At 43.3% G+C, this 72,089-nt stretch overlaps 1 protein-coding gene across 2 annotated transcripts; it reads left to right on the top strand.

Moving 5' to 3' along the window:
- The first annotated feature begins 33,585 nt into the window (after nt 1–33,585).
- On the top strand, nt 33,586–56,677 carry serpinh2 (serine (or cysteine) peptidase inhibitor, clade H, member 2). 2 transcript variants are annotated; one of them, XM_069714164.1, is made up of 5 exons: nt 33,586–33,723; nt 34,356–34,975; nt 40,609–40,701; nt 41,261–41,493; nt 54,769–56,677. In XM_069714164.1, exons 2-5 carry the CDS (start codon nt 34,363–34,365, stop codon nt 55,072–55,074), a joined length of 1,245 nt encoding a protein of 414 aa, XP_069570265.1. In that variant the 5' UTR covers nt 33,586–33,723; nt 34,356–34,362; the 3' UTR covers nt 55,075–56,677. The 2 variants fall into 2 exon arrangements, with proteins under 2 accessions (XP_069570265.1, XP_069570266.1); XM_069714165.1 differs by lacking the exon at nt 33,586–33,723 and adding an exon at nt 33,928–34,131.
- Nucleotides 56,678–72,089: the final 15,412 nt, after the last annotated feature.

Below are 72,089 nucleotides of genomic sequence, written 5' to 3'. Positions count from 1 at the left end.
AGGTAACATGCGTTTTCCGTACGGCACAGCACCCCTGACGCCGCTCCTTCCCCTCCTCGGTACCGCTCCAACACCAACATTCGGATCCGTCATGTCACACTCTCAGCGCCACCGGAGCGTGACATTAATGGACATGCGTGGTGCAGACAGGCACACACGCCGACTTCTTCACGCATCCAGTCAGAACCACCGAGGCGTTTTTAAGAGATTTTTTTTTTAGACAGAGTACAGTCAGATTCCCCCGTCGCGTGCTCACGCACGTGACAAACCGAGTATAAACACATGCATCACGGCCGCGCGAGGCCTAAAGGAAAGGGGCAGTTGTGTCACTGACAATTACTCTTGAAGATGAAGCGGCGGAGACACAAATGTTGCAGCCGACTCGCTTGAGCTTTGGTGTCATGTTTTGCGTGCTCGAGTACGCACAAACTCACCTGTGTGTTTGCAACACTCCCCCCCCCAAAATATCCTCGAATTAATCTCCTCCCTCCACGCCTCAACGAGCACTGCAGTCACACAGCCCCATCCGGCAGCCAATCACCGCCGAGATCTGCTCGTGGAAGAGCAGGCGAATGCCACGGATAGTTGTTTGATTTGAATTTGAATTTTAGAACATCTCCCTCATTACATTTCCCATTATTTAATCAATTATTCATGAAAGCTGCAAACGAGCGAGGGTGCTCGGATGCAGAGCAAACACTTGGACAGTCCTGAACTTGATTCACTGTTTCTCCTTCATAACCTTCAAGTATATGATCCCCTGCCTCGTTTACAAGTGTCTCCTAAGGACACTCGGAGACGGAGGAGCAGGAGGGAGGCGAGAGGGATGTCTTGACGGTGAGAGAGGGCCTCCGCAGACAAAGAAGACAGTCAGACGGATGGGAGCAGAAGCAGAAGGGGATGCTGCGAAGGGCGGCAGATGGAGGAAGATGAGAAGTGGGGCGCTTGGGAAAGGCAGAAGGAATGGAAGGGAGAAGAAACGGGAGAGGAACGAAGACGCAGACACAAAAGAGGAAGAAAGACAGACGGCAAGAAAGAGGGCAAACCGGGTTAAAGCAACCAAGGCAACCAGCAGCATCTGTGATCAATAATATGCGTCCAATGTTTGATCGGCAGAGCGGAGCGCCAGCTGTACCCGGGCCTTGGATGTGTTACATCACTGCCACCCACAACAAAACACTACACCTTGTGGAACAGGATATTAGGCTTAAATAATCCAAGAAATCACCAATTTTCCCTTCTTTTAACGTCACTTTGCTGCCTCCTTCTCTCCCCATCCCTCTCTGTGTCTGTGCTGGCAAGATAAATAAAGAGATGTAATGAGAAATCTTACTACATTGTGAGAAGCAGCCATTGTGCTCTTATATTACGAGTCGTGAATAGTAAAAGGCCCTCGCTGTCTCGCTCCAGTCAAGATACAGTTCGAGGGAAGACAAATAGGCACTTGGATAAAATAAAAGGTAGGACAGGGGGGCTGGAGGATATTGAAAAAAGCAACAAATGACCTTCTCCAAGTTTCATCTCTTGCCCCCTGTATTTCTCATTCTCTGCCTCCGCCTTGCCATCTCACTCTTTCCCACTCACTCACCCTCTAATGGTTATTTACCTTGTTGGAAAGGGCTTCGCTTTCTCACCGGAGAGAGATCGACACAGGACATGAGCGAAAGCGGAGCAGCCTCGGTAAAAAAAGAGCGAGTGAGCGCGCTGAGGAGGGAAGGAGCGGGAGAAAAGAACGAAAAATATATCATTCATGTCGGTCTCCCCGGTGACACCGACTCTGCCTCCTACTCTCCCTCACAGATGTAATGGAAGTGAAGGTTTGGCCACAGACAGAGAAGAAGAAGGGCAGAAGGAAGAATTACATGTCAATATTTGTTCCCACTGGCTGCCTGGGTAGAAACAGATACATTACATGTTCTTAGTCCTCCTCCCCCCCTCCCCCTCCTCCCAAACCCACCAAAGCCAATTCAAAAGCTCTACCTTTGTTTGGGATCAGAGGGGCTCCAGGGGTCGCCTGGGAAAAAGCAGACACGGCGAGATAGCGAACAAGGCGACCAAGGAAAAGGTATGAGGGCGAGAGGATGACTAACGCAGACAAACAGTGATTTTAAGGCCACAGAATGAGAAGAAGCGGACAGTGGACATTTCCCATAGCAGATCTTTGGAAATACAAACAATGAGTCAAATCATTGTTCAGGGCCCCGACTCCTCCATCTCATTGACTACAGGCTGTATCATCAGCAGGAGCTGTTATTGCTCTTGAGCCGCAGGTCGTCCCTTACTTGGAAATTGCATTGGGTATACAAATAAACATTCTTTTTCATTGTATTTAGCAAGGAGAGAACAGAAAATGTGTGCTGCACGGCGTGTTGCATTTTGTGCACTTCGGAATAAACAGTAATCGTAATATCACACCTGCGGTCCAAACCACGGCAGCGCAGTTTGCTTTGTTATGTTTGTTTTGTTAAGGTTGACAGTACCTCATTACCAGTAAACTGTGCCTTGAAAACACGCATTGTACACCGCTTCCCTTTTTTGTTTTTTGTTCAGCCATTATTATTTGCCTTCAACCAGTGCACCCAAGTAAACCCGCAGAATGCTGTCCTTTTCGCTAAGGCACAGCGAGAATCCTTCTCCCCCCACCCCCCTTTGAGATACAAGTCACAGAGAATCGTAGCTTCTTTATTGGACAGTTTTAGTCATCCCAGGACATCAGAGATGTTGGCCACTGCTGATGGACCTGCCTGTGTGTGGTGCTAAATTGTTTATGTTTGGCAGAGACACCAGTTATGAAAACATGAAGAAACAACGTGGTGCAATTATCGCTCCAAACATTAGTTTCCAGGATGTTTCCTGTGGACCTGATTAAGAGACTGCCTGGATTATGTAACCCACCATGACGTCACCCATTGATTTGCGAACTGCTGTTTTAACGCTCTGGCAGAGTTTGTTATTTTGGCCATCGCCATCATGTCTTTTTTTTTTTTTAAGCCAGAAGTGATCACATTTGGGGAGAAGTGAGGGGTGGATCTGACTTGGAACTTGAGGAAGCTTTTCCCCGCCCACCTGTACTGGAGACCTGATTGCACCGTAGGCATGTCAATCAAACCAGGCACTTCCCCAAACATACCTCTCTTTAAGGCCTGAAATCTAATTAACGATGGGATTGTTTTCAGAAGGATCATCAGAACCCTGATCAGAAGGAGGGAACTTAGCGAATGACACCATATTGATCTGTGGAAAAAAATGATATTGACTTTCTATTAATGAAAGAAGTTGATGCTATTTGAGTTGGAGTCTATTGGAGGGAGAGATTTTTTTGGAGCCAGGCTGTAGTGGCCCTGCTAGTAATGATGCACTTTAGTGCACTTCTGCTTTGGCTCCACTTTTCAGATCTGGAGAATATGCCCATTTTTGTATATAGACTATGAATATACTACGCTTTTAAAATACAACATGTTAAAGATTAAAACCAGTGGTTTTCTGCCATTTTGGCTTTTGACATCTTCGAAACAGCAGTGTGTAGTCAGAGTCTCATTTGAGATGTCTACGAGTTGTAAACAGCTTCGACACGGTTATTTTTCCCTCTAAACATCTCCGTTTTACCACCAAAAATCTAAGATTAGAAAAAACTAAAAAACGATTTGTTGCTTTTTCTTCTTTCCCTTCCCAGCAATCATCTGACAACCCCTCACATGTACCTGCTGTCCCTGTGTATAAAACTAGTTCAAACTAGCGCTACCTGCAGCACCTACAACAGTAACATGCTGCTTTTACACTGATGCTTCAGTAACAATAATATAATGATGTCATAAATAATACTATATCAGTCAGCAGGATTAAGTGGGATTTTTCCTGTAGGAGTTTTTGCTGTGGAGTATTTGTACAGTGCTATATTGATAATTGATCATTTTTATAGTAATATTGATCATTTTTAATTAAGGATCTAAATACTTCTTACACTGCTAGCAGCTGAAGCTGTACTTATGCACAGCAGTCTTTGAAGCCAAATGCTAATGTCAGCAAGCTAACATGCACGCTGTATGTTAACATTTTAACGTTTTGGCTATTTGAGTATACCAATGTTTGTTTATTAGCACTGAACACAACTACAGTTGAAGCTGATTGGAATAGAATTTGCTTTCCATCTACCTGGTAATTCAAATAAATGTATCCTCAAGAGACTTTAAATATCTATTACACATTTCACAGCAATCAATCCAATTACTGTGCAGATGTTTCGCTCCGGACCACAAATGTTAACCTCACGGTGGCGAAAGAGGGAAAGTAAGTGGATCGCCAAAGTCAGTAGAACTGAGAATCTGAGGACCATGAATGGTTGTGCCATCCAATAGTTGTCAAAATATTTCATTTGGTAGTGAAGTGGTGGACCGACAGACCAAAGATTACCATATCTAGACCCCCACCAGCATGGCTAGAAGCCTACGGGTCATTTTGTGGACATCCAGGGCCACAAATGCAGCACAGTTTGGAATCGAATTTGTATATAATCATCTTTGTTATTTAGTGCCACCACAGTTAAAGTGGCATCGCTGCAACTACAGCAAACAAAGAGAACCAAATCAATAAGCCTTTCTGCTTTAGGCTTGTTGAATCCCAGCTCATCATCGTACACCAGCTCATTTAGCACAGAGGAAAGTGGCAAAGGGTAAAAACGGCTAATGCCCCTCTAGTGTGTAACAAATTGACAGCCTCGCCTTGTCACTGTCAATATTTCATTATGTTAATACTTACACTACACGAGGCCCCAGAGCTTGTACAGTTCACAAGTCAGTTTGTATGTCAGCATTGATGACATTTGTGACACCAACTAATTAATTGGCCAGAGGCAGACAACCCTTCCCATCCGGCACCATTTGTAAATGCTTTCTGTGCTTACAAAGAGCACTTACAAATCAATGCGGCCCTATCTAACAGCGCTTACAGCTTTTGAGATATTGAATGAGACGCATGCTGTTGAGGTCATCCAGAGTTGTTCGGTGGGAGCGACGGCAACGGCCAAAGTCTGCTTTAATTACGTGTCCCTCTCGCACTGAGCAAACATTTAGGACAGTAGTTAAAGTTATCTGAAGCCAAAAAAGCAACTCCGGATGAAGTAATAAAACAGGTGTGGAAGACCCTTTAGTGCTTTAGGTTTACTGTAAAGGAAACTGGTGTCACATTTTGTTGGATCACTGTCGAGTTTTTAACCTCATAACCACTTCACAGTCGCCATTCTTTTCCTGGCTTTTCTGAGCAGCTGCCTCCTGGCCTTTTCATCATTCAGTGGTTTTCTCAAAGTCAAGTCTTTAGATCCAAATCAGGCCACATGGAACAATGATGTTGATTGTCACCGTAGCAACAATATCCTTGCAGCAACGAAAGCATTTGATTGTTAGATTAGAGTTGCAGTCATTTAATTCAACCTGAATAAAGGTTAATTATAGCTGTCGATAAAAATGTGCATGGCATTCAGACTACTATGTTTGGAATAAGGTGTCTATTTAGATTAATAATAATTCACATTTTGCACAGGGTTTACATCACCTCAGGCCACCTTGAGATTTGTAATAATTGCACAAGTTCTCCGTGCTCTTAATCCCATACAAATTGCCCATGCCTGAAATCTATAAATCCACCCTAAATTAGAATATTTTGCAAAACACAGTGATCATTTGATAATTTATCCAACGTGAATCTGCATCTCATTAATTTGGAGCTATTGTATTTTCCGAAAAGGATTATTATTGCACATTTTGTTGGCTTTTTCTTTTGGTTTAGTATATTACAGAGGCTGTTGTGGAAACTCCTTATGAAAGCTTGATAGCAATTTGAGTGCAAATTCAGGGGACTCATCTAGCCACTCAGCATGAGGACCCATTATGTTTTTGTCGTCCCCAGAGATAATCCATGGGATTGAATTAGAGTGAAACACTGACTTGGTTCATCGAGTGGAAAGGCAACACACAAAACACAGATGTGGGATTAGACTCCTAAATTTTACAAGGTCTGCCATTGCAAACAAAGCAAATTAAACATGTGGAAAATAATCAGATTAGGCTGCAGATGTGAACTTTTGCTGTAGTAGCCCAAATACTGACTTTACTGACATTAAAGAAATTTGTAAGTGGATGCTGATCATCAGTTTTGGTGAAACCCATCTGTGAGGAATTGTATTGAGAAAGGATTCTTGCATTTGAGATTATATCCAAGTGAAACGTAGGATTGTCACAGTATACCAGTACTGATGATAACTGTGATATAAAAAATAATAATAATAATAACATGGAATAGATCTACCAACCTCTCATTCACATGGGTCAATTGAAGTGAAATTATCCACAGATGCATTTGAGGAGGGCAGAATTGATACAGGTATACATACCACCTCCCCACTCTGTGCATTTATGGTTTTGAGCCACATCTTGTTATTTATATTAGTTTGTCATTGTTGAAAGGTTCTAAACCTGTATGTTTTGTTATGAATGAATATTTCCACCCCCACTTAGACTGATTTCATTTGATTGCTTTATTCACAGAAGTTGCAAAGAAAAAGACATGATGGGAAATGCGAATTTGCTTGTCCAGTGACCTCACGCCCTGTCTATCTCGCTGAAGAGCAGTCTTGTTAGTGTGTTTACGCTGAGATTGCTCCTTCAGTCTGTCTTGATACGTTTCATGGCACTGAAGCCTGTCTTTGCAGAGAATCACCAGGCACCTCTGTATTCATACAGCGAATATGCGCCTGGTAACAGCAGGCTAAGTAAACGTATCACAGTTGCTGCTTACCACCCAGGAGCGTTGTTGCTTTACGAAAGTTAAAAGCCCCCCATTTCTCTCCACAGCCTACGATGCTTCTTTAGCAGGCATTATTTTGTGAGCACCAGTAAACTGCAGTTTAACATTTAACAAAATGTTAACAAAACATTTACTTTGGGGGCCCCTCTCCTCGCCCCAAACGCTCCTCACACATTTCACAAATGAGCATTTCCCAGCATGCCTTCTTATTTCGTAACTTTTGAGAATAAAATTACAAAATTAAATATCTGTTTTAGAACATATCAACACAGGACACAGTCAGACTTGAGGAATTTTTTTTTATTGTTGTTATTTTTTATGTTAAAAAGCATAATTTTGCTAAGTCAAACATGTGCACTGAAATCTATAGCAATATTCAAATGTAAAAGGTCAACACCAAAGTGTACCCGTGGAGGGTGAAACCGAAGAAGCATTCTGAAATGACACATTCACTATTAGTCAGAGCAGTTGGTCATGGTCTTGCAGAACGACTGCATGTGGCACGCAGTCCTGAGAGCCCTTCATATTAGGACAGGGTGCCCTTTTTAAATAGTGTAACCTTCCCGATGCGAGAGGTGACTGGTCGTGCTGTTCACTGTACTCATTTTAAACGCTCACTTCAAAACATGGCCCCAGGGGCTTCATTGGAGTATGGACAGCGCTTCACAGCCAACATTTGACCTTTAAAGCCCCAAATGGTTTTGCCTCAGTTATTTCACTGTTGCATATGCACATTTTCCCCAAAGGATATGGTTTGCAGATGGCAAATCGCTTTTTGGATTGTTTTCATTTCAGATATTTCCCCAGTGCTCTCAGTCCAGTTCAAACCTACTGTTTTCAAAACAAGACGGATCAAAAGCAGGATTTTTTAACTTCAACAAGGCCATGATTCAGTTTCCTTTTGCTTACAGTCTTTCTTGTAAAATGTATGATCATTCTGTATAAACATAGCTTCACATGCTGGTTGTGTTGCCTATGATGCACTCGTGCTTTTGCTGCCGCCTACACAATATTTGGCACTAGTTTTTTTTGTTTGTTTAATCTATCTTGTTTGTTCATGGTATTTTCTGTGTTTGTTCCCTGAAATATTGTTGCGCTTGTTCAAAATAGTCATAAAACAAAAACACAAAGTGCACCAAGCACACACTGTTCTCAATGAGGCCACATGGGGGCTAAAGCACTTTTTTAGAAATTGCGGTTTCGTATTGGACGGGAAGTAATCTCTTGTTCAAAAGTCAGAGATAATGATTTTTGTCTGTGAGGAAAACAGATTGACCTCTTCAACCCTCCCTGGCATTTTGGCTGAAATAACTTCTTTTTTTTTTTTTTTTTTTTTTTGGGCTTATCACCTCTGCCCTAAAGAGATTTGCACACCACCAGGCGCATGCAACCGTATGATTTCAATCTCACCCGATTCACTGATAGAGATCATGCCAAAAAAAAAACATTACACTTAATATTGCAGCAGTCTATAGCAATCGCATAATAATATAAGCCACACATTGGGAAAAAAAAAAAAAACAATCATCACAAGAGGGAAAAAAAAGTAGTTCTCATAAGCAAAGAAGGTGTTTATTACAGATCTGCAAGGAGAAAAATGGATTTACAACAGCTGCGGCTGAGTCTGTATGCTAATGTGTCTCAGAGTGTTAGCATAAGGCATTCCCTCAGATTCTGAGACAAACATCCACCTCCTCCTGATGGCCTTGGTGTACGATTTACACTTTACACGACAAAAATAGCAACCCTTCACATCCCAGAACAGTTCATGTGACGGACACGTGGATGTCAAAATGCAGAAACAAATACAAGGCCACAGAAAATGTTGACAGAAGTGCATTCCTTTGATACAATTTCTTTATGTTTGTAGAAACCTCTACACATAGCTAACTTCGATGATAGTATGTAGATAAAGCTTTGGAAAGAGTGTTTTTTTTGGATTGCATCCAGCCATGGAGAAATGAGGTTGGGTTTAAAGGGTCAGTTCACTGAAATTACAAAGTTAATTGTTTCTGGTATGCAGATTGTTTTTGTTTTATATGCAAATGTTTTGAGATCCGCCCTTAGGGCCAGGCACCAAACTTTGATACTTATATGGAAATGACCGAATTGCATCAATACTATCTAGCGTCAAAAAATGCCTTGTCATTCTGGTACCAAATTTCGATACCTAGGCTGCATCCGCACGAATATGTTTTTCCCTTAAAATGCATAACTTCATCTACATTTACTCAGGGGTAAATCTCTTTACTGCCAGAGAACAGAAGCTCTATTAAAGCAGTGCGCTCAGGAAAATGAAACACTTGGTTTCAGCTTCGGGAAGTGAATCATACAGTTGAACTCCTTATGTTACTTTTTTCTAAAAACATTTTGGCCACATACCTGTCTACTGTAACTGGACACTGGAGGCTCCTCAGCTACTTAATAGCACGTGAGGCATTGAGGGAACATTGGTAAATTGTAATGTCTAGCAATAGCTAGCAGGTGAGGCCTTTAGTGGACATGGGTTAATTGTAGCAACAGAAAATAACCAGAGTTACATTCCTCCCTCCAAACTGCTTGAAGATTACAGATTTTTTACCATAATGTGTAAAGGGATTTTCTTTCTCTTAAAATTGATTATAAATTAATTGGTAAAATTGGTAACTAAAAAAGTATTGCTCAGGAACCAGTATCGACATCACTGTATCAGTACCCTTATTAAAGGTTATTGAACAATATCCAGCCCGATCTATGCCTCAAAGATGGATCAATGCACCCCATTATGGCAGAGGGGAATGACATTTAATTTGTGGCTCAAACAGAGATGAAAAAAATGGCACATTTCTTTCCAAATTTAGTGTCTGGGTTATTGTGGATAAGAAACAGGCTCGTCTGCGGATTATCCACGGGTTACAAAGACACATTTTTCTAGAAAGCCACATTACTGTCACTTTTTTTTTTTAGACATCTCTTTTCCACTGCTGTGAGCAGAAGAAAAAAATATATTTCATTCACCCCCATGGTGTTGAGATGGAAGCAGAAATCTTGAAGCCAAATATCTCAAATACAAAATTACCAGCGTAGCTCAATATCACTAGATATAAGTGAGAAAAATGTTTTGTTTTTTTTGTAATTTGGGCGAATTGACCCTTTAACCACAGGTCAGCAGCTTTCTAATGCCTAATGCGTTGATTGTCAGCATTATTATTAAGTTCAGGTGCCACATGACAAATGACTGATTAGGTCACAATGATAAATTTGTGGCAACAAAGATTTATGGCAACGTATTGCCTATAGGAAAACACTGATTGGCAGACTTATTAAAAAGCTCAGGTGCATGGTGGTCGTGTTCTTAATGAATGGATCTGAGTGGTGTCAGATGCCCATCAGGGTACAATAGGGGGGGTGACGGGGCTGGGCTGTCCCATCAGTCACAGAGCGGCGGGGGGGTCAGAGGTGACCCTGGCACCCCATCTGGTTCGGAGTACGTTGATAGGGGAGAAGGGGTTGGGGTGGGGGGGTGGGAGAGGGGTGTTCAATGGACTGCCGGCGATGTTGGTGGCTGCGGGGTCGGGCACGCTTATTGGGCGCTTATGAAGATGGATACAGGCATATGGGGCCTCTGGCAAGCCCTCAGATCTGTACATGTTCATAGACCGAAGCATCTAAACACACGCCACTTATGTAGTGTGTAACAACAGCAACACACACACACACACACACACACACACACACACACACACACACACACACACACACACACACACACACACACACACACACACACACACACACACACACACACACACACACACACACATTCTCTCCCACAGGGTTGAGGTCAGAGGGGATCTGTCACGCGATGCACCTCCATTGTAACAGATGGATGCACACACACACACACACACACACACACACACACACACACACACACACACACACACACACACACACACACACACACACACACACACTGGTGTCCCAGTGAAGCTGGCAGGGTCCTGACCTGTGTGATCAGGCTTGCAGACCAGGCAGGCATATGGGCCAGGACCCTGGGGGCAGCGAGATAGACAAAGAGCTGATTGGCACAGTTGGAAGATGAACGCACATAGTTTACCCAGGTTTTAAGTCAGGAAATTAAGTCTGAACACTGTTCTTGTTCCACAAATTGTGTTTTAAAAAAAAAAAAAAATTATGAAAAGTCCTTTGCAGCTGCCATCAGTCTTTTGTTTGCTACATGCAATTTTTTGTTATCTTAAAGTCAAGCATAACCTGATGCTGATATGAACATGTTTTGGTTTGTTCAGGCAGGAGCTGAGAGGAAGCAGGTGCTAGTGGAAGTTGGCATTGTAATCTTGGGCGAGGAAGGACATACATGGGTAAGCATGGCTGGATCCAAATTAACATGGGCTGGCCCACATGCTGCAAACTGTGTAATTTATATCCCACACCAGTGCGTCTAATTCCTTTGTACTTATTTTATGTATAGTCATTTTGTTTTTGCCGTGGGGCGGTAAAACTGGCAGATGGCTGAAAACAATCCGTGCTTGTTTCTCTCTTCGCGTCTCTCACTTAAAGATGCATATGCACACACACACACACACACACACACACACACACACACACACACACACACACACACACACACACACACACACACACACACACACACACACACACACACACACACACACACATCCAACAGCACACGAGCAGTTGTGGCCACTGAATCCCAATTTTGCCTCGTTGGGTATTTCATACCTTCAAGAAACAGCAGAGTCCTTGAAACACTGGATCTGTGCTGCAATACTAGAACAGTGACGAGAGTTTAAACAGTTCTGCTGAATTTTAGAGCTTCTTGTAGGTCCAGAACATGGTAGACAAACTGAGAAAGACTTGCTGAGATGGACCCGTGCATTTACAGGATTTTAAACGGAGAAACAATCTTCGCTTTAAAAGACAGTTTTCACATTGAGACATATCCTCATGTGATTTCTTATCAGGAGTTGACAAGATCGATACCTCTTTAAGATCTATAAATGAAAAATGAAGCTGATGCCTGCACACTTTACTCCATTAAATTTCATTCATTAATGTAGAACGTCTTACAAGTTTTATTATTACAAAAGTTCACACATTGTTGTTTCACAGGACATGATTTGAAGAAGCTGTGGCTCAGTTCACAGTGGTGAACCTGGATCATTGAGAAAAGAGGATTTAAGCATTTTCTAATGCTTCGTCTCCAAATGTTTAGCAAAGCATTTGCATGGATAGAAAAACTAAATTGGTGTTTTTATTTCCTGTTATCTGTGTTTAAGTCTGTTTTAGTAGTATCATTGGTTTTCAATCAGACCTGAGAGTATATAACAAACTGTATATAAAAGTGGACCTGGCTTCCGAGTCTGAAAAATGAGGCCTTATGCGAAAGTGCCTTAAACTGCAATACCACCGAGGGCCTCTAAGGGTCGGCTGCTAAAATCCGCTGGCTCCTTAGACTCCCATTAAACTTCTGTCATGAAAGTCAATAAATATTTTCCACCAGTCATTTTGGTGTTGTTAGTTAAAGTCGCTCCTTCTTATTAGTTTTCTGGCGGTCCATCTGAAAATAATCCTCTCATTAATCATGAAATAAGCTTAAAAAAAACTGTGTGTTTGGGGGGGAGTGTCTGTTTGATTGACAGGCCTGTGGTGCAGTCAGGTTACGGCTATTGGTGGATAAACGTGGTATCTTCGGGTTTCCAATCAGATAGAGTCAGATCCCCCCGCTCGCTCCTACCCAAATATGGTCACTTCCAGCTCCAAACCTCAAAACCTGGATTTAGTGAGGGTGATTTTTAACATTTTGACGGGCAGGACTACTCCACACACAACAAGTCATCCCTGCTGCGGTGTTCATTCTATCTGCTTTCATTTGTAAGTTGCGTTCCCAGGTGTCTCCAGCTTAGATTGTTTTTAGAAGAAGAACATGGTCGGCGTTCAACTCATCAATTCTGTATCAGCAACCTTCACCTGTGATCTTTCCTTTCTTATCAATAGAGATTAGCCTTCTCCTCACATTTACCACCTATCACTCCATCTATTCGGTGTCTCACACACACACACACACACACACACACACACACACACACACACACACACACACACACACACACACACACACAAACAAAGACACACACACTCACCACTACATGTGATATACACACAGTCGATCAGCTTGAGTTGAAATCTCTTCACTCCCCATTTACTCCCGACTCTGTGTGCATGCATGCATACGCACATAAACACAATCTCTCACACACTCGCATATACACACACACATACGTGCGCGCACACACACACACACACACACACACACACACACACGCGCACACACACACACACATACGCGCGCACACACACACACACACACACACACACACACACACACACACACACACACACACACACACACACACACACACACACACACACACACACACACACACACAGACCTGTGAGACGTGCACAGGAACAAATCACCAGCTGCCAGACGCAAATGAAGATATAACCACTCCTGGCCGCCGTGTACCTTCAGCAGTGCCACTTAATCCTGCCATAGGATCTAATGTGGATGGACACTCAGTGATGGAGAAAGACACGCACTAACAAACACATCCACTCCAGCCTGCGGTGACTGACACGACCTCGCACACGGCTCTCTGTCTTCAACACACAGTCGCCAACACAACCATGAAAACAAACACAATCCACACTATTACTTCAGCTTCCACCGCTGTGGTTGAATAATTAAAAGGATACACAGTTTGCCTTTTCAACTTATGCCAGTGATGTTTATCACTGCATATACTGAATATCATGACCGCGGTTTTTTTTTTCCCCAAATATTTAAAAACCTATGAAATTATGACTTTGCAAATTGATATGAGTGAATGATCAGTAAGATGACGGAATTAATGTCGTAAATGTACAGAAACATTTCTAGCAGTCGTATGGATGCTCTTTCACCAACACAGTCCCTCTTCTTTTTTTCTTTTTAACTTAGTTTGTATTTCAGTTTCAACAACTTGTACAGTCAAATTCAAAATTTTTCCAACTGTTTTTTTTTTTTTTTTGCATTGTGTATATATGTGTATATATGTTTTATAGACAATGCAACAAAATTAAATTAAAATAAAACAAAACAAAACTTATCTATTCGTACTTGGACTAAACCCTAACTTAGAAAAGAAAAATATTACAAATCCAAATGTAAAAAACGTTTTAAACAAGGGGTTTTAACATAATAAAGATTATGTCTTTACAGAATATACAGTAAATCTCATTTTTAAATAAACAAGACTAAATCTATAGCCAGTATAGCAGCTATTTGAGGTAGTATTTATTCACAGTGGTGCTTTGAGCTCAACACTGGCATGGTAACATGCCCAAAATAAATATTTTCTCTCACAGTAGAGAAATTAGTGTCATTAATTGCATCCATAACAACTGTATTCCATTTAAGTTATCAAGTTCAGGGTCAGATATGCAAGTAGTGGATGCGCAAAAAACTAGTGTTTGTAAAAGAATCATTTGCAGTGACAACGTCTGTACTTCAGACATACTTCAGACCAGATATACACACAGTTTTCTATGGCAAGTTGTGGGTAATATTATAAGGAGGATAAGTAATGAGATGTAATCTTGCGGGAAAACATTGTTTAGGGGATTTTGATGATTCCCCAGATTGTGCTTTTAGTTTTAAAATCTCGTTTTAAAATATTTTAATGTCGCACTTAAATGTGAAGTATTTGCAAAGTCTGTTTCTTTAAGCAGTCCCCTGATCAGCTTTCCGATGTTTAATAGTGATGCTTGAGCTATCATTGCAAAGATGGTTTATATACTGTTTGTATGATGTAATGATGGTTACGAGCACAATAAACAGCCACAGCCGCAAAGTTAAGACCGCTGTTTTATTTGCATTATATGCTGTAAAAAAATAAAAATAAAAAAATGTTGGTGCATATCAGTCAACATGTACGCCAGTACTCGTGGGTCTGTGATAGGCCGATAGAACACCTCCCGTGCATCATGCTTCGGTGTGGCCCCTCTCTCTCCCTCGTTCTCGCTCTCTCACCTCCCCCGCCCCCCCGTGAGCCTCCTTTGTTGGTGCCCTCCCCTCTGTCAGGGTCTGTCACCACTGCCTCCATCTGCAGAGAGCAGTGATCATCGTTAATGACAGGCAGGCTTTAATTATCCCACAGTAAACAATTAACACAACAGCAAAAAAAACAACAAAAAAACATTTCAATGCAAATCACATCCTCCAGTGATAAAGCGCTGCGACAATATCATTGAATACATTTGCCTGCAATGAGGAATACCTTCCAGGTTTATTCTGTGCATGCGTGTTCATATGCATACAAATGACTGTATGTGGTCTTTATGCATTCCTTTAAAACTATTTCCTCCCCCACTTTGCCGGCCTTTTGTGTGACTCACTCATTAATGCTCATATAATTGCTATTTCAGTAATGGATGTCTGAAAGTAAAGCCATAGGAACCACAATGAAAAGAGGCTTGAATGGGCTGCGCATGAATAGGGAGACATAGCTGAAATAGCTTTCTCTGAGTGTCTATCTCTCTTTCCTTGACATGTTTTTAACACATCCTGTTTATTATTTTCAGAGTAAAGACCACGAGTATCTCCACTGAATCAAGCAGACCTGACAGCTCATGACAGAGAGCGGAGCAGACTGCCAAGAATAGCACATAATGACACCAGTTGCATTGTATGTGGAAATACATCCAGCCTTGAATCGCAATTACATAGTTAAGAAGGGGACAAAGAATTACAGGCGGAGGGAATTAAGTCGTATTAGCCCATCTGTCATTTACGGGTTGTCAGACTCCAGAGAACATCATCTCTCTTTTGGCGATTTGGTATGGTGAGCCGCTCCATATGCATCACACTCCACAGATCCCTCAGTCACGGATGAAACGCCGGACTTCAACATCAGCAGCGTAGTATGATGTCTGCCTGACAAATTAAAGACAGACAAATGGCATCGATCCTTGAACGCACCGGCTTTGTGTTAATTGCCATAGAGTAAGTACTGTAATGGGTCTTGGCTAAATCTCTGCTCTCTGCCCTCAGCACGTAAATGATCAAAGTTTCCACATGCTATGAAACGCGACTCTATTTTCTTACTCCTCTTTAAAAGAGGGCTTTTGGTAAATGGCACGGAGTGAAAACGCTGACACAATAAATAATTTGTCATTTTGGCGCGGTCATACTGTCGCTTTTACTGCCAGTAAATAGAAATACCTTCTCCGTTGTAACAATACACCAGCTGATAGGCCTGTTATGAACCAGACAGCAGCCTGAATGTCATTTCCAGTAAATGTTGCTGAACCTATCTGGGTCAATCACCAACAAATAAGCCACCTCGATTTGACCTGTAATCGTCGAGCCTCCCTTTTGGGCCGCGATGCCAAAAATTGTGGAGGCCAGATGTATGTGGACCAAAGAAAAAAAATAAGTTTCTACACAGATTCTGGTTGAAAAATGTGCATACCTTTTTGCATACTTCACACCACGTGAGTCATTTGAAACCACATTCTTTCACATGACATCATAGCTTTCGAGAACAATTGGAACATAAATATCTTTATTTCTACAATTGTATTCCAGCTGCAAATGTTCATGAACAGAATAATCATAAATTTGACCCATATATGTATCATTATCCTCCCTATTAGGTCATTATGGGTCACAGTACACAGTGTGCTGATACATATGGTTGTGTGTGACACATCAGCAGTGCCAGATCAAGACTGGAGGGAGTCTGGGCTTCGTCCAAACAAGATTAAACAGGCGAGTGTTGACATAAATTTATGAATAATTTTGGGGATTGGGCGTCGGGTTTTCACACATGCAAACACTTTCATAATGACTCAGACAAATAAATCTGCTGTGAGGCTTTCAACTTGTGTCCGTATGCAGATGTTCAGTCAGGGGGGGGACGAGGGACGATGACGACTATGCAGCGCTTTAAATCTGGACCCAGCAACACAGTGTAATCAAACATCTTAAATGTAATACAGACAAAGAAATATATAGATAAAGTCTGAAAAGAAGTAAATGTTTAATGTGGGGATCTGTTTGATATTCTCTTTTGAACCAAACCTGTGTTGTTTCCATCTGGATCCCCGAGCCTCCAAATGGATTTTTCATTGTCAAAATTACCACTTTGGTTTTAGCCCATATTGACTACATGCCTTTAAGGGCCAAAATTACCCTCCCTTTCTATCTCTCCTCCTTTTTTATTCTATGTTTTTCATGGCATCTCCATTTTGCCCGTGTTCTCCCATTTTATTTCCCTCTCTCTCTCTCTCTCTCTTTCCCCCGTTCTCTCTTTCTCCATTCCCTGGAGTAATTGCATTGATAGTGAACAGTGCTGCTAATTAATTATGCAACAGCCGAAAATTGAGGTGAGAGCGAGGGATGAGAGGAGGAGAGATGAGGTTTGTGCCAAATGGTCTACTGTAGAGAGAAGGGAAGTGAGAGAGAGAGAGCGTATGAAGTACTTTGAGAAAAAAAGCCAGATGGGAAGTAGAACAAAGGAAAAGCACAAGAAAATGAGGAAAGGAGGAAGATGAGAGGCGAAGAACGAAACAACTGAGGTTATGTTTGTAACGAGGATCTGTCAAAACGTGGAGATCAACAGCGATGAGGCAAATCAGGGCTCTCCTACAGAGGCAGATCAGAAGGATGGCTGCAAACACTGGTGGGGAAGTCAAAGGATAATATCAGCATTCGCTGCTTTTCTCTCGTGAAAGACACAGATGTGTTCCTTACACTTAACATACGTCCCTGTACTTCTCCGTAGAGAAAACCCCGTGGGACTGCTGAATCAGATAGACTTGGAAGGGTCACATTGAAGACTGAGATACGATTGTCTTTTTTGAAAACGTGTTTCTATTCCATTCTTGGATGATTAGCAGAGTTGCTGGTAGCTTAGCTGTAATTTCTAGCAGCATGTGAGGGTTTAACTGTTGAAACTGTTTATTAATTTACACAGTCCCAGCAGCAGGAATAGGCTTTTATATTGATTAACTTTAAACTAAAGAAGAAAAAAAAGGGTCTTCAATGCATTTCATAACAAAACCTGTCTAAAAAATACGTCCAACGTAATTTTATGCATTCCATCTTACTTGTATTTATTGAAATATTCCACTGGAAAAACATATTCTTGCAGCCACTGTTTTTTCATGATGTTGCTTGAGTATAGTTGATGAAACGATCTCAAATGAAGGTGCTCTACAGCAGCGCTGACGCAGTGTGACTTTCGCCCCAAAGTGGTCGCCGAATGCTGCTGCTACTCTGCTAACGCGCTGAACACACTGCGTCTTCTGTTTCGACATAATGGACGAAGTATTTGTTGGGAAGAATCACAGATCGTATGTAATAAAAGGGGGAAAATGGGATAGAAATAGTGACGCTGCTGCCTGACTTTGCGAAACACGGCTGCCTCACGGTAACGTTCGTTTGTCGCTCAGGTGGTGCAGAGGAGATGCTGCAAATGAGCTAAATAATAGGAATTAATTCATTCTTGGTTTAAATTTCTTCAAAGTTCATTTTTATTAGAGCCTTCGTGGCTGCTGAAAGCTTCAAAACAAGAGATTGCTTTAACAACCGCTGATTTGGACACATCAAAGATAAACCATCAGGCTCAGTTTTAGTTGAGTGGCAGGTTTGCTAAAGATAGAAAACATTTCCTCTGTAGTGTAGCTTGGTGAGCTTCATCTTTATCATAGATTGAAATTCCACTATTCCAAAGATGTTTCATAAAAAATAAACTGTCCATGATAGTGTAATTGGGCAAGATGGTCCTCCTCCAAAAAAACAACAACTGTTAAGCTCTTTTGAGCAAGCAGCTTTTTACAACCCACATCTTTGTTTTGAACAACCTCGAGTGGTCGTATAAATAACGGCAATCTGGTGTCCCGGAGAAGTAACGCGGTTCAGATGACGTCCGTTTAATGAGTGTTTCCTTGGTAGGAGGAGGTAGGTTGGGCGGATGATTCGATATAACAGCAGACTTGGATGCAAGAGATCACTGTTCACATCCTGTATTTAAACACAAGTTAGGACAGTTTATTAAAACTGTGTTTACTGTTGCCATTACGACAAAGGTTTCATAAACAGAAATAGAAGAAGTAAGAACTTAAATACACAACACGGTTTCGGATCTTCATTTGAACTTAAACCAGGATTATTATTTTTTTTGTCCTTTCCTTATTTAGGAAACACTCCTGTGGATGATATTTGATGGTAGGAACAAGTAATATTGTCAGGATCCCTGTCTGACCCTTTGTGTTTTAATCTTTGTCCACCGTCAACTCTCGCCTGTTGTCCTGCGTCGGCCCACGGAGGTCACCAGTCGACTCCGACCTGTAAGTCCTGCATTTATCCGCGGAGATCACACCCCCTCGCTGCTGCTTCGTTGCCTCTTCACAGAACAGCTCCACCAGTGCTATTTGGACTCATCCCAGGGGAAGAACTCTGCTCTGACTCTGCCCCTGCTGGCGAACTCTCGCACACGCTCGCACACTCTGGCACCCCGGGTCCCGGGACTCTGCTTTGTCGTTGAATTCTCGCACACGCAGACTGGAGCTCAAACTTAATCTACAACTCCTGTCTTCAATAAAACTTCCCATTTTATTCTCACCATCTACACCTGTGTGTCTGCTCTTGGGTCCACAACCTGCTATCTCACAACAAATATATGGTCATGTGGGTGAGAGGATTTAGCCTTAATTTGACATTGAACTGATCCACTGCTTGCACATCCCCATCCAATACCTGCGTGCTCAATATGATTAAAAAACGATTTCTATCTATTGACTTTAAAATAGACTTGGAGCTCACAAAAAACGACAATGTGCTAAATGAGACTAAATTATTTTGTGCCCAGATTAGATCAGGCCTAGTGAAGCTCTTGGCCAACCTATCTTGGATTTTTCTACCCCATGTGTTACTTGGTCTCTCCTTTTCAATATTATATTATTCTAGGTAAAATTCAGCATTATCAGTGATATATCATTTGCTGTATTGCGTTCTCTCACGTCAGTCCTTTTCCTCCTCCACTTTCCTTCGAATCCCCGACCCTCCCGTCCTCCACCCATCTCTCCCACTGTCTTCTCCATCTCTGCCGCCCTCTCCAGCTGAAGTGCTGGCTCGACTAATTAAAAGCCTTAATCAGGATTCATAATTACGTCTAATCAGTGCCTTGTACATCGTTCCCTTGCATTCTTCCGTCGCTGGTGGTGAAGGCCGAGATGCTTATGAAATCATTTAAGCAACTTAATGTGTCCAAATGCGGAGCTGGGAGCAGGGCTTCGGTACAGAAAAAGAAAAAGAGGAGAAAGTGATTGGGTCCAGGCGGCTGATTGCTTCCCCCCTCCCCGCCTCTCCCCTGCTCCTCTGCTTTACTCATTCAGACTCTTTTTCTTGCCCTTTCTGTCTTTCTGCTCTTTTTCCTCGTATGTGTGTGCGTGGTGTCCTCATGACGAGACAGTGGGGTAATAAAGCTGACAGCCTTCCAGATTACAGCTCCCTCTTCTACCTCCACTGCATCCGCCTGCTTCATTACAGCTGAGGCCACATCACACCAAACCCTGCAACAGCCTTTCCGCTCTTTACTGCCTCCTGACCACCTGAGCTCTCATCTGTCGGAATTAACAGCCGATACAATGCAGCACGGGAACAGAAAATTATACTGTTCATTATGCACAAGGCCTCGGCATCGCTGAGACTACAGCCTCCCGGTTTGTTACCGTGTCTGTGTGCTGCTCTCATCACTTCTACAAAGTAGGAATATGATCCCACTGCAAAGGAGCTGCTCCTTTTGAATTTCACTGGTCTGTATCATTGTAGCCCATAGAGCCCCGACCGTGCAGAATGTTTCTCTGGTGCCTCTGTCAGCCTCCTGCTGTCTGAATAAAAAATTGTTAAGGGGGGAGGAATGAAATCGCCTTCAAAAAGAAAAACTGCAAACAGTAGGAGTCTGAGGAAAAGCTGCGTAGAATAGAATTTAGTGTGCTGCTTATTCTGCCCTCTTTGTCTGTGCTGTCAGAGCCAGACCATTTAAAAAAAACATGCAGCAGGTGCCCAGGTATGTGCTCATGCTGTGGCACACATATGTAATCACAATTATGATGACAATGAATTTCCAGCCAGTCGTACAGAAATTTGTCAAAATTATGATGGCCATTGTTCCGCGTGAGCCATTAAGCTTATAATGGAGTGGTTACCTTGACGACCGTAAATCAAGCCAGGTAGTGCAACAGGATGAGGGTTATTGAGGGCGAACAAAAACTAGAATGGTTGTCATTTTCTAAAAAAAAAAAAAAGGGCTGCTTTATTAGCACAGGTGATGTTCTGCGAGGTGGTCTCGGGACACTGTAGGGAGAGAAAAGTATTGCTTGTCAAAAATCGTGTCGTGGGAGGTGCCATCTCTGCTGGTACACCCTAAAGAAAAGAACACCGAGAACAGAAAACAGAAGGTGTGTTCAGCAACATTTGCCGCAGCTACGAGATATGCACTGCATTGATGAAAAGCGAGGAGCCTCAACGGAATTCAAACTCCACGAACTGTCTGTTGGAAAACAGTCACGAGTTGGTCACAATAGGCAGTCAAAGTCATCGACCAGAGGACAGCGGACAGCCTTGGAAAGATCAAGGAGGTCGAGGTCAACCGTGAGCCGAGATAGGGGTTACCATGTGCATGCATGAAAGGATGTAGCTCTTGCTTTAATCATCCCTTCTGTCCATACTGGTCATTGACAAGGTCTGGCTAGATGGTGAGAGAGAATCCAAAGTCATCTTCTTTTCCCTAAATACACTGAAAAACAAAACGAGACTCAAAGAGTCTGAATCAGCCGAGTCACGTTCTTTTTAGCTTCAGATACATTTAAAAAAAAAATTGCACATAAGGAAATCACTTAATTTTGTCCCTTATTTCTGAAATTGTACTCATGACTATACCAGTTAAGCTATTTTCAATGGTTGTCGTTTAAGGTGATGTTCAAGGTCCTTTAAGCTCCATGTGTTGATTAGAAACTGTGGTGTGCAGGTTGGCAAGTCCAAAATCTAGCAAGTGGACCTTTGAGCTTACCGTTGTGTCTCTTTCCCACATCCTGTTTGGTGAGCAGTGAAGCCTCTTTCCACTGCTGGTACTGCTCTTAAAACAGCTCGACTTGGAGAGTTTCCATTGGGCAAGAGTTGCAGACGGTAACCAGGGACTGTGTTTGGTATCACCTCTTTCGAGGTTCCAAGGGAGCCGAGATGAAAATAAAAGGTGACATGACCACTGATTGGTCAGAGAGAATCGCCACAATCACTCTGTGGATGTATGCGCAACACGGGACACCCAGCACAAACCAACCATGGTGAATTAGCCAAGTTAATATAAAGACTGCTTTTTTTTATTTTATTTTTTTTATTTTTTTATTACACTGGGTTACACTCAATTAATCTCTATTTGATGCCGCATTGACAGGATACTGTCTGTAGTGGAAGTTCAGAGAAGTACACGGTACTAAAAGGCAATTGAGTCGTGTTGAGTAGAGCCAGTAGCTGCAGTGTAAAAGTGGCTTCAGTGCTTTTCTTGAGTTTTTTTTTCAGTTTTTAGTTTGTTGAACCTCCTCACTTCTCCCACTAATATAATGTAACATTTGTAATATTACATTTTTGTTCTACCCCCTTTACCTGACGGCTGTAGTTACAAGTTCATTTTTCAGATAAATATTTAACATACAAAACATAAATATTATGTGGGTGAACTACGAACGATAGTAAAACTACTAATATTATGGGTAAACTACCCAACTGTACAGAAGAGTTGGATTCAGTTCCACCTTGATTGGCAGCATTAAAATGTTGCTTGCACTTTAATTCATGAATAATTACATATTTGGACAGAAACTATACTTCAGAAAAAGTAGTTATACTAAATTAAATTAACTTGCATATATGTCTATCCTGTTAAACTGAATTTTAAATGCGGGACTTGAACTTGTAATGACCATTGTGTTCGTGCTTTTACTTAGAGGATCTGAATATTTGTTTCCACCACATTTTCTTTTCCACTGTTATTAATCAAATGAAAAACAGAACTTATGAAATTCGAACTAGATGGAAGACAATGCAGGCAGAAGAAATGAATCATACCCAATCAGCTAGACCTCGTGACGTCTGTTACAGCTTGGTTGAAAAATGACAAACAAAAAGTGTTCTCCTAAATGATGGCTTTCATGCAAAGATCTGAAACTGCTACATCTATGAACCTTAAATTTTAAAACACATATATACACGGCCTAAATACTGTAATCAACTTAAGACAACAGCAGAAAAGATTGCTACCCTCTATCTCCTCTCCCTCTTTTTTAGTACATGTACACTCTCCCCATGATTGCTGTTACTTTTTGTTGCATAGACAGCGTATTATGGAGCACAGAGTCTAATAAAAGACTGCTGTTCTACTCAGCTTTGGTCTTTTTTGTTTGTGCTAATTGCTTTAATGTTTAAAAATTAGTTTGACACTGAATTATTGATGCTCAAATGTTGGTGCCAGCAATGGTACACCCATCAGTCCCAAGAAGAAAAAGAGCATTTGGGTTAAAAGGTTTGCTCTTAAACTCCCATCTATGGGGATCTTCAAAAAAATCTGGACCTGGTGGACATTGGCCCCCCCTTTTTAAAAGTGCTCCGAGTCTTGCCACAGGAGGGTAGAGACACAAAACAAATCTGCAGATCACAACACTGCAATTCAACAGTTTAAAAATTCAAACGTGCTTTTAATAAATGCATGAGGGCTGCACCTGTGGCCACTCTGGAATTACAGTGAAGTTATATTTACAAGCCTCTTGGTGTACATCTTTTGACTGCACACTGGCGAAGGCAGAAACTAATGTAATTTTGATGAATGCGAACTGAATTAATATATGCCCACATTTTCCCCAAACGCTGGCACACACTTTGACTAAATGCCATAAAAGGGCATTTATTTTTCACAAAGTGGTCGTGTTTGTAGCGCTTTAGAGAAAGTAAAGGGACAAAGTGGAACAATAAACTAAAGGTCAGGAGTGTACAGAGGTTGGCTGATGTGCAGATGAAAAGTGTTTTTGTGGATGAACCCACAGAAAGCTTTTCTTTGCGTTTGGAAGCCGATTTCAAAAGGCCGTTATTAGTTGATGTCGTGTGACTCACTGCAAGGTGGCATGCACCCGCACCCACACACACACACACACACACACACACACACACACACACACACACACACACACACACACACACACACACACACACACACTGCAGCAGTCATTTTCAGGGGTATTAGAGGCCCTATAACGCGGTGGGCCATTAACAGCGGAATAATATCACAAGTTGACCCTTGACATTCACAGCAGCTTATATCTCCTTGCTGATAGATGCCGGCTCTGCATATAGCGCTCTGTACTGGAAATGAACTGACACGGTGGGTGACGGGGGCAAAAATCCCTCCATCTTAAGCCTCGCCGGAGCGAATAGCAGAGCGGCTTAGGGGGAGGTGGGAGTGCGGGTGTGTGGGGGGCGGCGGGGAGGCTTTGAAATGAACTGGAGAGAAAGGAAGAGATGATTGGATAATAAGAATGGCGAGAGCAGATTTTGTACTCTTTTTTTTTTTTTTTTTTTTTTTTAACAAGGTTGCAGTTACACCCCTTCACCCAGCTCAAACCAGTCGTCCTAAACCCAGCGTGACGGGGCTGCATTGGAGCACATGACATCACCTGTTGATTTGATAGCAGAGCCACGGTGATATATTACACTTCTCCCTCTTTTTATGTGCCGTTTCCCTGCTGCCTGTGCACGCCACTCACCTCGTCTGTCATTCCTGCAGCATTACTCATCCACTTCTCACTTTGCTCGCTGCCTACTGGAGTCCCCCCTATTTTCAGATGTATCTTAATGTGCGTTCCCGTCATTACCCCCGCACTTAACGCCCCCTTCACCTTTCCAAGGCAGAGTGATTAATAAATCAACGCTATTCATTTGCATCTCTCAGTTACTCAAATCCTCTCCCGTGCCCCGTATTCTGACCTTTTCCCCCTTTCCCCTTCAGCCCTGCTTCCTTTTCCCACATTATTCCTGCTTCCTCCCTCAATCAGTGTGCCCTTAAGCGGCTGTGGAACCAGTTTCCCATGAGGCTGAGTGGCAGCCTGACCGACAGTCTCCCTCTACCTGACTTCATCTCTTCCACCCCCTCCCTGTCCTGGAAATGTTTCCACCCATTTCCCCCTCCATCCACCTCCCAGCACCCAGAAATGACTCAATGCCCACCTGCCCTGAAGCCATCATCTATCAGTCAATCTGAATCACACACACACACACACACACACACACACACACACACACACACACACACACACACACACACACACACACGCACACACACACACACACACGCACACACACACACAATGGATATTTGTGTGTGCTCCATGGGAGACACGTGTACAGTAACCACTGTGAAGGGCTAAAATGACAGCTTCAGCCCTCAGGGATAGGCTGAACTTTTGTGTGTGTGTGTGTGTGTGTGTGTGTGTGTGTGTGTGTGTGTGTGTGTGTGTGTGTGTGTGTGTGTGTGTGTGTGTGTGTGTGTGTGTGTGTGTGTGTGTGTGTGTGTGTGTGTGTGTGTGTGCGCGCACATGCTCAAGGGTGTCCGTGTACATGTAAATGCAGTTATCTCTATAAATATGTATGGTAATGCACGGAGAGAGGTTGTGAATAAAACATGGAACAGGCGATGGTACTCTTTATGGATGTTAATCTCTGAGGTCGTTACCTGGCTGTGATTGTGAGGACTTCACAATATCCTGTTCAAATGTCACCACATTCTGCGGGTTACACTAAAGTGAATATGTGCTAGACGACTGTTCTTTATGATAAGAATTACATTACAATAACAATGACTTCTGAATATATGCACACTGTCTGTATAAGGGAGATATTGGTATTGGTAACCATAAAAAGTTTTGCAATAAATTTTTACTATAATTAAATGGCACCCACAGGTTTATGTTTTATGATGAAACTATAAAACTTTGGAGACATTTATTTGCAGCAGCAGTATTTATCATTTTTTGATGCATCACTCATTTTGATGGACTCATGTGTTTTAGTTGATGCATGTAAACATCATAACCTGCTCATAATGACCTAGATAAGCCGTTCTCACAGTTACGGAAAAAAAAAAAACCCAACCTAATTAACATATCTGGGATACATCTCCATTATTATTGCACTTTTTTGTGTTGTTGTGACATTTGGAAGAATGAGATGTCCACAGAGGAAATGAAAATAAAGTGCGGCCCCTAATTACAAATTCTGTTTGTTTACCACGCCGGTCCAGACTGAAATATCTCAGCAACTGTTGGATGGATTACCATCAAATTTACACAGATGTCCCATGTTCTCCACGAGATCAATACGAGTCACTTTGGTGTTTCCCCCATTTCTTCCTAGTGCAACCAACCGGTCAGAGTTATCACTTGTCCCAACATCGATTACATGGACGAAAACGTTTATACATACATTCATTGTCCGCTTACATTTAATGGGTTTGACCGTCTCAAATTGTAAAAACTTGATTGATCTACTGAGTTTTTATGGAGCTCCATCACAGGTCACAATTTCAGTTTTCTCAATTCTTTGTTTTACCTGCAAACCAATGACAGTCTGATTCTCCTCTCAGCAAATGTTAGCATGCTTAACATGCTGAACACAGGTGTGCTGTAGGTGTTAGCTGGAAGCACTGCTGTGACTCAGCAGCCTCACAGAGCTGGCAGCACACATTATGTGTTGTTATATTTAATGCCTTTACATAAATACCTACAACTTTTGTCTCTGGAGCAAATGAGAAGAAAATGTTTCTAATTTGACCTGTTTTTTTTTTCGAGAGTGGGAGGTTATTTAAAAAAAAAAAAAAAATGTATTTAATGATGTGTGAACCATTTGTTTTTGACTTTCTATAGAGAGCCAAACTAAAGGAGTAGCTTTAGGCACTTTTTGCACAACATTATTAACTTGTAAAGACACCGCAGACCATTAGATTCGATTAGATTCTGTCCTAAAGGTAGTCGATAAATCCAATGTCTTCATGAAAACAGAAACACTTCAACAAATCGGTTTGAAATGGGACAAATACGCTTGCTGCTTAATGTCAAAGACAATTTGACTTCAATGGACAGTGGTATGACCTTTATCAGCTTCTGTCTATTCGGCCATTACCTCTCACAGATAACACATTTTCCAACAAGTCCTCCAACCCATATGACCATATGGGTCACTTGTGTCCTGCCTGAAAATACAATCAACAGAAGTGTTTCCTAAATTAGCACCCTTGGTTAGGTTTAGTCACAAAAAACCCTTGGTACGGTTAGGGTTAGGGAGCGATAATGATTTGTGTTAAAAAGAGGACTTCAACCCTGTTCTGCATTAAAGTTACTTCTACATTAAAGTTAGGGTACACAGCAAATTTCTGGAGTGAAATATCCTCGAGTTAAATAAAAAGTTTGATTTTGGGAGTTTATTTTCTAAGTTAGACTCCAGCTTGTGTTCAGTGTTACTTTTTGGTCGGGTAATATTTCGGGATTGATTCCTGAGTGTTGAGGAGCACGATTCAACACTACTCCCGGTGTTTACTGCACAGCTTTGTTGCCGTATTAGCATTCCCCAGCATGCCTTAGTTATTTCTTCCTAACTTTTGAGAATAAAGCAACCAAATTAAATCTAACTGATGGGCAGAAATTATACTTAATTTTGTTAAAGCGTGCCGTTTATTAATATTTCAATGAAGACATAATGATGAATAAAATGCGGCTCTCGTTCAAAACCATAAGTGTACAAGGTAGGAACGTAACATATATACCAAACACAGGCATTTTTACATTGGTTAATTTGCAGCTCGTTACACAAAGTTGTCATGCAGCATTAATTGTTACACACTGTGCGTAACCACATGGCATATAGTTGTTGAATATAAATTTGTGATGATTATTTTGTTATCTTGTAATCAGTCTTACCTGAAACCTTTATAGTGTGATGCAATTTGACATGAATGTCAAACAATGCATACTTTTAAGTGTTGGCTGTTGACACTGTGAAAGAGTTGACATTCAAGCAACTCGAGGAGTCGAGTTTTAACTCCCAAAGAGTTCAGGTTCAACTCCAAAAAAAAAGAATCACTTTCACTCTGCCTGAGAGTGTATTTGATGGCCTCACATGCACAAGCAAAAACAGTTGATTTGATCTCAGAGAGAGTTTATTCCCAAGATGTGAATTTGCTGTGTACTTTTGTTGTCATACAGCAGACGCGGTTTTAATAAACTGTTTTGACTCGTGGTTAGAAACGGGAAGCAAACAGCAGTCTTTTGCACCAAGCGCTATGTAACCTTTGTCGTCATGGCAACAGTAAATGCAGTTTTACAAAAACTGTCCCCACTCATGGTCGGAAACAGAAAGCGAACAGGGGCCTAGCCTAATCTAAAGTTGGTCGTTATGGCGACAATAAACACGCATTTAAATTTGTTATACTGTCTCAGGGCTGGAAATAGGAAGTGAACACAGATCTCCTGCGCCAAAGTCTACTTTTATATTAAACTATCTACACTTTCTTCAAGGAAAAACTTACGTCATGCAGACGTCATCTGAACGGCATCACTTCTCTGGTAACTAAATCGTTGTGGCTGTGGGTCTTAATAAGCTGCTTGCACTAAAGACCTATGTGGTAATTTTTTAGGAGCAGGACAATTTTCACATCACAAGAAAGAATTGTCTAATCTTGAGGTAAATACTGACATTGCACAATGCTGCAATGATGTTTTATCTCGTTTTTGGCACTTAAAATGTGATTTGTGAGGGCCAAAAATCCCATTGGAGAATAATTGAGTGTTTTGTCTTGATCACCACAGTTATTAAGTTTTGTCGGAGAGAGACAAAATTCATACTTATTTTCCTTTTATTAAAAACAACGTTGTGTCGACACAAAAATCATGAACTGCCACAAACATTATCTCTCCGGAATGCAAAGTGTCAAAGCGCCATTCAATTATTTCAAACCGAGATGAGAGTGTAAACACAAACTGCAGGTCATTCAAGAAGACGAGAGAGCTGCACAGAAACAAAACTGTTGTGTAGCTTGGAAGACTGGGATGAGAGATGGGAGATACTCCCCGTGGATCCAAATGAGACAGTGTAATGAGTTGCCAGGCTTTGATACAGTTTTCCCAAATCAGTAACGCACTCATCCAGACAGACAGGGTCTCACTAATGCATTCTGCTGTAGACATTTTCCCAGCTTGCCTCTCCCTCCTTCTTTCTCCCCTCTCCCGGCCTCGTCTCCGTCTCTGTCTCTGTTCCAGCCTATCAGACATGACAGTACCAGCTGGCTGCTGGCAAACTCACAGCCAGAGGATATAAGCTGTGTGTGTTTGTGGGTGAGTGTGTGTGTGTGTGTGTGTGTGTGTGTGTGTGTGTGTGTGTGTGTGTGTGTGTGTGTGTGTGTGTGTGTGTGTGTGTGTGGGCGGGCGTGGGTGAGGATGTCAACATGTCTGTCTTTGGAAGGTGTGTGTCCATATTTCTGACAGACATAGGTGTGTGTGTGTGTGTGTGTGTGTGTGTGTGCGCGCGTGTGCGCGCGCGTATGTGTGTGTGGTTGCATGTGGGGCACATTATGCGCAGGTTTGTGTGTTCGCTGATTCGTCAGAAGAGCGGACATGTTGATTTAGTGTCATGCAGTCTGAGCCTGAATGATGTGAGTCACAGGTGTGTGGCGGTTACTCGGAGGTAGGGTTTAGAGCAATATTTAATTCCTATAAAGATAGTTGTCAACACTTGCTTGAAGCAGCTGTGTGCTCTTGTGGGTGCTTGGCATTTGCTTCCCCGTCTGACTCACTGAGCACATTAAAAGCCACTTATTTGCCTTTCGATTGTGAGCCTGTAGAGCTTCCTTTTGTACTTCTGTGAATTTCACTGAAGTTTGGGTAATTTATAGAGGGGGAAAAAGAGGTGAGAGGCCACCATTTTCTTCCAAACATGCAAAGAAAATCAAACAACCTCCCCACCCCCCTTTCTGCCTTGGCAGCTCAGCACACATTCGCAGGAAACATTTATTGGAAACATTCGAGACGAACAGCAGATGTGTCTGTGATTTTGGCACTGTTCGACACAGTCACCCCGACCCCAAATGCTGCTGCCCCTGCTCACCTTTCCTCAGCTGCTCCCTCCCTCTGCCCCTCCATCGATCAACTGCACATAGTTCCCTCTTTCCATCTGTCCACCATCTACTTCCTGTTGCCTCGCAAAGTTTTGCCCTAGATTCTAATACGGGGAAAAGAAAAGTCCCAGTCGGGGGACTCACACTCATCTCCCACTCCCCAAATCCCATCCAGAATGTCTATTTTTAGATCTTCAGCAAAGCAAACCTGAACATCTCCTTATAGCTGTTGTCTTTAGAAACCGTTGCTTTATAGTTGTACTTTTGTTATATTTTTTTCCCATCACTTTGTTCTTCTTGTTTCTAACACATAACATGAAGTAAAATTGTATTTGTATATTTTAAAGATGAGAAACGGCTGCTCATAAAAACAACAAAGATCAAGGTTCTGGTGATCTTTAAATAATCCTCTCATATGTTTTCCTTCTATTCACAGTAAAGGTTTGGCACAAGATGCAGGATGAAGTTGGGCTGAAGGGTAACGCTCCAGTAGAAGTCATCGTTGCAGCTTAGCAGCTCCGCCAGACATTTAATAAGAACCCTATTTTTAAAGGACCACAATACAACTTGATGGAAACCAACAGGATCCCGTGGGTCTGTCCAGACGGGGGCCTGAACCACCTCTCTATTGGCTACAACAGGCCCGAACTGATGACAGACAGGCAGAACAGAACTGACGAGAACCCGGGCCTCACGTGTTACTCGCTGTTTGTTCTGTACAGTCTCCAAAATATGTGAGACGTAGAGGCACGGGGGTGAGATATAGACGATGCTGTAAAACGAAGAGGAAGGAGGAGAGGAGAGATGGGAAATGAGTAGGAGTAGGGGTGAAGGACTGAGAGGAGGTGCGAAGCAGAGAGGAGAGGGGGCTGACACTGAGGAAGAGGAGGTGGGAGGACATGTTTAACATATTCATAAGGAAAGTTTGAGTTTTTGTTTCATGGTAAAGGGTCTCTTTCTGCTTTATGTCCCGACTGACAATATCACCTCTCTTCCAGGAAAGCAAAGAGGAAGAAATATGTGTGTGTGGAGCCCCCAGAGGTAGGAGGAGAGACTACTGCAACCTCAGGCACAGTCACATGGAGGGATGGATGAAAAGGAAAAGGAAGAGAAACAGGAAATGAACATCATGGAGGGAAAGGTAGTCTACGGACGCTGAGCTAATGTAGTGTGAAGTGAAATAAGTAATTCTGGAAAGAGCAAACAGGAAGGAGAATTGTAGAAAAATAAATAAACACTGCAGCCGGTGTGGAAAGGTGAGTGTGGGTTGAAGAGAAACAGAAAGAAAAGAGAGCAAGAAAAGGGCTTGGGACGAGTGGATAGCTCCAGGCCATTTGGCAGTGACCGTAACGGCTCTCATTGCAAGGTGCTGATTCTGCTGCCGAGCCCTTGAGCCAGAGGCGTTTAACCTCGACAACAGGCAAGAACAGTGACTAACAGCCGCGTAAACGCACAACATGCGAGATGAATTACAACAGTGGCGGCCTACGAGAGCGACAACAGGAGCGAGGAAACTAAATCAGGGCTTGGACGAGACCTGGAGGAGATGAGGGCAGAGTGCAGGGAGGTGTGGGGGGAGGCGGGGTTGGTAAAAGGTGAGATGCACGGTCTGCATTGTGGTTAAAGTGCATCCCTTTGTTAAACCCCCGGATGCACAAACCCGCTGACGGAGGAGCTTGTCCTGTTCCCAACCAGTTCCCCCGGGGACTCGTTTAACTGCGGCACAGGCCCGACTTTTTATGAATCGCCTGCACTTAGACGTGTGCGGCTGCTCATTACAGACTGGCTGCGATGCGGTCCTGGGGAGGGGCTGACTCCTCCGGCGGGGGGGGGGGTTACAACCTCTTGCGGTTGAACACGTGTATCCGCAGCCTGTCGGGGGAGGCTTCGGCGTCACAGGCCGATGTGCGCGCGCGCCCCCCTAACTGCGATGCATTTCGCTGTAGATGTAGTTTGTGTTTCTTTTTCCAGTGCAGACGTTCAATAATTAGATAATTTGTGTCTTATTTCTAAGGAAGTCTGATAACTTGAGTGTGTTCGAGGGAAGTGTGTGTGCATAAAAAGAGACCGTGAGCGAGAGTGGCAGCGAGCGGAGTGCTCGCTGTGTGCTTGTGCTTTCTGCTGTGAATGTGTTCCAGATAGTGCTGCTGATGGCTATCTTTCGGAGAGAACTCTATTGATTTGGCTGGGGTAAATAATTGGTTGGGTCTACAAGCTGTCATGTTCGGCCTGATTGCCGAGCATTGGTGGTCTCGAGCAGTTATCTTCCTCCGTATCCCTCTCTGATCCTTCTCTAGCCTCCTTAGTCTATCTCTGCATTTATTGATTAGGACCCTATATGACCATTCTCCATCCTTAAATTTAGTCCCCTTTTAATCCCTGTCCCAAAGCACTGTGTTACAAGTTATCTGCTCTCCACTCGTTGTTCCGTTGCAGGGAGAGGGCAGGTACAATTTAGGGAGGCAAAATGAGGAGAATACAGAATGAGGACATTTGGACGTAGCACAGGCTCTGACGGTCTGCCCTAGTTTTCCTTGACAGTAGACTACATTACTACAGCGAGTGAGGTGAGGTGAGGTGAGGTGAGGTGAGGTGAGGTGCGTGGTAAGGGTGGGGAGTGTGTGAGGGGCCCCCTGCAAATTTCATTTCATTAACATAAAGAGTCTTAAAAAAGCTATTTTGAACATATCTGTTCGTTGTAATTAACATTCCAAAATGCAGTCACATTTATCACTAAATCCTCAGTGAATAGAAAAAAAAAAAAACATCCTCGGATGGACCAAAGCAGTGAAACGACTGCTCTCTATCCCACCCAATGGGAGGGCAGGGTGTCATGTCTGGGAGGCCCCTGCCTGCCTCTCATGCTGCAGCCTCTCACCGGGGTCACTGAGCTGCGGCGGTGAGAAAGAGCATTAGCGACCCCGCTCGAGTGACTCCGGGAACTGCACCCCCTCCATCCCCCCTCCCCCCCCAACTGAGCCAGGAACAAGAGGCTTTATTATCCCGGCCAACCCACAAAGCTTTTTTCTTTTGAATGTATGGAGAAACGCCTCATTTAAAGCAACTGGTGGATTTTTTTTTTTTTCGTTTCAAAAACCTGTACCAAGACCAACATTACATCCACATAATCCCTGCCAAACTCCCCGGGAACGACTACATTATATCCCCACAAGGATTTAGTGATATTTAATTATGGTTTTGTAAAGCATAAATGTATTATGTCTGCATAAACCAGTTGGCTACAGACTTAAAGCGACCCGTACATTTTTTTCTCCAGTGGTACGCTTTCCTTAATGGGTTTAAACGGTTATTTATTTATTTTTTACATGTAGCTGCGTATTTAAATGTAATGTGTATTAAAACAGGATTATAAACCGCACACAACTACATATATATATTATTATATTATTTTTCTATCATCCAGCTTTGGTTTTTAGCCTGCCACTTCAGCAGCTCGCCGTAGCTGCTTTAAAAGGAAGCAGGGAAGAAGTTAGGGGGGGAAGCAGGAGTCTGTCCGGGGGAGAAGTTGAGGAGACTGAACTTCCTCTTGTGAGCTGCCACGTCCGAGCCCGACAGCACTTCCTCTGGAGCTGAGCTGGAAGGACAGCGGTGAGGAAAAGAGAGGGACGACGTTAATTATTTAACGGTAAATTTAATAAACACACGCTTTTGCTGCTTCTCCCCCCCTCCCCCCTCCCCTCCTTGTGTCATTTGTCGTCGCGAGGTCCGAGCTCAGCCGCGCGCGCGCGTGCGTCCGTCACTTCTGTCACCGCTTCGGCCAAATGAACGAACCTCCTCCTTCACCGTGGTCGCGAGGTCCTGGATCTGAAACGCTTTCTCGAAACTTCCTTCACGTTCCCAGTTAATTGTGACGCGCTCGTTTTTGCCGCAGCGGGTGAGATGATTCTCGCGCTGCCGCGGTTAGGAGGAATTTACAAAATCAGGGTTTACTGCTGCGGCGCTGTTGGAGCAGTTCACACAAACCGGGAGTTTTAACAGCGAAGAGCCCCGAGGCTGTGTCTGTACATCTCAAAACATGAACAGTGTACTACCGGTAAGGCTGTGAGTGGATGTTGCACTGTAAAAAAAAAAAAAAAAAAAAAAAATGAAGTCAAAACACGTGTAAAGAATAAAGCTGTAGTTTTTTTTTTTAATTTGTATTATGAATTAGAGAGGTAGCTACATTCTTTTCATTCCTCTTATTGTCAAGCGCGCGCGCGCGCTAATCCAGCGCGAGCAAATCTTTACGCTGACTCCGCTTCCTGTGCTCTCCTCCAGGTCCACCATGCCGGCCACGCTCCCTTTCTGCCTCCTAGTTTCCTTGCCAGTTCTGCTGGTCCAAAGCAGCGCCACTAATTCATCCAAGAAGACCCCCGAGGCCCCAGCCAGACCTCCTCCCCCGGGTGGCCCGAGCTGGACCCTGGGCCTGCGCCTCTACCGGGCCCTCCGCTCTGACCCGAGCTCGGTAAACACACTCTTCTCCCCTCTGCTCCTGGCCTGCTCGCTCGAAGCGCTGCACGAAGGGTCCGCGGGTGACACTGCCGGCCAGGTGCGGGACCTCCTCGCACCTCCGTCCCCCGCCGTCGAGGCGGGGGAGCTTCTGTCCCGGGCGTTGAAAAGCTTCGCTGAAGCGAACGGAACGAGCTTCCACTTGCACGCGTCCTCGGCTGTGTTTTCGAAGCAGGCTCCAGCGATCAGCCAGGCCTTCGTGACGGGGAGCCGGAACAGGTTCAGGCTGCGGCACCAGACGCTCGGGAAGGGAGACGCCGAGGCCGACCTGAAGCAGCTCCGCGCCTGGGCGAAGGCCGGCCGCGGTGGGCTGGAGGGAGCTCCCGTGGAGGCGGAAATCAAGGCGCAGGCTGGAGCTCTGATCGTGGCAAATGCTCTGCGCTTTAAAGGTATGTAGAAACAAAATATATTGTACGTAATCATGCTGGGCCATTTGTCAGTGTGTCTGAAACAATCCTGACTGTCACCCTCAATTACGAAAACCTATTCTTGAAATACTTAATTATGGCCAGCGTCCAATGGTATAACTGGTTGCGGTATAACTTCCTGTTACATGGGAGTTTTTCCTTCTCCCCGTTGGAGGTTTTTTTCTCCCTTTTTTTTTTTTTAAAGGGGAGTTCATCCCTCCTCGCTAACATGGGAATTGCTGATTTGTTGGGTTCATCTTAATGTCGTTGTAAAATTGTGTTTACTTTAAGTACCCTGAAATAACGTGTGTTGTGATGTGGCGCTTTTGTAAACCAAATTGACTCGACTTGGATGGAGATGGGTAACAGCAATAGGCTGTGCAGTGACGCTGCCATAAATCCCCGCACTTTAACGGGGGAGTCCTTTGGAGTTGTACAGTCGGTGTGTATTGGAGATGTTTGCTGCTTTGGGTGACAATTGTAATATGTTGTGCAGTATTTCCTTCTAGTGTTCTGACAGCACACAGATCCGGTACGCCACCGTGCCCACTCGGTGGTGTGTGCCAGGCCCACCTGTGTGCAGCCCTCACGTGTTTGTGTGTGTGTGTGTGTGTGTGTGTGTGAGTGCGCGTGCGCACACACACGTCGCGCTCCAGCTGGTGGACGCAGCAGATAAAGGATGATTCTGGGGTCCATCACTGAGAGCTTATTCATCTTCCGTTGGGGGGCGATGTGTCATCTTAAATAATTGAGTAACAAGTGTCCAGACTCTCTCTCCCTCGGTGTCGTGCCTAACATCTGTGCTCGGAGCGCTCCAAGTCTGCGGTGGCACAGCTTGGCTCGGCTTGGCTCGGCTCGGCTCTTTGTGACAGGCCGCAGTGGTGGAAAGTAGTCAATGTTTCTGTACAAATGCAGTCGGTTAGAAGCTCCATCTGTGATTCAACAGTTGCATCCCAAAAACATGTCCATCTAATCCTTATCTGGAGGTCGTTGGAGCACCCTGAACGTGCCAGGAAAGGTTAACTTTTTCGGGGCCCGTCAGTGTATTTTAGTTTATCACGAGTCAAAGAAACAGCTTATCTCCCATTTTCATGAAAACCTTTTAGGAATATAATTTTCCATCTCCCTCTGCCTCAACATTTGTACGCCTGCTGACGTTGAATCTCATTTTTGTTTTGCGGTCCCAACAAAAGATGATGACGTGTTAAATATATCCTTCTGTTTCCCTCGTTCTTTTTCTGGCGTTTTTTTTTGTCTCTGTTTTTTGTGCTTTTGTCATTGTTTATCGCGCCTCTGATCTACCCCTGTCTCCTCTCCCTCTTCTTTCCCACATGTCTCCTGTTCACGTCCTTATCTGTGCCTATCTGCCTCTCTTCTTTCCGTTTCCTCCTGCAAGTACTCCTTTTTATTAGGTGCAAAAAAGGCAAGTGAAAACAGGTTGCCAACAGATAGACAGCCCTCCAAAAATAACATTCCCTGACAGACTATACATTGATAAGCAATTTAATTAATTTTCTTTGTTTGATGTTTTGACTTCATTACGAAATTAGTTTTTCTGTGAACCGACTGTCAGTGGTTGGTTCATTAATTTTGTGGAGGAAATATACAAATTAGATTGAACAGCAGATTGCAGCACACAAATTAGATTACAGAAAATTGGATTCCTTTATTTTGATTTAGAATTTAAAAGTGGTCGATAGTTTTCTGCTCTGAGCTGCGTCGGGTTCTGTCCTAACTTTTTTTTTAAATTTTTTTAGTTTAATTCCAGGTTCCTAAAGCAGTTTATAGTATGTGATAATGTAATGGTCTCGGAGATGGAGCCGATTTCTTTTCTGGCACTGAACCGGCATCTACTTCCTTGCCCATTTTTGTTTGTTTCACTTTAGTTCCCTTTAGTTAATTATTGAAGGGGAGAGAATACAATAAAAAATAAAATAAAAAGCTCTTTGCTGTCCCTCCCTTCCTGGGATGCACACAGAGCATTCAAAGAAAGGGAAGGTCAGGACCAATTAGTAGTGGAACATGTTTATAGTAGATAGTAGTAGTGATAAAAGCAGAGAGGACTGGAGAGGGAGAGGAGTAAAAAAGGAGAGATGTGTGGACGGGAAGGGGACGAAGAAAAGCAGGGGGGGGGGCAAAAGAGACGGGAGAAAGTAAAGGGTGTGAACTGAGAAAAGGAAAGAGGGGGAGGGGGAAGGGGCTGAGAGATTGACAGACGTAGTGGAGGGATGTAAAAGGCCTGCCTTGGGAGTTCCAATCCACACCGGTTAATTAATTCAGGCTTTATTTTGGTCTTCAACAAACACTGGCAACAGAAGACAGAAAATATTATTATTGAAATAATACAGTGAAGAGAAACTTACACAGGGTAATGAAACTTGAGGGGGTTGGGGGGGTGGGGAGGAGGGCCAGAAAAGGAAAGTCAGAGCAACAAGTCTTGCATATTTAACCTCTAATAACAGCCTCTGAAACAACCACAATCAGAGGTTGATGAGCGAGGAGTGGAGCCGGGCTCATCGATCCTCCGCTGGATTCTGCCTCTCAAGTTTACTGTATGAATTGGGACGAGTGTGAGCATTGGATTTCTGAGCTGTTCTATTCTCTCATTGTTTATTGCTGATGGATATTAATGGCTTCAGGTTTCAAGTGATTTCTCTGCAGCGGCGATGTCGTATGCGAGGAGACAGAAAGAAACTAGCTGCACACGCGCACACACACACACACACACACACACACACACACACACACACACACACACACACACACACACACACACACACACAGATCAACACATTCTGCTGTGCAGGCTTGTTGATGTCATTAAATCCCTCCCCGGCTTTCACACATGCACTCGCTCCGCCGAGGAGATTGTTCATCATCATGACATCATTCCAACAACACGGGTGCCACTTCAGGTAACCATCAGACTGTTGTTTTTGAATTCCACTGCGATCCTGTTTCTCTCTCTGTGTGTGTGTGTGTGTGTGTGTGTGTGTGTGTGTGTGTGTTACAGGAAGCGGAGTGAATGTGTGTGACGTGTGCGAGCGTGCCCCGGGAGGAAAAGAATCACATGTCGCTCAGCTGTGATTTGTTACTGGCCGGGGTCCAACGGAGCCGGCGCGGTGTTTGGGAAAGACACCACTTGGCTCAGCGCTGAAACAATTAGTCACTTAATTGATCGACAGAAAATGGGTCAGCATCAGATTTGATCATCATTGAAGCTGTTTAAAGAAACAACAGTTTTATACTTTCAGCTGAGGAGTGACAAAGGCGACGTGTCTTCTCTGGCTGTGGAGCTTTCCACGGTCTGAAAATAATAACATAGACGATATTATCTGGGGAGCCGGATGGAAGTCATAGCAAAGACGAAATAATAAACAGTATTTCAGCATCTGTTGCCCTTCTTTTCCTCAACTTTTCAGCTTATCAATTACAATCTGTATTTAAAGATAAACAAAATAGTTTGGCCCGTTCTTTTATGAGCTATTGTGTTGACGGCATTATGCGACTCCGCCACTTTTGTCCAGACTGAAATATCGAACTACTGGATGGATCGCCATGAAGTTTTGTTACAGGCGTCCACGTGCCCCATAACATGAATCTTAATGAGCTTCTAGCCTTTAGCGTCACCGACAGGTCACCATGACTTTACTACTGAGTATTAATTAGTAAATGTTAGCAGAAACACTGGAAGGCTAATCTGAGATTAAACCTGACAAACAGTACACCTGCACAGCATCGCCCCGTTTAGCGTGCCGCTGTTTTAGCTCCGTGTGCCCGACTTGTAGAGTTGCTGGCATGCCTGTATACTTTTGTGTTGTTCAGTTATGGTTTTATTGATGTATCTACAATATTTCTGGCAAAGATGAGAAGAAAACAAAACTGCCCCAAATTTCATTCGAGACGCATTTGTATTTTGGTCATGTCCTGACTGAAACCCAGTGGATCTACACCATACAGACTGATGACAAGTAAAAGGAAAATCCTGAACGCTCGATCCGCACGCTGAGGGGATAAGGCGGTTCTGTTACCTGTGGATTCCACCAGGCGCGTGTCTGCCATGTCACGTGTGTCATGCTGTTTTGTTTAGTTCTCTGTACAGCTTCATTCTCCACTGGGAGTGATTTAGAAATGCTGTATCTGCCTGATTTTGTTGACTTCCTGTTATTTTTCCTGGATTCTTGTGCTTCTACCGTGGCAAAGTTTTACAGGGTTTTGTAAATTTCTCTGTTGAAATCATACGCGCGGTCTATAATGGCCACGATCAGCTCCAGTGTTCGTGTCAAAGCTGGAACTTGACGCAGACGGTCCTGGTGGAAGCTGAGGAGCATTTTTCTGGCATGGTTTGAGTCCACATGTCCTGCAGAGGGAGGAGTCACTGCAAATCAATACGAAGCGGTTCTGAGCGATGACCTTTTATCTGGGATGACAGTGCCTCCGTCCTCAGGGCTTAAAGTATGAAAATGATGTGAATCGTGTGCTGTAGCCTTCACAGTCAGCAGATCCCAACTCATTTGAACACCTCGGACTGACATGCTCTCGACCAATATCATCAAAACATCAAATGAGAGAATATTTTCTGGAAGGATGATTTTCCATTGATTTCCAGAGACTTGTAGAATCAAAGTCAAGGAGCGTTGAGGCGTCCTGGCAACACGTGGCGGCCCAACGTCTTACTGAGATACTTTATGTTGGTTTATCCTTTAAATTCTCACCTGCAGTGTGGGGGAGTTTTTCCACTTTCTTTACCAGTCTGATCATCATTCCCCATCACATCTGTCTCCATGATGATGCGTGAGGCATTTCCTTTTGACTTTCCATCGAGAGACAAATGTAAGCGGTAGTTTGTGAGACACTTTGTCTTGTTCCCTTCTGTTTCTTTGAAGTGCCCCAACTTGTGGATGTCACCCTGTGCTCTGGGAATCAGCAATTATATACTTTTTTTTGGAACAATACAGACTTAAAAAAAATAGTGAGGTGCGCTTTTTTCGATTAAGTACTATATAATAGAAGAAAAAAAAAAAAAAACAGTCTCCAGACTTTTAATATTGGCAACTTGATTCAATTCTTTTGTCCTCCTTCCCTTCCACCTCAGCTTTGTGTGGCAGCCCTTTCAAATAATCAATCAATAAAGAGAATAACCATTATTTCTAGCCACAGCTGGCCTCGGGTGTCATTCACAAAGAGCCAAATGGGTTCAAGTAATAATCTGTCGACCTCTGATGTCCCCTGCTCTGTTGAATGAGCCAGTGGCTTTGAGAATGTGTTGTTAGGTTATTACAACAGTAATTCCACCACTCTTAGCCCCTCTTAAAGTGACGGCTGTCAGGGGGGTTAGCAGGGCCTAGTGGGAGTGTGTTGAACAGTGAACAGGACACTGTGGCCTTCAGGACTTTATAACTGCCTCAGCACGGCGCTCCAACTCAGCAGCCTTGTACATTTGTTTAATGGGCGTGACATATCATTGATTCATGAACAGTGTCAGTGCATGAGGGCTATATGTGTTTTATGTACATGGCATTGTTAAACTCTTTCACCTCTTTGAACCATTGATTATTTTCTTCCTTCATGTTCATACTAGGAACTCCATATTTAACCAGGCTTTCTTTGTTCAGGGCTGTGGCAGAGACAGTTCAGCGACGAGAGCATTGATGGTCGCATCTTCTTGGGGAAAAAATACACCAAAGTGAAGATGATGCACACAGCAGGTAAAAAAACAACAACAAAAAAAACAGTCTGTCGCTGTCTGCTGTTCTGATTGCCAGCAAATAAACACAGCCAAAAAGGAATCAAGCTCTAAAAGGGCCTGAACATCTGTATGGTCCAATCTGCTTCCCTATTATTTATCACTGTGTACCTTATGATTTATTTAGCATTCTTTTCATATTTTATGCATTGTCTTAAAGTCACAACAAGGCAGAGGGAATCTGCTGTGAGAGCAGTGGAAGATGTTTGCGAAATACATTGTACTTTTTTTTTATGTTACTTATAGTGTTATTTTCAATTCATGAAACAGATTACAGCATTGATCAGTTGTCATCCTTTCATCGGGTGCATTCACTTTCTGTCTGATGCCAAAGCAACTCTACTGTTGCTCCTTCAGTTCATTTATAAAGGAGGGAACTCGGGTGGCCGCAGTGACACAGCTGAAAATCTGCAGTTGGAACTGCTGCATTGAAATCCTGCTGAAAAAAAAAAAAAAAAAAAAAAAGTGGCATTACTGCTTCTCCCCTTGACTCTGTGATCTTCCGTCGTCCTCTCTTCCAGGTTTGTACCGTCATCACGAAGACACCAACAACATGGTGCAAGTTCTGGAGGCGCCGCTGTGGGGAGGCAGGGCCGGCCTCGTGCTCCTGCTGCCCTTTCACGTCGAAAACCTGGCAAGGCTGGACAAGCTGCTGACCCTGGAGCTGCTGTCCAAGTGGCTGGAGAAGACCGGCGTCAGCAGTGTGGCCATCTCGCTGCCCAAAGCAAACATCAGCAGCACGCTCAGTCTGCAGGTTGGTACAACAAACATGCTCTATTGTGAGATTCCTGATTGATTTTAATTGTACTGGTGATGTAGACATAAATAGATGTAACTTTCTCTATGATGCACAGACATATTGTACATTGTTAAGACTCATATGGTTCATACTAAAGCCGGGCACACACTGCCTGCGTGTGCGTGTGGGTGGCAGCTACCTGGCTGCACTGCTGTGGCTCTGTGTGTTTGCGTTTGTGTGTCTATCCTTCTGCTTTGTGTCCCAGTGATAATGTCTGTCAATTATCAAACGTTTTATTACATTTCATGATGAATTCAATTTACATTGAGTTTCGTGTTGTGATTAGATTAAATATAAATGAAGACAGTGAAAAGCAGCTCTTTGTTTCGGGGTGAAAAACAACTTGTCATGCTTTACAAGATGTATATAAGCCTATACAGGCTATAGGTATATAGATATATATATATAAACTCACCATCTGATCAAACAGCCGAGGCAACTGCATCCCATGCTTTTTCCCTTTTCCAGTTATTTTTTATAAAACATGTTGTGTGGGTCATGAAGCTCTGAGATTTTTATATCCAGAATGAGTTCCGTGTCATCCATCATTGATGAAGGGTCTATGGGATCAAATCAGGGTTGATTTTGTGCTTGTGAAATGATGTTCGCAAATAATTTCACAGTCTGCACTTGTATTTCACGTTTTGTGTGCATGTAAAAAAAATGCGCATGCTCGTATCTGAATGCGTAAGCTTGTAAAATATATATTTTTTTCTCACAAATTTAAATCTGTGAATGTGTGAAACTGTTTTGCAGCTGGAAACATTATTTTGTGTATGTGCAAACAAATTTTGTGCACACAGATGTAATTTACACGTGCAAAAACTGTTTGTGCAAAGACAAAGTCTTTAAGAGGGACACACACATTTACATACTTTTGTGTGTGACCCCGAAGTTCCAGAAACACAAATTTCCCACCTTCAAGTGTGACAGTGAAGTTACAGACACGAGCTACAAAACATGAGTACGAATTCAGCACGTTGCCAATCAGCACGTTGCCGGCTGACCGTCCAATCGGGTACAATCACAGAGCTGAACTCCACACACATAAGAAATGCAGTGTGGTGCAACTCCAAAGCCTTTTGGCTTTGTCTTAAACTAGGCACAGGGCACTCTGATTCTGGCTGCTCTTAAATGCTTATAAGTGCTAGTAGAAGTTTGGGTTCATCTTATATCTTGAAGCCCAGTGAGGATAATCACAGTCACTGATGTCCCATTTCAGAATCATGTCAAAGAAAACTTTGAGATTTGGTCTTTCGTTCGTCCCGTCCCTTCCTTCCTTTTCCGCTGGTGTTCTTGCTAATGCAGCACAGCAACATCAGCTGTATGTCCCCTTTTGCTGTCTCTGGCGAATCCTTGCAGTGAGTGTGGACTACCAGGTGCCTCATCCTCTCCAGAAGGAGTCCATCTTGAATAAACCTCATCCCTCAGCCACCCTACACATGTGTTCTCAGTCTAGTGGCTCTCCAGGTGTTTCTATGGGAATAATGCTTTTTAGTTTGTCCTTTTGATCCATGTTCCTTGCATTTGTACTCAGATCAGCGGACTGAGTTGGCTTTGCAGTACATTAAATGTGTAGAGGAGAGCTTTTTTAAAAAAAAAAAAAACCTGTAGAGGAATTTGACAGAGTGGATCCCTACATGCAGCCTCAATTGTACTTTTTCTCTTTCACTCGTTTCCTGTGTCCACACACTGCAGCGTTTTTCACTTCACCTGATACGCTTTCTCATATCAGCCAGCAGAGCAGTCATCACTCTCATTGTTTCTTTGCCTTCTTCATCCTGTTCTTTGGTTTTGCCGTGTCTCTTCTTTTTTTCTCTGCCTCTGTGTTGGCCGGCTCCTCTTCCTGAATTTCACTCTGCTTATCTTGGTTTTCTTTCTCTTCCCATTCAAGAGGAATTCTTCTCTATTCACGTCTGTCTCTCCTCCTCCTCCTCACTTGGCTCGGCCGCCTCCTCTCTCTGTCCTTCGCCCTCGCTGCTCTGCATCCGTGTTGTGCTGCGTTTCTCGCTTGTCATGTCTTCCGCTCTTGTTTTTTTTCTTCATGCGTACTCCACCTGTGGCCTCTGTTCCCTGTCTAGTTTTCTGTCTTCCTCTTCCGCTGCTTCTTTTAGTGCTCTTAGTAAGTGAAGCAGTAGCCCGGCCTGCCCTTTTCAGCTCAATGGAGACTCCGGTAAGTTCAAATGTCACTCCCTCCCCCTCTTCTCCTTTCTCCCCTAAGCTGATGGACACCTAGCTGTACCATAGCATCAGGCTGGAAGAGCCTTAAGAAGTGAATCAAATCCTGGCTGCTACAGGAGGCAAAAAAGGGACCTGAGGATGACCATGACCTGCACTTCCTCTGTGGGGTCCCAAAGCTTCCCACAGACCTCCTTTTGCAGGAGTACAAAGGTTATACCACAGCCCAGCTGGCAGTCCAAATCTGTGCCCTTGGTGCCCCCGCAGCCAGCAGGTAGCCAATACTGTCGGGAGAGAAGAGACTGGAAGCAGCGCCAGGCCGACAGGCAGAAGCTTAGTGGCAGCTGATGCTAATGTGAGTGCATTGGGGTTGTTAAGGTGCACACAGGTCAAAGCGGAGGCTGCTAACCGGGAGGTTTAAGAGTTGTCGGGCCGGTGGAAGAGCACAAGTATTTGACGAGGCCACATGGTCTGAAGCAGAAGCAAGGCAGCACGCAGGTTTCTAGAATTACACAGTATTTTGTACTTGACATCTTGTAACTGTTGTAGGTTTTGAAATTTGACACACCCTGTTTTTTTTTTGTTTTTTTACATGATCCAAATAGTGATTTAAGGGGTTTGAAAGGCAGGACTTTCCACAGTATTGGCGTTAAAACTAAGGAAGCAGTTACAGAGTGGAGGTTCTTCCTTCACAAAGTACAGACACTAGCACAGAAACCTGGCAGCAGCCAAGTTTAATTTTGGTCTGCTGTCAAGTTACCCGCAGAATTCATGTAAATTAGTGACAGCTGATTTGACCTTTGGAGGGAGATGTTTGCCATTTAAACTGGCAGAAGCTGAAGTCAGCGCTGGCTTAAAGTGAGGAGCTGCAACATGAATGTTTTGTACCTCGTTCTTAGCTTGTAAGAAAGAGAGGAGGGAGGATTTGGTCGTTCTTTCAGGCAAGTTGGCTGTCATAAAGTAAAGCAGGAAAAGGTGAACAAAACAGAGACTGTCATTTAAGAACTATCCATTCAAATATTCTGGGATAAGATACAGTATAACTTGAGACATCTGTAGTACTCAATGTTACCCAGCAGTAAGATATCAAAGATCCCTTTCAGACATGTTTTAACATGGGTGTAAAACTGTCTACTTCGAATAATAATTTGTGTCTGCTTCGATTTTTCTTTAAAAAAAAAAAAGAAGAAAGTATTATCTTCTAAAAATTCTTAAAGTCACATCTACTCCTTTTCACTCATTAAAATTCCAGAATCTATGAAAAGAAAAAAAAATTTTTTTCTTAAGTTTAACTGTCTAATATACGATTCCACATCAACACTACTTCTGTAAATTTAATCGGACCTGGATTTTTTTCTCTTTGCTATTAATGAAGTAGAGTCATACATACTTGGAATTAGAACCAGTTTATTTATGCTAATTCCACCTAAGTTTCCACAATTCCCATTTTCTCGGAGCCTCTTCCATATTTGTATTGGCTTTATACGCTTGCTCTGCTGCTAAAATTTGCATCATGTCCAGTCTGAATACACCCAGACAGATCCAGTAGTAGCTGGTACAGCAGTTGTGGATGAATGAGAAAGACTTACTAAGCGAAAACTGAGAGGGAGAGGTTAGTTGAACCTGACAGACTCAGAGGGCATGCCAGTAAAACCCATTTCCCCAGGGCAGGGTACACAAGCTGCAACCTATTACTACGTCCTCTTTATATGTACGTGTAACCTTATCATGGACTGATGAAATCCACTTTGCCCTCTTCCTGGTTTAACAAACATCTCTGTAGAGCTGTACTGCCATGTTACTCTGCTAGCCATGCCCCGAAGAACAAGCTTTTGACATTAACATTGTCAGGACACTCTGGGGAGGAGGCTGTAATCTGCAACTAAAGCCTGAAACAACTCCTTTTGACACGGCTAAGACTTTGCCAGGGAAAGAGCACAAAACATACTGTAGCACAAATCCTCTGCCTCTACAACACTGTGTGCCGGACAGAAGAAAGGAAACTCACTTGTGTAAATAAGTAAAAGTAGCCGTACAGTGCTTTCATTATGTAACCTAATTATGGAAAAGCACATCACTGTTTTTGGCCCCTGTTTGTCTGACTCCTCACGAGTTGCTCTCTCAGGATAAAGAAGTGCATTTGAAGAATCGTTACGAAAGGGCTCATCTCATTGCATGTCTGTCTAACCCCCGTGGCCAGTGACTGCCTGCCTCTCTGCCTGCCATGTCTTCGCTGGCCATCATGTCTCTAATTGGATCAGGCCAATAATTGCTCATCACAGTGTATTAATACTGTTTACCACTCTGACTGTCAGTGCCTCGGACGGACTCTTCAGACTAGAGGGCAGCATCTGGACCAGCAGAAGATCGTAGTCGTGAGTGTGTCTTGTGCGCAAGGCAAATGAGAGCAAACCAAATCACGCAACTCGGGGTCATGTTGAGCCGATTTCCCTCCTTCACCTCTGTCCTCTGTGTCATATCAGTCCCACAGATCTAAAGCCTTTTTTTTTTTTTGTAGGTCTCACGTGCGCCTCTAATTCGCGATCACCGCGCGACTGCGCCTTGGCTCTGCTGACCTAAATAGGAGTGACATTCCCCAGGCAAGCGAGCGGGAGAGGTGGAGGACGACGAAGGGGGGGGTCAATGATTACTCAGGGACAAGGTGAAAAGCATAACGAAAGACTACAAATAGAGTTTTGGGCTTTTTTTTTTTTTTTTTTTCCCCCCCCCCCCCTTTCTCTCTCGTCGTCCCACTGCTCATGGTGTTTTCCTCGGGTGAAGGGCAGACTGTGTCGGGGTCTGTAGCCAGAGACGGAGAACCCTCTTAACAAGCTTGGCCCAGAGGTCACTGAATAAACCACCCTCATCGTTCTTTCACTCTCTCTCTATGATCCACTGCAGACTAGGACACACACACACACACACACACACACGCACGCACACACACACACACACACGCACGCACACAAATGGCCAAGCTTGGGCTCCATTCCAGCTATATCTCCAATTGGTGACTAAGACATATGAGTGTGCACCAGAGAGCTCACTCAATCATCGCTAATGAGGTCAAAAGGCCATCAAATATTTACAAGAGCGCACTCCGCAGTACACCGTGTCGAGGGGCAGCTAGCATCGCCCCGCATCATATGAATTAATCAGATGTGTTTCATGGCCATTAGTTAAACATCTCACTAAAATCTAAGGCTTCTTTTACTCTTGTTATTTATTTGTGGTTAAAATGGTCTTGTAGCATAGAAAGGCTGTTCATGTGTGAAAGAGTGAATGAGACACGGTGACAGTGCAACAGAGGTAAAAGCCTCATGTAAATAAGATACCAGTAAGTGTAATGCTGATGAGACTCAATAAAGAGATGGAGAGGCTTTGAAGCCTCTAGAGGGCTGTGAGAGAAAGAGAAAGTTTTATTTTTTTTTTAAGTTTTATTTTTAGCCTTCATCATATGTAACCATCAAATGGAGCCGTGTTGACGCCACTGCCACATATTGCATGCTTGAAGCCACCCACACAGGATGTTAAGGGCAGTCGTGAATTAGGCAGAGCATGTCTGTGGTTGTTTAAGGGAGCAGCAGCAGCTTAAAAGATTCATTTGTTAAGTGTTATTGGTAAACCAGAAGGAACATGAGCTTTAATCTATGCAGGAACAGTGGAGGTAAGGCAAGTTTTACAAGGTCTGGGTATTGTTCAAAATATTTTGATACCAGTACCGATAACCTGACGTCAATACCAGTTTTTAAACAATACTCCAAATTTCCGATACAGTTTTCATACAGTATAGATGGACACGATGTGACCTAGGTTCATTTCTCTCACTACAATTTCCATACGTCCTCTAAACACCTCACATACAGGCTATTGTTAGACGCTACAATTTACCAAGTGTCCATGAATGCCTCGCCTGCAGGCTATCGGTAGATGCTACGATATACCGATGTAATGTAGGCCCTAATGTTACACCTAACGCAGGTGTAAAAAAAAAAAAAAATGTGCGTAGCCTCCGTGACATCATAAGTTTCCTGAACGGCGGTTTTGAAGCTCATTGTTGGGGGCTCTGACAGTTACCCTATTGGCAGTGCCTGACTCCGTGCTAATCCAGAATTGGGCAAAGAGGCGGTGCATAGGTGGAGCCGAATGAAGCCGGATGACTGAAACGACACAGAGGAGATTCTCTCTGTCTGTGTGGCGCTGGCTGATGGTCAGTTTCAGAGACATGAAGGCAGCAAACCCGCTGTGATGGGACCTCAAAGCAGCTCTACCGGTTGGGGCATTTTAACATGCGGACCGGTGGGGATTCAACTGCTTTTGCATCCAGCCTCAAGTGGCCATTCGACGAACTGCATGTTTTGAGGTCTTATTTTATTAAAATTTTTTTTAGCCCCAGAGGTTGATGTAAGCTGTGGGTTCATGCTAGTCGTCACTCAGTTACTGCAGCACAACTCTGACAGGTGTGTGATTATTGGCTGGTTATTGTCATGAAGTTGGCGCCATGATCGATTGGACCAGGTGGGACCTGATTCGTTTCAGTCAGGGTCAGTTGGGTGTTCACAGTACGGAGATATAATCATACAATATGTGGTGTGAGGCGTTTTATGGAATTAAGCTCATTTGTCTTCCAGTCCAATCAATTCCCAATGTTCTCATAAAGATTTTATTAGATTATTTCTTTTTGGGCACAGTCACCTTTATTACAGACATTTGATGATGGTGAGGAGGCAAAAAGGAAACCAGGGTAGAGAGAAGGGGATGACTTGCAACAAAGCACCTCAGCCAGAACTAAACCAGGGACGTTGTGGTTACGTTATGTGCTTTAACCATTTTACCACCAGGGCGCTAACATATTTGACATTTGCAGCTGAAACTGGGGACATTGATATCATATAGTTGGGGAAAAATTAGGGGCGGCCAATAAAATTAGAGGTCAATAAATTGAAAGACAGAATATAAATGCAAGTGTTTTGATAAATGGTTCATCATTTCAGTGATTTAACAGGTAAAATGTTAAACTCTGTGATTGCAGAACTTCTCATCAGTTTTCTCGGTTGTTGGACAACACTGGAAAAAAACAGAAAATATGAATATGTAAATATATGTGCCCTTCATGACTTCACTATTTTCTGACATTTCATAGAGTTAATACTCAATCACCCTATAGTAAAAAAAAAGCCACTAGTTTAAGCTGTAAATAGATTATTCAATTATGCCATGAGGATTATTTATTATCCGGTGTATCATGTTTTATTTTAATGCGCAGCTTTGCTAAAGTTCACCTTCACTCTAAAAAAAAATTCACTCTCTTGTAGCTCTCTCTGAACTTTACATTTCTTGTTGTCATTTCCCCCTCATCCGCTACCTCATCTAAATGTCTTTTCTTCTTTATTGTAAAAATAATTAGCAAATGATGCCGCTTTTAGTGGATGCTGATTTCTGTTTTGTACAGGAACTGTAAAAAAATGAGTTCTTGCAGGATTTAAATAAGAAACAAATAGACTTTATTGTACCCTTGGGAAGTTTGTGTTGGCTCAACTGTAGATGGAAAAAAACAAACAACAAATGCAATATGCAGTTCACAGACATAAAACATCACACAAGACAATAAAAGAACAATAAGAAGAAATCAATTTAGTTACCCCCAAAGTACATTCAGTGCTCCACACAAACAAACAAACAAACAAACAAACAAGGCATTTCAGGATATTTCAAAGATTCAGGCTACTTGTTTTTGCCTGCAGTTTGACTGTCAAGATACAAAACATCTCTGGTTGTTGGTGGAAATGATGTGAAGTCCTTCTAGCATTTTAATCTTAAGGTCTTCCCTCAGTTCCCATCCCATAGTTTGCATGCGGCAGCTGGAATGACAAGCAGTAGTGTCCCCGTTTGAGCTTTCCTTTTCCTCCCATCTTTCTTTCTTTCTTTTTTTTTTTTTATTATTATTTTTTTACCCTTGTCATTATTAAAGCTGCTGTGTCTTTTTTAAAATCATCTGCAGATAGAGCCGTAGCACGTTCCAGCTGCCACGGCCCGTCACTTTAAAAAAAAAAAACCTCACAAGCACACCCAACAAGCTACTTAGCGGGCTCAACCATTGAGGGGAAGTAATGTGATGCTGAGTGCTGCACGCCGAGGGTAGATGCCACGCTACCTCAGGCCTGGTTAGACTGCACCGCTGTAGGCCAAGAACCCCCCCCCCCACACACACACACACACACACACACGTAGAAGAAACCACCAACTGACAATACCCGTGGCTCCTACTCGCAGACAAATAGCTCGTTGATGCTGTGCGCCGGCATCAGCAGTCCACCCAGTGCTGTTCCATCTAAGATTCATGTGGTGCGTCGGAGAGAAAGGGCAGCCAAAGAGCACCTCCCAGAGGTTTCTCCCACATATAATGCAGTGCCACACCTCTGTGGCGCACACGAGCCTCCACGGGCTCTTCTGACATCGTTTGCCCGTTTCCCGTCGTGTTGCAACCGGGTCCCTTTGTTTCTACTCTTTATAGCTTCAGAAAAACCCGCCACGTCTTTTGCCTTGACGAGCGGGAGTCGGAGAGGAAGGCTCGGTCATGTGGCGTTTAGTTTGTGTTCTGGTTTTTTTTTTTTTTTGCTTCATATTGGCCGCTGCTAGATTGGATCAGCGGGAGGGTTGCTTTGCCTGCGATTGGTTGTTGTGTTGTGGGGGGGGTTTAGCATAAACTACCAATCACAGCTGGGTAAGAGGTTGGAGTGTGCGTCTCTCCAGCTGATTCAACCTACAGGGTTCCTAGTGTTCAGGGAATTTCAGGGAATATTATCGAATATTAAAAACTCTTTTCCAGACAGGTAAAGTCAGGGAGAAATGTAATACTGTTTTGGGCCGAGTCGTGGAACATCAGGGAGTTTTGTTTGCATGTTTAAACTTTAGTTGCCATTTGTCAAAATGTTATATTTTCCATGTAACGTTGGCTAGTTCTTGACAACGCTTATGTTTGGTGGCATTAGTGATCACTAACAGATAATGAAAATGTAGCTTATTACGTTGCGAGCTAAATACCGTTAATGTTAGATAAATTCTTTGCCTCTGCAACCAGTATTTGGACATTTATTTGATTTCATTTATGTACCAGCTTGTTTTTAATAGAAATGTTGCCGTTTCTTGTCTGCTAAGCACAACGGCAGCCTGGTTTTCTGTTCATTATAGGACATTTAATCTGAGCTTTTTAGAAGAAAAAAAAAGTCTGTGGATTTTGACATTTGACTCGGAGTGGGAAGCTTGAATCTCGCATCAACCCTTCACGATGGCTCCAAACTACACTGCAGGCTATATGGGTGAACAGGAAATTAAGAAGGAAGGACATGAGTGGCACAAAGAGAGACAGAATCAGCTTTTCCTCACGCACGCACGCACACACATTTGTCTAAAACAGCTCGAGGAATGCACCAATTTAAGCGTGTTTTCTCGTCAGATAAACCTTCATACGATCGCCGACGGAGGTCGAAAAGTGGTGGGAGCGCTGTGTAACCGGGGTGTGGGGCCCTGTCAGAGGAGGAGAGAAGGATGAGGTGGGGAGGCGAAAAGACTGAGTTTGGAACAGAAACGGGATAAAATAGAGGCACGTGGGGAACATGAGGGATGGGGATGCCAGGCAAGTGGCAGAGTAGTGGAGGAAGACAGTGATGTAGTGGAGGAGGGGGTGGGAGGGGGGGGTGTGCAAGAGAAGAGGACGAGTGGAGGAATAATGGATGAGGACAATAGAAGTGCATTAGAGTTGGAGGTGATGTGTGTGGGTGTCTCTGGAGCGGTGTGGAGGGAGGGGGTGGGGGGCGGAGGGGGCACTGCATGGAACGAGCGGGAGTGATAGATGCCTACAACTGTATGTCCACTGCTTCTTTCATGTTTAGCCATAAACTGAGATGATCCAGTGCAATTTCCTCTTGCAATGCATTCCCCATGGATTATTACAATCTCCCATTAGCATGCGCTTTTAAGATCTAAACTGGATTACTCTGAGCTGCAAAAGTGTGGTTTAGAAACAGAAGTCGAAGTCAGTGAGGCAGCGCTCGCGGAACATTTACATTTATCCAGACAGCACGACCAAATGATTTACTGTTGTTGTCTGTCAGTAACAGATATTTTCACGAAAGAGTTTAGTCAGCTAAAGTTCAAACAATGCTAAAAAACAATATTGTCACCCACTCGTCTTCCCGGCGACTCTCTTCCGCACATCCACACGCACACGCACACATACGCACGCACACACACACACACACACACACGCACGCACACACACACACACACACACACACACACACACACACACACACACACACACACGCGCGCGCACACACGCACACACACGCACACACACACTCCCACCCACACGTGCTCTCCTCTGGCCCCTGGAGAAGCCTGTCACTGTGAGTGGCCCTCTGCCATGGCAGGATAAACTACCTGTCATGACGACGACTTTCTGTGGAATTCATATCAGAGGCAAAACAAAGGAGGTGCCGAGGTCACGGGGCATCACTCTTAAATTATTCATCTTCTGCTTCCTCCTTTCCGTCTCCTCCCTGCCTGTCGCCCACTTTGTTCTGCCAGCTCACAACAAGGGCAACTGTCAGCCTCCTTCCAATCTCCCAATTTTTGGGGGGATACAAAGTAAATAAACATCATGGTTTAAAAAAAAAAAAAGAAGCCTCCCTTAAATGAAGTTACTGATCGACTGTTTTGGAGGGTATGTTTATGTTTCCGTTAATCATGTGGCGAGGTTTCGGGAAGGGCAGCGCATGTCTCTCCCTTCTGAATGTCACAGCTTCATGAAATTTTAAAATCTGCTTTCCCTCCCGCTTGTTGTTTGGTCTCCTCGCGTGCATAATTGATCAGCGTCCTGGCAGCTGCTCGGCCGCATACATTTGCGTGATGTCTCTATGAGGTGGCCATCAAAGAGTTGGGAGACTTCCCCTGGTGCGTACGAAGGGAGCGCGGGCACTTATAAGCATCGTCAGTAGGTGTTCCAAGTTACATCGCTTGGTCAACATCAGCTCCGGAGTCACAAGCATTTTTGTGACTCGTGCATTTGGACCTGAAACTCGAGCAGAGAGCTGGCATCAAATTTGGTGTTTTGAGAAACAGAAAAAAAGTTGCAAGGGCCTCAAATCCAGCAGTGTGAGCAGGTGTCTCGTCATGTTGGAGAACCCAAGTGTCATCATGCCATAGCTCAGGTCGATGGTATCGAATGTTCCCTCAAAATCCTCAAAACTGCTCAGTATAACTTGACATTGACGGTCCGATCCTCTGAGTTGAATTAGAAGAAAACCCACCAGGTTGCTCTGCTGACCTGATGCTCTTTTTTTCTTGGACAGGGATTTTCTGGCCCTCTTGAAATTGTAGTGCCACTCATAACACCTCGCCCCGCTCATTGCTTCTTTGCCGTCGACTTTTTATGGATTTCAAGGGGCTGGTTTCTAAAGTCCATGATGAAATTGCAAATGCGCCCATTTCCAGTGATCATAAAATCGCTTGAAACTCGGGTATGGAGGTTGATCAAGCGTGTAAGTGGGCAATAAGGGGTGGGCGATAAGGCCCTAAAATAATATTAAGATATATCTATTTTTGCGATAACGATATTCTTGACGATATGAGAAAATATAGAAAAGTATTTGATTATTGATTTTGATAACATACAATATTAACAAAACAAGTCTAATAGACTTCAATGTCTGCATAAATATAACGATATACCTTCAAATATTCAGAAAAAATAAAACAAGAATGACCTCTCAAGTTCTTTAGTTTGTAAACAGCAGTAAGTCAACATGAGATTCAGATCATGGAAACGGCGCCGAGCGAGGATTTGGAGGTGCAGCGGTGCAGGGTGATCAGCTGCAGAGCTTAGAATTACTTCCTTGCCACTGTCCGCAGATTCAGGGAGGTTTAGACATGATTTTCTGAAGGTTTGGGTCGACGTTTTTCCATTCATAAAGTGCTTTTGGGCTTTGTTGCACATTTCGCAACGAGTCGAGTTATTCACCTGAGCGCGTGTGTGTGTGTGTGTGTGTGTGTGTGTGTGTGTGTGTGTGTGTGTGTGTGTGTGTGTGCGCGTGTGTGTGTGTGGAGCGGGTCGCAGCCACCCTGTGTAAAGCACTCAGAGAGGAGGAGGAACGGACGAAGATGACCGCGACCGTCAATTAAACTCGCACTGAGCTGAAAACCTGTAGAATGCAGCAGCTTTCAGCCATGCTTATTGCTGGATAGGCTGGAGGGTGTACGGCAGTAGATTTCAAGCCTTGAATGAGCATCAGTTATAGATTTTCAGTGACACCACATGATAGACTTGCAGTGCCTGAAAAGTGTTGCAGCAACTTTGTCAACACACTCACCTAAATGAATCCCAACAGCAACCGTTAAAAATGAGTTTCTTCTATTTCCACCAATGAATAATTGAGGGTGAAAAAAATATATATGCACGAATGAAAGAAAAGTTGTTCCTCCATGCCTTTCCTCTTAAAACAGTGTTCTTGTTTTTGTATCTTCAGTGTTTTAAATGTTTTATTCAGAGAACATTATAAAGGCTGTTTTTGTGTTGTGACTGAATGTCCATCTGTTGACACACACACACACTTCTGGTGTTTCACGGTTCTATTCGAGGTGCGTCGAGAAGCCCAGTAACAAACCTAGAAAAAGCAGTTTTGGGGTGTATTTTCTTGAAGGTAAAAATGTAAATGTGTGCTACATGTGTCTTATTCTGAGCTGAAAACCTGTAGAATACAGCAGCTTTCAGCCATGCGTATTGCTGGATAAGCTATGATTATTATTATTAGGTTATGATGTCATTACGTCAACAGGTCTGAATATTTCCTTTATCACGACGATGTGAATTTTTTCTATTATATGAACAATCATGCCGGTATTATCGTGAACACTTTCTTATGGCACACCCCTAGTGTACGCCACTGTCTCTAAAGTTTTTGACCCACCTTTGTGTGTAGGATGGCCTCAAGCTTTCAGAGAACAGACTTATCAGCGGCCCTTAAATTCCATCACTCTGTCTTTCTATTCCAGAAACCGCTATCTGCTCTGGGCTTAACCGACGCCTGGGACCAGAAGGTGGCGGATTTCTCCGGGGTGTCGGACAAGAGCAAAGGGAAGCTCCACCTCGGTGGTGTCCTGCACTGGGCCTCCCTGGAGCTGGCCGCTCAGGCCGGGAACGGGGAAACAGATCTGGAAGACGAGAACATAGAAAAGCCCAAGATGTTCTACGCCGATCACCCCTTCATCATCTTTGTCCGAGACAACGCCACGGGAGCCCTGCTGCTGATCGGAGCCCTGGACCACGCCGAGGGAAAGGCCTTGCATGATGAACTGTAACATCCTCCAGCACCTACCGGCCCTTTTTTTTTTTTCCCTGTCTTGTCTCGTTCCCTTTTACATTCCCTCTCAAAGACTACACACTGGTGTCTGAGTGGAGACATTGTCATTCGCTGTGGCACACTATCACATCAGACTGTCTGGCTGTCATTCATTGACACTGCATAGTCTTCTGCTGACTGACACTGACACTGCCATACCTGACACTTACACAGTCACAGACACACGGTAACACCTACACAGCATGTTTAAATGCAAATACTGTACAATACATTACTGCAGCTGAGGGATGCAGCAAAAACACTAACTTTGAGAGTCTCTCGCTTTTCACACACACTCATATACACACACACACATTCAAGCACTCAATGATCACAAAACAAAATGACAAACGAGTGCACTGACAAACACCAACATGCTGACGAGAAGAAGTGGATACTCTGACAACACTTACAGCAGCATCAACAAAGAACTTTAACAAACAAGCTCGCGGTGACACTTGAAACCTCCCTGTCAGGCAAACACCAGGGCAGGTGTGTGTGTGTGTGTGTGTGTGTGTGTGTGTGTGTGTGTGTGTGTGTGTGTGTGTGTGTGTGTGTGTGTGTGTGTGTGTGTGTGTGTGTGTCTGTCTGTGGTGACCGACGGATCAAGTGTGCCCGTGCAGCCACTTTCTGAGCTGGCAGGGGTCCACGGCGGAGTCCCCTGGGCTCCATCTGAGGAAGACTGATGGATCGGCCAAGTGCTTATTGATGAGCCAGCTTAATGCTAATGACTGTAATGCGTTACAGCGCTTGTCAACAATACGGTGAGGACGGGGAGCCTTTTTAATCTCTTAATGCCATCAGGGATCAATGACACCATCGCGCCGTTGGTAGCAAGCATGAATGACATTGCTTGACTTAAATGTAATAGCTTAATATTTAGAATGATTACAGCTAATCGAGGAGTTGTTGATTTTCATTTATGCTATTTTTTTTTCTTTTTTAAAAAATTAGCAATGATAGTGGAAGAATGGTACATTTAAAAAAAAAAAAAAAAAAGGAAATACACAATCCTGTCTTGATTGATTTTACTCGTTTTCACTTGAAACATATCAATAACCTGATCCTTGATACAAAACAATCAATCAAACATGATAGTATCAATATTTAGTAGATGTGAATTGCCACTGCTCCATCTTTCTTGACAGCGCTGATAGAGGCTAAGACAGGAGGCTATTTTTACGTTGTTTTTTTTTTTCTACCCTGAACTGAACTGGCCGACACGGAGCCTCGAGGGTGTACGGCAGTAGATTTCAAGCCTTGAATGAGCATCAGTTATAGATTTTCAGTGACACCACATGATAGACTTGCAGTGCCTGAAAAGTGTTGCAGCAACTTTGTCAACACACTCACCTAAATGCTTCTCAACAGCAACCGGTAAAAAGGAGTTTCTTCCATTTCCACCAATGAATAATTGAGGGAGAAAAAAATATATATGCACGAATGAAAGAAAAGTTGTTCCTCCATGCCTTTCCTCTTAAAACAGTGTTCTTGTTTTTGTATCTTCAGTGTTTTAAATGTTTTATTCAGAAAACATTATAAAGAATGTTTTTGTGTTGTGACTGAATGTCCATCTGTTGACACACACACACACACACACTTCTGGTGTTTCACGGTTTTATTCGAGGTGCGTCGAGAAGCCCAGTAACAAACCTAGAAAAAGCAGTTTTGGGGTGTATTTTCTTGAAGGAAAAAATGTAAACGTGTGCTTGACATGTCTGATTCACAACATTCAACAAAACCCGCTCCTGTATTCCAGCTTTGTTCCTGAATTAACCCACTGTACAGTGTGTGTGTGTGTGTGTGTGTGTGTGTGTGTGTGTGTGTGTGTGTGTGTGTGTGTGTGTGTGTGTGTGTGTGTGTGTGTGTGTGTGTGTGTGTGTGTGTGTGTGTGTGTGTGTTCACAGACTACTGCGGTGGCCTTTCTGCAGTGGCCTCCTGTGCACCATAGACCTGTAAAGGGCACTATACTGCAGGTACGCTTCACTCTGAATGAAACCGTGCACTCAAGTTGGACGAACCGATGACGGCGAGGTCGTCTGCTGTGAGCACATCAATCCTGCCTGTTTTAACAGCAGCTACCCGCTGGCTCACCTTCACATTTTATTCAGCCCAGAACAATGACAAACACATTCAGGTCTGTTATCGGCTCACAGGTCGACCGACATAACCCCACTTCCAAAGAAAAAGGTGAGAAACCTGCTTCTCAAGTGTGGAGCAGCTATTTGCACCATATCCTATGTCAATGTAATCGTTTTCCGTGTTTTAAAGTGGCATCGCACTAATACATGTTATTAGTTTCTTTTTATCCTGCATCGCTACAAATGTTTACGTTTTGCCATGTTTTTTGGGTTGCGACGTGCGTTTCATTTAATTTCATAAAAGCGTTTTGCAGAATACACTAAATATCTACAATCATTTGACAGAGCAGCTGGCGTTCAAGGTGTAGTAATATAGAAAGTGACCAAAACCCCGTGTTCAGTTCCCTGCAGTGAAAGGGCAATAAATCAGCTGTATGAGGTGGAGGCGACGGTGGCTGTTTTTCTTTGTCTTTATCTATAGAGCCAACATAGTCACAGCTTGAGTGCTTTAATTCTGTGGGGTAACCTTTAAGAAGCTTTTTATCATATAAACCATGTCACTGTGTATGACAGGAAAAAGGTTTTTGCTGATTAACCAAAGAGGTTTGTTTCAGACTGTGTAGGTTTTTAAGAATAGATTAATCCACAAATGGGAATGGAAATTTGTTTTCAAACTAAGCAACCCTTTTTTAAGTTGACATTAAACCCATGCTTAATACAGTGTATTCCAACAGCAACAGCAGTCGCATTCATGAGCTTTTTGTATTTGTTGGCCGTTTGTTTTTTCTTATTTCAGCGTTTGCACTCCTTTGCAAACAGAAAGCAGCAGTATATTTTGGATAGGTAATGATTGACTGCATTAGGAGCGCCCTGCGATGAGTCCACGCTTTAACCATCAGTAAAGTTCCCCGCTCAGCCTCTTGCATGAGAAAAGGGTTTTAAGGGAATTTAATGTTTCATCGCAATTCTTTTAAATAAAACATGACGTAAAAGTAGGACTGTGAACTTCCCGTCTTCTCTACCGGCTCGTGTGATGGGTTCAACTCATGGACAATGCAAGCGGTGGAGAAGCGAGTGAGGCAGCGAAAGAGCACTCAGAGCAGAGTCATCCCAGTTACAGTACAGGACTCACCCTTAAGTGACTCTGCTTAACTGCGGGTCAGCTTACTGACGGGGATGCTACAGGGACTCCTCTATTTTGACCTCGCTGTTGTTAAAAGCTTGAGATGGATCATAGGAGGCAGGCATGTGATACATGGAAACAGAAATGTTCATGTGTTTGACGATGGGGGCGCCTTACTGGCATTCTGAAAAAAACACTAGCTGCATCAGATCACTTATTTCTTTACTTTATTTATCTTCACATTGGTATTTGAACTTGGAGAGGGACTAAGAGAATTGGTGATTGCATATTTGATTGCATTTGATTTGAATTCAATGAAATTGCACTTATTTTGATGTATGGTGAACAAAGACATTGATGAATTTAAACTGCAAGCAGTGATACGCGGACCCTCGCACGCTGCAGCACGCAAGGGTCCGCATATTCCCGCTTGCAGTTTACATTTTTTTTCTCAACCTCGTTACTTATTCTTCTTTTTTTAAAAAATTGCCTTTTTTTGGCGGCTTAAACATCTTCATAAACTCATGAAAGTTGGTGCCTGATGCATGTGCAAAGCTTCGTGAGGTTTGGAGCATCGTTTGATCTTAAACATCAACTTCCTGTGTCACGGCGAAACATCAAACTTAGCCGCATCGCCCTGTATACTATATACTGTATACAAAAATTATTCTTGGGTCACTTTTTGGACAACATGCTATTGTATGACTTTTTAGAGTTTTACCTTTCTCTGAACTAACATGTATACCTCAAGTGGGGATGGAACCCAGTTACTTCTCACTGTGGGGCAACTGCTCTAACCACTGCACCCGTGTGTCATCTATAGCATGTCGTCCGAAATATGATAAAAGAAAAGTCATTAAAATGTATTAATGGGATTTTGGGGGATAAAGTTTGTGGTAATTCGAACAGAAATCATAGATGTAGACACACCCTTTTTTTTTGTTGTTGATTTTAATTTTTGTTTTGAGTTTTTGAATGATATTAGGTTTTTTTTAGTATTGTTGTTGACTTTTGGTTAAGTATTAGTATGACTGCATTGAAACCGCAAATCCCAAACTGTGTGGCTTACCCTTAGGGGGACTCGAACCCACTTCCTCAAGAGGTCGTTTCCAGCTCTGAAGCAGCGTCGTAGACCGCTGGACTGTCTTCAGCGCTGAAGAAAGAGTCGCGACGGAGAAAGCGTTTCACGGAGTTCACTCAGAGCTTCCAGTGACTCAACCGACAGTCTGGTTAACTCAACAGGTAAAAGATTCTACTTCACCCAGGTTGCTATTAATGGTTCAAATTCCACCTTGGCCTGTTGATGGTGATTCGACTTTTAGTGAAATTGAAACATTTGGAGAAATTGAAAAAGTTTTGCATACACTGCACATTACAGGAAGATATTTAATATCACTGCAGACCCCCTTGAAAACACATATATCTACTATCTAAAGAAGTTCTGTGGCAATTTTGGTTGCATTTGAATGAATATTTGTGAAAAGTGGAGTTATAGGTTGCAGTCAGATAAATATTTGTCACAATGTAAAATTAGTTCCTGCAAAGATTGCTGGTGCAGTGGTTAGTGTTGTTGCCTCTCATTAAGGAGGTTTAGGGTTTGATCCCCCACTTTGTTATGATTTTTTTTTTTTTAAATCATGCTACAGAATGTTGTCTAAATTTAGAAAAAAAAAGTCATACTATAGCAAAAAGTGACCTAAAAGTCATTTTTTTGGGGTCAGCACCATCGGTGCTCAGACCCTAATTAAGAGCCTTCAGAGAGGCAAAACATAATATCCCTGAAAACAAATGAAATCCAATACAGAGGCAGAAATGCAAAAACTATGTCTAGGAAAACAGATTAATGACAGAAATGAAAATATGCCATGCAGGGTACTATAAAGGTTGATATGCAACCCTTTGTTGCAAAGGGTAATAACGTGGGGAGCATTACTCACGCCAGATGATACTGGAGTGTCGACTGGCTATATTTTAATAGCAATTTTTGGGTGAAAAATGCATATTATAAATGGACAATGCAAGGACAAGGCCACAGAGAATCGCGCCAACCACCATGTGATAAAGACCCACTATGTCTGCACATTACCTCGTATTGATCTTGAAGACTTAAATTCAGTCAGTGAGTTTGGATAGTGTATTTTTTTGGGGCTGGATGTAACAGTGGGACGAACCTTATGAACGTGGATGTTTGTCACTAACTGGTCAGATTACTCCATTGGTCGGTCAAATGCTCTTATTTCCTGTATCTCTTTAAAATTCAATAAATAGATTTGTTTTCTCCATATCAGTCAGTGAGGAGTTTGATTTCTCCCCAGTGTGTTTGTCATCGTCCTTGTACGCATTAACAAACTCGACTGTCTGTGATGTGTCAAAAACCGATTGCCTGTTTAAACTGTATCACCCAGTCGCCCACTTCAGCTGCTCTAATCTGGATCTGATGCAAATCGGTTACACATAACTTTATGTCTGGGGTAAAAGCAAAAGGTATGGCTTTGTGAAAACAACTTTTCAGCGTTAAGGAGCTGCAATCACTTTTTTGGAAAGTGCATTTTATGGAGTGTGATGACATTTTTTTTCGTAAATTCATTAAGAAAGATCTTTAACCTCGCGTCATGGTATTGATTCCACCTCTGTGAATTAATCCTGCTGCGCGATATTCCTGGTCACTTCCGCTTTCCCACGCCGTCATATCAGTCATTCATATTCTTGCCTTATCTGGCCAATGATCTCTCTGCCCACGCTTTCGAGCCAATCAGTTGTCGTCCCTGTTCTTCAAATATCATCATAATTCTGCCTTTCAGACCTCCTGATGCGCAACCCTCCTCCGCCCCATCACCCCCAGATCCATCTGGTTTTCCTGAGAATCTCCACAGAAGTTCACATCAGTCAACCCTGATCTCCTGACAAACCTAGAAAAAAAAAAAAGAAAAAAAAAAGCAGTTTTGTGGTGTATTATATTGTATGTATGTGGGGAGGTTTTTTTTTCCTTCATGCTGTAGGAGGTTTTTCTTTCTTTTAAAAGGGAGGGTTTTTTTTCCCTCCCAGCTGCTGCTCATGGGGGATTTGTTGGGTTCCTTAAGTGCCCTCGGATGTCTTCCGTTATCATTTGGCGTTACATTAACACAAATTTCAAACTCTGCATACTTCGCTCCATCACCTTCAGCGTCTAGGCTCCGTGGGGGTGGGGTGGGGGAGGGGGGCCGTCCTATCTCTCCTACATCCATTTGGTACATCACTCTACAAAGTGACCTCTCATCGTTGGAGTCTAACCGCCAAAACCTACAAGTCAAACTGTCATTACTTTAATACATTGTTGTCCACTCTTCTAATGGTCTCTTCTTATTGAATGAGCCCTTTTAAAAAGGTATTTCAAATGGGATTGAGTGAGCTACAGTCTTTCGAGCGTAAAACTGCATTTTTTTAGGTTGTAGGCCAATTGCAGTGTTGAAGATATTAACCTAGTGATTAGAAGGACAGGGTTGGTCATAATCTAATGCACAGAGCTGGAGAAATGATAAAGGGTGATTGTAAACAAGATCATTTATTGATTTCATATACAACCCATTGTGCCATTTCAATGTTCAGCCCGATTGCCCTATGAACTGTAAACACCTCTTTGACCACAATTGCGATAATTTGGTTACAGGAAACGTTAGTTTCACGCAGACATACGTTTGCTAGTATAAAAAAAAAGCATGTAAAGTCACGTGTATTTGCACGTTATGAATGCCGACACTCATTAATACGGATTTAATGGGCGATAAACGGGGCTCAGTAGTTTTCCAAACAATTATCCTGATGTAACAGTTAGGTGGATGAGATTAGTTAACTGTCAGATATCCATCAAGTCTGAATATCCACCAGGTGAGAGTTAAATAACAAGGGATGGGGGGGGACAAACAATATGCCTGTAGCCTGTGCCGAGCAACGCCTCAGTATGCTTTCATATCTGCCGTCAGTTTGCACTGCATTCAGTTCTTGTATTGCCCTCAGTAATAAGACTATAACTTTCACTCAATGTTCAATGCTCTCTGATATAATAGGAGGGGAGTATATTAAAACTCTGGGTTTTCACGAGGTTATGCAACATCAGTGACAGGCTGAGTGAACCCAGCTGGAACAGTCAATACACTCTCCTGAAGCTTTCCAAGAGAAGTGTACTCCTGTAAATTAAGGCTTTTTAAGTGCCAAAATGTGGATTATTTCAACTATGTGGTTTTATACACATGGAACTTTAAACCTGTATTTGATAAATCACCCTTGCAGGCCCACAAACCCTTTTTGAAGGCTAAGTATCACACAATAGCTTTTACTCTGTCACTGCTGTCTATTGTCTTTTTCACCAGCAGATAGTTAATCTGCCTGAAGCAGACCGTCTCCACCAGCCCATATTAATGTTATTGATCATTGTCAACTTTTGTGTTTCTTCCCAGCTCACATCACACTGTTAGAGTGCTGTTTCTTTGCTTTTCCTTTCCAGTAAAGCTTTCTGTTTTTTTTCATTAGTCCCTTTCTCTGTTCTTCTCACCAATAACCTGTCTCCTTTATTGCACACAGTCCTTAGAAAGTGACAACTTGGGAAACTGAATCAAAGTTTCAATAAAGCCTGGACGGCCGCAGGCTTTGACAACCAAGGTGGCTGGAGTGGAGCGGTACAGACAGAGACTGAGGGAGGACATATCGGTTCCCGAAAGATAAATAGTTCATGAAGCTGTTGACTCCACCATTTTATTACTTTTGTCTAAGAATTTTCCGCCCGCCTGCAGCTCTTTCCGCGCACAAATTATTCATCGTACTCCCCACAGGGCCCAGCTGTCAATCCCAGGGTTACGAGTTGGTGGAGAAGATAGGAGTAGTAACTTTGTCGTGTGCTCAGGTGCACGCATACTTTGCAAGCGCTGGTTAAAATTATAAAAGTTACCATAACACCGTATCATTATTTCATCTTTATTTAAATAATATATAGTGGCAGTGAAGACTCTGAAATCAATTTTTCTTAAACCTTTTTTTTAATTTTTTTTTTTAAACTTTTAGTCTCTTGACCTTGACACGGTGGGAGGCGAGCACCTTGCATGGCAGCTCTGCTGCCACTGGTGTGTAAATGGGTGTGTGAATGAGAGGCAAATTGTAAAGCGCTTTGAGACTGCTCGGGTGAAAAGGTGCCATGTAAGTGCAGAGCATTTACTTTTTGTCTGTTTTCTATTTTGAAGCTCGGTGGCCCGAAGCCTCTGTTGTTAACTGAGGGAAGTTCAACCTGCAGGTAAATAACAATGACGGCTAGACACGGGGCTGTTCACTCTATATGTGCAAACACAGCATTTATCTTGTACATCAAGATGGGATTAGTTGTGTATACAAACATTACGCTCCCAAACACTTTGAGAATATTGCTGAATGATGAAGTGAACCATGTAAGTGTTGTTTTGAAATTTTTAAATTCATCCTGTAATAGTTTGCTTTAGGTAATTACTCTGTGAACTTTCACTCAAGGTGAAATGCATGCCTTTCCTTTTCACAGCTTGGTGCCAAACATGAATATATATATATATATATATTTTTATGTGGTGTCCATTCTATCTTTATAATGACAAGGCATCACATATTTATCCTGTCTCACTCGCCACCACAATAACTAATTATGTAATTTTGTAATTACCTATAAAATTAAATTGTGCAAGTTTTCCTCAGGAGTAGTAAATCGCAGCACAATCAAAGGAACTCTCGAAGTAATGATAGTGTTTAGAAAAATAAAGCCTCAAGGGATTAGATTATTTTGATCGTATGCAATCATGGAAATTGGTGTCCTGAAACTGAAGCAAAAAAGTCCACCGCTAACTTCCATCAACTTATGAATTGAAACCTTGTCAGCAGTAAAGAATTGATGGATGGCTTCCCAAACTTCGACAGCTACCGTTATGAGGTGGTGTTGGTAACCGGGCCGACGCAGGACAGCGGGCCGGCTCGACTGCGTGGTTTCCTCGTGGACCGACGCAGGATCGCCAGGAGAAGTCAACCGGTGATCTCCGAGGAACGACACTGGACGGCGGGTACGTACCACCAGGGTGGCAGGTAGACTGGCACACAGAGACGGACGGACGGACGGACGGGGTCAGGACTGGAATTGCAGCGTGGTACCGGGTCAGATGATCGGACGGGCTGACTGACGCAGGTGGAGTGCAGGACCGGGGTTCATATACTGCCGGGTGGTGATTACTGCGGTGAGAACCAGCTGAAAGAGGCGTGGTAGTGGGATGAAGCCACACCCTCCAGACGAGGACCAAAACATAAAGCACACGACAGACAAAAAATACAAACGGGGGGGAGAAGACGGGAAACGGAGGGAATGACAAACAGGCGGGCGGAGACCCTGACAGGTACACTCTGCACATTTTAAATAAATATGAAAACCTCAATGATGTACAATATTGTGCTCGCAGCTGCAAGCCATCTTTCTGTCCTCACGCGACGTTGCTGTTAGATTCGTAGTATCCCTCTTCTGCATCTGTCATGTACAGCAAATGTAGTCAAGTAGAACATCTTTAAGGTTTTTGGTTAAGTATACGAGATATATAATAACTAGGCTAACCGGGTTTACGGCGATCTCTTAAAGGTTCAGTGGGAAGCATTTAGGGGGATCTGTATTTCGGCAGAAATTCTATTTTTATTCGTGTAATCACCTGAAACAAACATTATCATCCGTGTGTTTCTTTATGTTAGAAGAAGTAATTGATTTTTACAGCAGAAGCGACTTCTCTTCTACAGAGCGCACCTCGTTTCGACAAGTTTCACAGCCACTGATTTCAGATTTCACCACTCTTCCAGGCTCTCAGACTTCATGTTCCCGGGAAGTCTGCGAGAGCTGAGGGCTGTTAAAAATGTCCAATTCAGGCAGTCCCCTAAGGGCCTCAAAAGGACTTTCTCCAGAGTCCCTTTGGGAAGCAGACTTCACCAGGCTTTACTGATTTGATTACCCACAATTTATTGCAATAAAGATGAGATATTGCAGTTTTTCCATTTAGCAACCATAAAGGATTTATTACATGTGAAACAACAACTTTATTAAAACGTTACTTGAATCAAGTAGGACAGAAATAATAATTCAACCACATCATGTTGGAGAAATATGGAGAAGGTTGGGCGATAACGCTGTTCAAAATGCCTTTTATCATTGTCCTCTTTAGGTCCGTCTATCAGCGTCTCAGGCGTAACATGATGACTTGAATATGTCACAGTACCGACGACTGAAGTCGACGAGTGCTCAGTTTGTCCAGAGGGTTGACATCTGAAATTAGCCGTATACGTTTGGAAGGAGAGCGTGGGGGGGTTGTGGTGGGAAGGGGGGGGGGGTTGGTGGAGTAATGTCATTTTCCTCTCATGTCATCTCGCGTACTTTACCCGAGTGGTATTTAGCTCTTAGTGGTGTGTTGTTGTTTTTTTCTTTCTTTCTTTTTTTTCCCCTTTTATTAGACAATTGTGCAAACAAATATCAACACAGTAAGATGCTGAAAAATGGCAGATTTGGAGAATATGGAGACCAGGTTGAGATTGCTGGCGTGTGCTCAGTGAACCTGCACAGTCACTGTCCTCTCATCAATTGAATTACTAGAATTAATTACCACTCCTTACCTGGGAACACGCTGCTGGCATCTACATGCGGTGACCCATTATCTCTGCTCCGCAGTGTGTGCGTGCGCGTGTGTGCGCGTGTGTGTGTGTGTGTGTGTGTGTGTGTGTGTGTGTGTGTGTGTGTGTGTGTGTGTGTGTGTGTGTGTGTGTGTGTGCCTTGCCCTTCAAAAGAACAGCTGCTGAGCATGGGCAGAGATCACACACACCTCCAATCACACACTGGCACATGCATATTTGCTGTACCTGCCTGTTAGCATTACTCGACAAGACAGCCACCTGTATAATCTACATAGTGATATCATTTGGATAATATTGGAGGAAGCTTAGGTGCCACCTGCTTCTGTGTTTAAATTGCTGCTGAGGAATGGAGCCAGGTGGGGGGGGACGGGGGAGACTTCACTGAGTTAGAGCACAGCCTTCTCCCATTATGATATACATTGTTATAGTCAGTGTGTGTGTGTGTGTGTGTTATGTGGGAGGTGGGGGGGATGCATGTAATTGCACAAACTTTTCCTGACACTTCACAACTGTGTGTACCGTTGCATTGTGACACCATCACACTGAATAAGCCCCTCGTTCTCCTCCTCGTCATTGGACCCAACATCCAGCCGAGGTTAATCGTTCCGCGGATCCTTCCGGGTGTAAAACTAAGGACTTGTGCGTAGAGGACAAAAAGAGGCAGCTGCATAACTTCACGGAGGTCACCTCCATCATAACTATGGCAACGGGCGGAACCCTCCATACCCTCGCAGGTACAGCCGACCCCCCCCCCTCCCTCAAGCCCCCGACCCACCCACCCACCCACATCCATCCCCGCCCAAATGTAGCCGCAGTGGAGTGCGGCACCAACAGATAACGACCGAACCCCAGTGAGATGTGTTATGGAGCCCTTAATGAAAGAGTTGTGCCCCATTGAGCCCTATAATGAATGTTCTGACATTGAAAATCCCAGGAGGGGCTGCTTAATTCCTGCAAGTAGCTTCAAGCTGCTAACACATTTTGATAGAGAAAATAGCGGCTGAAAGTGGTGATGGACGAGACGCTGTTGAACTGTCATTTAAAAAAAAAAAGTTTTTCTATTATTATTATTATTTAAATTGGCCCCGTGTCGTCACTTTTGTAAGCACGCATCTACATGACCCCGTCAGAGAAAGGTGTTCGAATGCCTTTGTTCAGCCTCTTTATGCAGCCTTGTCCGGCTTGTCTGATACCTGTTTAGCTTTCATCCTAACTAATGGAAATGTCAAAAACACGGTAGAAAAGCTGGACTGCCCATTCTCCTCAGAAGCCAAAAGATGTGAAGCAGAGATTGCTGCCAAGCCTCGTCAAAGACACGCACACGCACACACGTACACACACACACACACGCGTAACACACACAGGCACAGGGCTATGCAGTATTATAACTGATAAGAGCTTTTGTAGATTTTGGTAATGATGTCCCTGAATACCAAGTGAGCTGCATCTAAAGAGACCCACAGGAATTAATAAAAATGTCTCCCATTTCATGGCCGCAGTAGTTTCCTGCTTTTGAGAGATCACAAAAGAGGCTCGCTGAATGCCACAATTTAATTATGTATTTCAGGATGTCTGCATGTATTGCTCCTTTTGGAAATTGTGCGTCCCCATTACGGCCCTGCTCTTTGTCTCTCGCCCCCCCCCCTCTCCCCCTTTCTACGTCACTCTTTCATTTCTCTTTCTCTCAACACTCATTTCCATTTCTTTCCTGTGCCTCGTTTCCAGTTTTCTCATCCCCTGTCTTTTCTGTCTTGCCTGTAATCCCCCCCCTTCTATCCTTGTGTTCTCTTTTATATCCCTGCCTCTCTTCACCACCACTCTAATTCATTTCTCCTCTGCTTCTCTGTTTCTTTTTTTTCTTTTTTCTTTTTACATGGACAGGTGGCAGAGCAGCTGGCCTACTATGTCCGTGTGTCAGAGATGGTAATCACAGAGGAGATGTTTGATGCGACTCGGCAGTTTGGCACAGTTGCTGGGGGGCCCCACCCAGAGCTGAGCAAGATGACCTGTTTGCGTGCCCCCTTGGTTGCCCCGAGCACCTACTGGGAAAAGAGCACCGAGGACAGCAACACCACCAACATGTACTAATATCTCCGCAGCCTCACAGGTGGGTGTCTCTGCGGAAGACAAAGAGAAAGTTCAAACAAGGCAGCAGTTCTGGGGAAAAAAACAACTTTTTGATGCCTATGAAGATGATTTTTTACAATATCAGCAAGCCACAGATTTTTAACATAATTGTTATTTGCTGCTGTGCTGGTTTCTACTGTCGGCTGGATTTGTTTGGCTGCCAACATTTCTGGAGAAGCTGTGTGTATTGATTGGTAGGGCGTCCCGTGACCAAGATTCTCCTCGTCGACTAATAGTCGTCAGTTCAAGCCAATAGTTGACGAGTCGTCACACGTTTATGATTTTGTTTGAATTAAAAAATATATATATATATATATATATGTTTGGAGCATCAGAAAATGGTTTAAGTTCCAGGCCTGACAAAGAATTGAATAAGTAACACTGTGCTACATTAAGGAGAAATATTAAAAACGTAATGATGAGCCTTTAAAATTCACACAAAGCGAGCTGCCTGTTAATGATGACGCTAACGGCAAAATCGGTAATGATTCTCTGTGCCGGAAACAACCGGCAAGGAGACTGAACATTTAGTTGATTTATTTCAACACGGCATTTTGTGTCTTGGGTTAATATCGTCTGTGTCGCGGCTACTAACAGATTATTGACAGCAAGGGAATAAGAGCACCTGCAGCCTCATGCGATCCAGAAAGCCTATGACACAAAGCCTGTTGCACATAATGGGTTATCCTTCCAGATCGGCAGCTCGTATCCATAGTGGTGTCTTTACTCTAGCTTGACTCGTAGCTGTTAACTAGCCTTTACTGTCTGGACCAGGTGATGAGGAAAGGGTTTCCACTGCCCAGGGGAAAAATCAGGGAATTTTAAGAAGTCTTTTCCAGACTAGGAAAGTCGTGGAACATCAGATCGTTTTGTTTGCATGTTTACATTTATTAAAATATCATATTTTCCATGTAGCCTTTTTAGTTTGTCATGTTGTTTTTCTGTTCATCACCAAGTGACAAGCACTTCAGGTAAGACATGCCTTTCCTAGCTGTGTTTGCTGGTTTCTTACTGTCCCCATCTGAAAACAAAAATTTCAAATGAGAAGTTTGGTATTTTTTGCACAAGGGTTTAGTGTGTTAATAAGGGTGCACTGCTCTCGTTGTGTGTGTGTGTGTGTGTGTGTGTGTGTGTGTGTGTGTGTGTGTGTGTGTGTGTGTGCGTGCGTGCGTGTGTGCGTGTGTGTGTGTGCGCGCGCGCGCGATTGGAATTGTGCAGTAGGTTTAAGGAGTGAATAGTTTTGTACCGAAAACACCTTTCAGCTTGCAAATTGATGGGAATAAAATAATGTGGCTGTTTTTCAGTTCAATTTAGGTCATGTATATTTTTAGTCGGGGAGTTTGACAATTTACTTGGAGTGGGAACCCTGTGAGGAGAGGCAGAGACACACACCAATGTCACCTTTATTTTCTGGGGTTACAAACACAGACCACACCAACGTTTGCAAAGCTCTTGTCCTGACACTTGGCCTTACCTAGATGCTGTATGGCTGATTACAATTATTTAATCACTGCCATCAGCATGCACTTTACAGTGGCTGCAGCTACAGTATGTACTGTTAATGTTAATTCTCAAACGTGAGAACCAGTCACTTCCCACAACAAGGAACCACTGGACATACGTCACCCGTTACCCGCAAGGCCACCTTTCACAAGGGAGAAGGCTTGAACAGTAACAAATGTTTCTGGAAGTTGTTTATAACGTCTCTGAGAAGGTGCGATTTGAGTTTTATTTTCTTTTTTCTTCCAGTGATGAAACAACTCAGTCGACTGTTTGGAGGCAGCCTCGGATATTGGGCTACACAAATACACTTTACTAGACGGCTTAATTACCAGACTTCTATGATCAGTGTTTTCTTAATTCCAAGTTCAAAAACAGCTTTAAGTCATACATTTAAAAAAAGGCACTTGAAAATTGAATTATACAAATTCTAATTTGAGCTGCATTTCACCCGCAACTGTGTGACTATTATGCTATTGTGGGTTGCTTCTTTTTCTTTCAGTCCTTCAGCAGGCGTCACGTCTTAGCCACAATCTTCCTTAACAGCAGCCCTTTTAATCAGCCTCACTAAAGTTGCCTAAAAATGACCCCGTCATTTGTGCAAAACATTTCCTCTGGAAGGAGACAGTGCATCACACTAAAGGTTATGGTTCTATCCTTTGACAAAATGTCATTTTGTTAGCCAATTGTTGATCTGCTTCACGGGGAATGACAAAAGCCTCCGCAATTTGGGACTTGTTCTTTCATGTTGCAGCCAAAGGAACGCTCCATGTTGTTTGCAAAGCCAGACAGGTAAACTCCATGAAGTACCGCTTGAATCGAAAGACACACAGGAGTAATCATACAGCATACCAGTGCGTTGTGATGGTTCAATTGTCATGCTAATTGTATCAATCAGTGCACAAAACGCCACTGCTTTTCAAAGAGGCATACACCCACGCTGGTAGTAAACAGAAACCGCACACCCACTATTACAACCTCCTCCACCTGACACGGCTCCATGTTTCCTGGATAATCAGACAAAGATTGGATAATCCTGACAGAAATCCTTTTCATTCCCTCAGCCCCCTGCAAATTCTCATTTTGCAATATCATTTTCAGTCAACACAGCAACAATCAAATGCATTTCAAGGATTTAAAGTTCCTTGACTGTCAAATCAGGCCCGTGGGGGTAAACATTTTATTTTTTTTCCTTTTTAAAAACTTTATTCTAAACTTCTCTAACAATGCAGACATGTTGATCTTACCCCACTGACTACGGATGGGAGGGTTACAGCAAAAATATGTATGTAAATGGGGAACACCAGTTACATTGTAGCTCCTGGGTAAACAGATTTCACTTCCTTGTCAGATTGAGTGTTAGCAATCATGCAAAGCGCTTATTTGGCTCTGAGCAGGGCTGCACCTCAATCACTCCGTCTTCATCCGTTCATTCCAGGCCCCCAAAGGGCATCTGACCCACAAAAGCATGCACATAGACACGCACAATAAAGTATGTACACTGAAATATGTTCGCATCTACCCTTGTACGCAGTTTCTATTACTTCCGTGCTCGAGGTCGGCTCATTATTTCTCTTGTTTTACTCCGTCGCTTCCTGTCCTTGTCTTGTTTGTCTCCTCTGTTTAAAGGCTAATGGCGGGCTGCACGTTGCTGCCATTGGCTATGGAAGATGGTTGTGATGATGTCCTGCCTTTATGTCTTTATGCTGATCCTGACTGTTTCCTCAGTTAAAACGGATAAGTCTGGAGAGAAATGTGAAGCTGGGGTTTCACCCGGACTTCAAAGATCTTCATTATCTGTTATGTGCTGTTTTCAGCCGTGGCCAGTTGTTTTATTGCTGTTCTGACATAATGTTGTTTTTCACCTTTTGCACCTTCTTTTCAAAGTGGTGCATGCTGCATAAGCAATGTTGCTTCAGAGGGAACTTTCCTCTTGGTATTCTCCTGTCCGTCGCTGGTGAATTTGTAAACACTTTGGAGTTCTCCCTCTGAGGGTTGCAGATTGAAATCCATTTGATCTCAGTGCAAAGAGCAAGTAATATATTTTATTCCATGTATCTTAACAGCTGTTTACTTTGAGCTTTGTAGACACAGAAGAGTGCCACTCTCGATACTCCCCATTTTTTTTAATGCAGTTTCTATTCTGGCACTTTGCGAGAGCGGCGCTCTCCTGAGATGATACGTATGACTTTACAGCATCTCCTGTATTTTGAAACAAACACGGTCCTTTTTTCTGCATGATCTGCTTTATCTCACACCTAAGTGGGATCCTGTGCAAACCTTCGTGTGGCTGTGTGATGTGTGAACGTCTTGCATGTTGTTTTTGAGCAGATAATCTGTGTAAGAAGGTGGTCAGCGTGGTGCTGCACATCCCAATGGAAGGCCTACAGCACAGCCCTGAGGAGGCCAGCGAGGATAAGAAGCCGGTACAGTGTGTGTCGGTGTTTGTGTGTGGATCGGTGCCTTCGTCTTTTCATTCGTCTCTCTGGGGATGCTGTC

This window comes from Brachyistius frenatus, unplaced genomic scaffold (assembly GCF_029030835.1).
Source record: "Brachyistius frenatus isolate BFR_SWC_R1_liver_20210118 unplaced genomic scaffold, ASM2903083v1 Contig_127, whole genome shotgun sequence".
Classification (NCBI taxonomy): Eukaryota; Metazoa; Chordata; class Actinopteri; family Embiotocidae; genus Brachyistius; species Brachyistius frenatus.
The sequence above is the reverse complement of the archived record's forward strand: the minus strand, read 5'-3'. Positions and strand labels throughout refer to the sequence as shown.

Coding starts and splice junctions, on each gene's coding strand:
- serpinh2 (XM_069714164.1), top strand. CDS start 34,363: ATGCCGGCCACGCTCCCTTTCTGCCTCCTAGTTTCCTTGCCAGTTCTG. Junction 40,702..41,260: donor GAAGATGATGCACACAGCAG/GTAAAAAAACAA, acceptor CCTCTCTTCCAG/GTTTGTACCGTCATCACGAA. Junction 41,494..54,768: donor GCAGCACGCTCAGTCTGCAG/GTTGGTACAACA, acceptor TTTCTATTCCAG/AAACCGCTATCTGCTCTGGG.